We start from the raw sequence: 72,089 nt of genomic DNA, 5'->3' as shown, positions 1-72,089 counted from the left end.
TGAGGGACGACTTGTGGGTGCTAGGTAGCACATAATAAGATAAGATATGGGCCCAAGCTCTAGCTTCCACAGTGAGGAAGCGAGCGTCAATGGACTTTGGCCTCATCCGTAGTCGACCATGAATCTAAGATGCTTCTGGTTCAGCAATGACTTGGAAAATCGAGTCCCAATTGAATCCATACTTCTCTCGCTGACGTAAGACTTCTTGGTAGCCATCCATGTCACTTGGCACTGGTAGAACATTAAGCACTTGCTAAATAGCCTCTTCTGAAACTGAGACTTGCTTCCGGCGCATGTACACCGATCGAAGAGAGGGAAGATGGTAGTTGGTGTAGAATTCTTCCACCCAAGAGAGGTTGATTTCCCTTGGTTTCCTCAAAAGAAACTCCCATCCTCGCTGTTCAATGCAGGGCAAAATATAAGGAGCAACCTTGTCCGGCGGAGCGAGTAGATGCTCAGGATGATAGTTTCTTACAGATATGGAGGGAAACATAAGTTCACAGAAGTGGTTGGGGAACCTTGAAGAATCTTTCGCCGGTTTGCCCTTGCCATTCTCATCAAGAGGAACGGGTGTCTTCCCTTTCTTAGATAGGGGTTTGGCTCCTAATGAAGATCGCGCCTTAGAGTTTGACTTTTGGGGTGCCCTTTTTGCGGCTGGTTTCCTTGGAGCTATCTCCTTGCCTTTCTTGGTGGCCATCCTAAAAAGGAGGAGAAGGAAGGAAAACATTAAACCCAAGAATCAATTTAGCAAAAACATGCAAGTGACTTGTGGTTCCCATGGTGAATGTAAAAGCAAGGGTCATAACACTTGGCATGGGATGCAAGAGGAAGTAAAGCATGCAATGGCATGAGAAGAGTAGTCTCAAGCATCCATAATAAAGAGCAAGTCATGTTCAAGTAATATCTAATTGGCAAGTATCAACTTTAAGCACACAAATTAGACTCAATGCATTTAAGAGAAAGCAAGTGAATGAGGAGGAAGCACCAATTGAAAAGTATATGGCTAAGTGGAGCCAAAATGGTATATGTGCATTTTCTCGAACACTTGGCATGCAATAATTAAGCAATCAGCAATTATGAGATACTAAACCAATTCAAAGCCCAAAATAGAACATCAATCATCACTTAAACATCACACAATGGCAAAGGTTAGAGAGATAATGACAAAAGATCTATTAATGCAAATTAAGCTCAAATTCAACATCCATGGAGAAATAAGGAAAAAGGAAAAATAAGCAAACAAAGAGCAAGAAACATCATCATGCAAGTAAAAGAGAAACGAAGTAAAGTAATAAGAAGTATCTAATTAGAAGAAACAATGCAAGTAGAAATGGAAGTAAAGGAATGGAAGAAGCAAAACCTTGATGAGTATGAAGGAACAAGGTTGAATCTTCTTTTGTGAAGATGAGAGAGAAAATATGAGAAGTGTAGTGCTACCGAAAAAGAGTGGTTGTCACCGGTGAGTAGCCAGAGACAGTGGTGGTGGATTGTGGAAGAAGAAGAAGAGAAGGGAAATGATGGATGAAAAGAAAAAGAAACTAAGGAAGAGAAAAGGGTTGAGAGAAAGAAAAACAGGGCAGGGCGCGAAGGTATTAAACTGACTCGCGCAACCGGCGCGCACGCGCAAGGTGCGCTGGCACGTCGGTGAGGGTGCTGGCAGATGGTGCGTGCGCCTCAGTGGTGCGCGCACGTGCGAGAGGTTGTGCCTCTGGCACAAAAGTGGCACAAAGTTGGCTCAAGTCTCTGGTTTTTGTACCAGAGTGAATTAGTGAAGCAGGCGCACAAGCGCGCACCTTGCGCGGACGCGTGCTTGAGGTGTTTCGCAACTGACGCGGACGCGTATTAAGCGCGGACGCGTGGGTTTTGGCACAAGGTTGGCCCAATTGTGGCACAACTCTCTGGTTTTTGTACTAGAGAGTCCACATATCTCCATCGGCGCGCGCGCGCACCGTGCGCTGGCGCGTCGATGGTTAAATTGCCAGGGTGCGCGCAGGCGGCATGTACGTGGACGCGTGGGTGCCTGGCGCGAGTTGGGCATGAAGTGGGCATAAATCTCGGGTTTTTGGCCCAAGAGTGGAATTTCGCTACCGGCGCGCGCACTGTGCACTGGCGCGTCGGTGCTATTCTTCAAAGAAAAATTTTTGTTTTCTTTATCCTTTTCACCTCCTATCTACATGAACATCCTATCTATCCAACAAAAGTAACAAAGCTAGCATTCCTATGCACTCTATCAATCATCAAAAGATCACAAAATTCACAAGAAACTAAGAATACAAATAAGATGGTATAAACAAGGAAGATCTTACCACGGTGGGGTGCCTCCCACCAAGCACTTTTCTTTAACGTCCTTAAGTTGGACGGTCCTTTTCTTAAGCTTTCTCTCTCCTTGGTGCATCCTCCAATATGTACACCTCTAGCTCTCTTGGGGGCTTGCAACCATGATACTTCTTCACTCTATGTCCATTCACCTTGAAAGTTGCTTCACTCTTAGGATCAAACAATTCCACCACTCCGTAGGGCTTCATCTCCTTCACCTTGAAAGGTCCTTCCCATTTAGAGCAGAGCTTGCCAGGCATAAATCGGAGCCTCGAGTTGTAGAGGAGGACCTCATCACCTTCTTGAAAGTCCTTCTTCCGGATGTGATGGTCATGGAATGATTTAGTCTTTTCCTTGTAGATTCGGGCATTCTCATATGACTCGTTCCTCAAACATTCAAGCTCCTCTAGTTGTAGCTTCCTAGCTTCACCCTCCTTGGCTAGATCCATGTTGCTCTGCTTTACCGCCCAATAGGCTCGATGCTCAATCTCCACCGGGAGGTGGCATGCCTTACCGTAGACGATCCGGAAAGGACTCATCCCTATCGGAGTCTTGTAGGCCGTTCTATATGCCCATAATGCATCTCCTAATCGGAGGCTCCAATCCTTTCTTTGCGGATTGACCACTTTCTCCAAGATTCTCTTGATTTTCCGGTTGGACACTTCCGCTTGTCCATTTGTTTGTGGATAATAAGCAGTGGCAACCTTATGCGACACTCCATAGTGCTTGAGCAATGCTTCTACCTTCCTGTTACAAAAGTGGGATCCTTGGACGCTCACGATTGCTCGTGGCGACCCATAACGGCATACAATGTGATTCCTTATGAAAGAAACAACGGCATTGGCGTCATCAAGGTGGGTAGGTATGGCCTCTACCCACTTTGACATGTAGTCAACTGCTAACAAAATATACAAATACCCACTAGAGTTGGGAAACGGTCTCATAAAGTCAATGCCCCATACATCAAATATCTCACAGAACAACATAGGTTGCTGAGGCATTTCATCCCTTTGGGATGCGTTTCCTGACTTCTGAGACTGATGGCAAGACACACATAACCGGTTAGCATCCTTGAATATGGTTGGCCACCAGAATCCATAATCTAACACTTTTTTAGCAGTCCTTTATGGGCCAAAGTGGCCACCACATTTGGATGAATGACAAGCTTCAAGAATTGGTTGGAATTCGGATTCCGGGACGCATCTTCGAATTACTTGGTCCACGCCCCTCTTCCACAAGTGAGGGTCATCCCAAATATAGTATTTGGAATCACTCCTCAACTTGTCCCTTTGGTTTTTCGAAAAGTTGGGAGGGAAGATTCTTGCAACCAAGTAGTTCGCCATTGGGGCAAACCAAGGAAAGCTATCCGACACAGTATGCAAAAGTCATTGATCGGAAATGGATCAGTTTTTAAATTCTCAATGCGGCTTAAATGATCCGCAACCAGGTTTTGAGATCCACTCTGGTCCCTAATCTCAATGTCAAATTCTTGCAAAAGCAAGATCCAACGTATGAGTCTAGGTTTTGACTCATTCTTTGTCAATAAGTACTTTAAAGCTGCATGATCCATGTATACCACTATCTTTGAACCTAGCAAATAAGATCTGAACTTATCTAAAGCATGAACAATAGCTAGAAGTTCTTTTTTAGTAGTGGTATAGTTGGATTGTGCTGCATCTAGTGTCTTAGAAGAGTAACCAATGACATAAGGGAGTTTACCATCACGCTGTGCAAGCGCGGCACCCACAGCATGGTTTGATGCATTGCACATTATCTCAAATGGCAACGTCCAGTTGGGGCCTCGCACAATTGGTGCCATGGTAAGAACTCTCCTTAGCTCTTCAAAAGCTTTTACACATTCACTGTCAAACTCAAAATCCAGATCTTTTTAGAGTAGGCGCGACAATGGCAAATCAATCTTGCTGAAGTCCTTGATAAAGCGCCTATAGAATCCTGCCAAGCGGTCTAGCATCTGATCGATGAAGGGTAAGGGGTAATGGTCTTTTCGTGTGGCGGCGTTCAATCTTCTGTAGTCAATACATACTCGCCACGCATTTTGGACTCTTTTAGTGACCAATTCACCGTCGTCCTTCTTGACCGTTGTGATGCCCGACTTCTTGGGAACAACTTGAACCGGGCTCACCCACTCACTGTCAAAAATTGGGTATATGATATCCGCATCCAATAATCGGGTGACCTCTTTCTTCACTACATCAAGGATGGTTGGGTTGAGCCTCCTTTGCGGTTGCCTAACTGGCTTGGCTCCATCTTGGAGAAATATCATATGCATGCATTTGCGGGGGTCAATTCCCACAATATCCGCTAGGCTCCATCCTATTGCTTTTTTTTACTTTCTTAGAACATCTAGGAGCTTTCCCTCTTCTTCACTTGAGAGCTCACTAGCAATAATGACCGAAAACCTTTGGTTGTCCTCTAAGAAAGCATATTTCAAATGAGATGGAAGGGGCTTCAGTTCACTTTTTATCTCAAGATGAGGTTCCTTTTCATTAAGCTCATGGGATTCATTCTTGACAACTTCCTCATGTTCATCTTCTTGATCATTCTTCTCCTCAACAATGGGGTAGCACAACTTGTCATGGTCTTCTTCTTGCACTTCCGCTACCACTTCATCAATTACATCACATCGGAGCATGGAATGTTCTTCGGGAGGATGTTTCATGGCTTCCTCTAAATTGAACTTGATAGTCTTATCTCCAACCCCAAAGGAATATACACCGGTGAAGGCATCTAACTTGAATTTGGAGGTTTTGAGGGAGGGTCTACCAAGTAGAACGGAGGATGAACTTCTATTTTCTTTTGGAGGCATTTCAAGGATGTAAAAGTCAACTGGAAAAACCAAATCCTTAATTGCCACGAGTACATCTTCCGCTATCCCCATCACTGTGATCACACTTTTATCAGCTAAGGCAAACCTCGCCGCCGACTTCTTCAATGGGGCTAAATTCAACCGCACATAAATAGAAAGCGGCATGATGCTAACACAATCTCCCAAGTCACATATACAATCATGAAAGGTGTATCCGCCAATACAACAAGACACTAAGCACGGTTCAGGGTCACCACATTTTCTTGGAATAGGTTCCATCAAGGAAGAAATTGAACTACCCAAGGATAATGTCTCCAATTCTCCTATCCTATCCTTATGTGTACACAAGTCTTTCAAAAATTTTGCATACTTTGGAATTTGTTGAATAGCATCAAGGAGTGGTATGGTTACCTCAACCTTTCTGAACACTTGAAGCATGTTCAAATCAAACTCCAGTGTTTTCTTTGCCTTCTTCACCATGGAAGGAAATGGAATAGGAACAGACTCATCCACTGTGGCTTTCCTCTGGGGTTCCTTGAGGTTTACTCCTTCTTCCTCATGCCTTTTGTCTACCACCTTTTCTTCATGTGGAGCTTCAACAACTGCCTCTTCCTCATGAATTTCTCCCATGACCCTTGGAGGTATCTCTTCTAATGTAGTCCCCGATCGTAGAGTGATGGCGTTGAGACTGCCTCTTGGATTTGGTTGGGGTTGGGATGGAAGGCTAGAAGAACTTGAGGGTTGGTTAGTGTTGTTATTGGGGTTTGGTGGTTGGTTTGACATGTTCATCTTTGAAAGCAAGTTGGTGAGGTTATCCAATTGGGTGCTCAAGGTATCAAATTGAGCCTTGTTGCTCTCATCTCGTTTTTCCATAGTGGCTCTAAGCTCTTCAACTTGATTGTTGGAAGATGGAGGAGTTTGGTTTTGGTTTTGTTGTCTATGGTGTGGTGCTTGGTACTTGGTGTAGTTGTTTTGGTTTTGGTTGGAGTGGCTTTGGTTGGCTTGGTAGTTGGTGTTGTTGTGGTGGTATTGGGATGAAGATTGGTTGTTGTTGTGATGAGAAGGAGAGTTGTTCCATCTTTAGTTTTGATTGCTTCCTTGCGCATTATCCCTCCACCCTTGATGTTGATTACCACCTTGATGGTAATTGTTTTGACCTTGAGAAGGGTAGGGTGGACGGTTGTTGTAATTCACATTGGCCACCACAAGGGCATGTTCCTCTTGAATTTGATGGCATTGGTCGGTGTAATATGTAGTGCTAGCACACAAACCACAAATTCTAGGAGGGCCTTCAAGTTGAGCAACCGGAGGTGGGGCTTGGACGGCTTTGATGGAGTAGTATTCCTTTTGATCCCTTTGGATTTGTGTAAGGATGGTGGTCATATCCCCAAGTGCTTTGGTTAGACTTGATTCGGAAGGGGATGGTTCTACTACACCCTTGAGAGGATTACTTCTCACTCTTGTGTGTTGTGTAGATTCGGCAACATCCTTTATCAAATTCCAAGCTTCTCCTTCCGTCTTATTTTTCGAAAAGGAACCACCACTAAAAGCGGTGAGCAATCTTCTATCCTCCATACAAAGACCTCCAGTAAAGTAGCTAATGAGCAAGTTAGTGGGCATTCCGTGGTGTGGACATGACTCCAATAGCCTCTTGAACCGAGACCAACACTCGTACAAACTCTCTTGGTCTCTTTGCATTATGCCCGAAATCTCTTTCCGGATGTAGTCGGTCTTCTCCGATGGAAAGAATTTATCAAGAAACTCTCTTCTCAAGAAATCTCAATTAGTCACAATCTCATCCGGTAGCGAATAGAACCATGTTTTTGCTTGCACTTCAAGAGAGAAGGGGAAGGCAAAAACCATGATAGCTACCTCATCGGCTCCATGCCTTCGAGCCGTAGAACAAGCAACTTGAAAATCCTTCAAATGTCGGATGGGGTCTTGACCCGGTAACCCATGATACTTAGGAAGTAGATGTATCAAGCTACTCTTCAACTCAAAGTTCAGATCAAGGTTAGGATACCTTGCTTGCAACGGTTGAAGTATGATATCCGGAGCTCCTTGTTCATGCAAAGTGATCCGGCGTGGCTCCGTCATGTGTGGCTCACCTGTAGGATGCAAAGATGTATTAGTAGTGCCAACAAAAGAATAGGAAGTAACGGACTCCAAGTCACTCTCGGTAACGTTTAGTAATTCGGTATTTTCCTCAAGAGAGGCCGAAGTACTAGGCGTGTAATTCAACTGCCGTCTAGCTTGCCGAGTGTGTAACAAAGTTCCTTCGATCTCGGGATCAAAATTGGCTAAGCTAGAATTCGGTTGAGACCGAGTTATCAAACTTGAAGGTCATAGCACAAATGTAAAAGAAATCTAAACTATGGCTAAGTATTGAAAGAAGTAAACTATCTACAATATTCACATATTCACATAACCAATATCAAGGCACATGTTGCAACTGTTCCCCGGCAACAGCGCCAAAAATTTGACACGTGCCCCAAGGGTGTATTGGTAAAGATTTTTCTCCAATAAGGTCGCGTTGCAAGTATAGCTCTACCAACAACAATCCTCGGGGGTCAAATTTAGAAGAGGGATCTGGTTGTCACAAGTTCAACCCCAATAGAAATAACCGAAGTATTCAAACCTCGGGTCGTCTCACAAGAAATGGGCAAACATGTGCTTCAACATTGGTTAGAAATCCAGGGTTGTGAGTTATGAGCATGAAAATAAATGGGAATATTAACAAGCAAGTAATCTTAAAATGCAATAACTAGTTCAATTAACTAAGCAAAACATGAGCAACTTCAATGAATAAACAACATTCCACTTAATTCTATTATAACCCAAACAAGTAACTACAACTAAAGCAATTGGTTGAGGAAATTGAATTTCAAATATGAATAATAAAAGCAACTCTTGGCTAGGCTTGGGAATTGGGGCCACCATCCTTGTCTAACAACCATATCTTGACAATTATGAGGAACCAAGCTCATTAAGTCTACTCTCAAAGTCTTAAGTATGTGATATCTACTCCTAGACTTGAAGTACGTCAAATGGCTTTGATCACATCAACCCATAAGTCCTAACCTACCTACTAATTAGATTAGTAGTGGGTTGGCGTCAATGAGTATCAAATTGACCACCTAGGGCTCCCAAATCATCAAATCCGTTAGACCCAATGACTCAAGTTTACCCAATTCTCTTGACCTAGGCCAAGAGTAAAGAAGACTACTCCATAATCAAAGTAAACAATTCATCAAACAATTGGTAAGCATTAACAAAAGACATGTTCAAAAAAGCAATTAAAGTGAAATCTACAAGTACCCACTAACAATTATCAACATATGATCATCCAAACAACAAAGCTAAACATAGAAATCATCAATGTAACATCAACAAGTCAAGATTCACATCATTCATGAAATGGGTATAAAATGACAATTGACAAGAATTCATAAACTATCACAAGATATAAGAAAAATTGTAACAAGGAATTCAAATTGAACAATTAAAATTAGTAATTAACAAGATCCAAGTCACAAATCAACAAGAGAAGATCAAATTAAAACTAGATCTAGAGAGGAACAAGGGTTTCTCCCTCTAGAATAACAAAAGAACCAAAAACTAACTAAAAATTATGTCCTAGTGTAAAATGAGTGATCCCCCTTTTCCCCCTAGCATCCTTGGGTCTTTTCCATGCAGAAACAGCTTGAAATTGGGCCTAATGAGCCTCAGAAATCGCCAGGCACGATTTCCTTTAATGAGGTCACGTGCAGCTTTCCATGCGTGCGCGCGTGCCGATTGCTTTTGTGATCCATTCGTACGCACCAAGTGCGCGTGTGCGTCGATAGAAATTTTTTGATCCGCGCGGATGCGTCCATCCTTGCGCGCCGCTTCCAGCCAATCCCGTCCACGCGTGCGCGTGGAGTGCGCGAGCGCGTCGATGCTGCTTTTCCCAAGATTTCAATTCTTCATGTTCCTCCCTTTTTGTACAAGCTTTCTCCCTCTCTTCTAAGTCATTCCTATCCTATAATTCCTGAAATTACTCAACAAATACATCACGGCATCGAATGGCAATAGAAGAGAATTAAAATATGGCAATTTTAAGGCAAAATAAGCATGTTTTCCATCATGGAGCAATATTGGGAAGTGAACACAAAATCATGCATTTCTTGTGAATAAGTGTGAGAAATGTTGATAAAATTCCCCAAAATAAGCATAAGATAAACCACAAAATCGGGGTTTATCATACCACCCCCTCATTCTCTCACATACACAACTCGAACGGCGGCTCCCAGGCGTAAAACAAGTCAGAGACGACTTTCTTCTAACGTTTGGGCCTATCCTTCAAGCCCAATCCATTTATCTCAGGTTACCCACGTAACAATTATTATTATTATTATTTAGTGACTATATGTGTGTGTGTGTGTGTGTGTGTGTGTGTGTGTGTGTGTGTGTGTATGTGTGTGTGTTATAAATACATACATAAAAATATAATGAATATATTTATTATTACTTTTGTTCAAAAAATACAAAAAATTACGGTGCAATATTATTAGCAATTAATAATAATAATAATAATAATAATAATAATAATAATAATAATAATAATAATTTTATTTTATTTGTTTGGACAGAGGATTGTTATGTCTAACAGAAAAAAATATTGAAGATTGATCTGTATATTAATTTTTTTGGAGACTAAAATGTCCGTTTTTAAAATTCTTGGGGACTGATTTAGGTAATTACTCTGTCGAAAAATGAACTGGGACTGATTTATCTGCCAGGGTAAAACTTTGGAGATTGATTTGTGTATTAATTTTTCTTGAGGACTAAAATGTCCACTTTTAGAATCTTTAGGAACTGATTTAAGTAATTACTCTTTAATTAATAAAATCGATTAATTAAATACACATTTTCACATGATCGTCGTACCCCCATGGCAATTGCACTGCAAATTAGCAGCAACAAGTGTTGATTTCTGACAGCAGGCAATATCCTTGCTGTTTTTATATTTGGCAATTTTTATATCAAAATGGATTATAGTAAAATAAATGTTGTTTGGATTATACTACTCAAAATCACTTTTAGATGAAAAATTACTAAAAGAAACATTAATTTAAATAATTTTTTATATTATCTTATCATTTTACTTTAGATATTTGAATAAATCTTATTAATTTATTTTATAATAAAAATAATATTTACTTACTAAATTAAAGTAACATATAAAAATTGACCAAATATATTTTAATACATAAAACCACTAAAGGGAGTACTATATATTTTATAATGTTAAACAAAAAAAATAATGTTCTATAATTGTTTTAGTACCGCTAGTACTCTTTAATTTAGTATCATTTTAGATTATAAATTTTTATTATTAGTGACTATTTTGTTACTTATAATTAGTATATAATAAAAAAAATAAAGTACAGTAAGAAGTACAATAAAAACGAAAAAAAAAAAACAAAAAAAAAATCGTACAAACATAGAATATAATAATTATAACCAACAACACATATCATATGAAAAAAAATACAATAAAAAATAAATAAAATTCATATGAAAAAACTAAATAAAAAATAAAAAGTTTTATACACAACATAAATATAGTACAATAAAGAATAGAAAAAAATTTATATAAACAAAAAATAATAAAAATATCATAAAAATTAATAATGATAAGAATTTATATCAATAATAGTTTTCATATGAATAAAAAAATACAATAAAAATATAACGTCAGAACACTAAAAAAATAACATCAGAACAAAAAAAGAATAATATAAAAAATATTTATCATATAAATAAAAAATACAATAAAAAAATATAAAAATCAAAATATGAAAGAGAATTCTAAAAATAATTAAAAAATTAAAATATTTACCTTGGCAGTGATTGAAACAAATCTGAAAGATTTTGATGAAAAAAAAATGGAACGAAAAACATACACAAAGAACTACTGTAAAAGTTATATGGTTACTTGCATCCTTTTTATAGAAGAAGATGAAGGGTAGGATTGATAGAAAAGGAATAAATATTTTATCTAATTTCTCAATTGTAATTAACCTTTCCCAACGTGAACGCAGAAGTTAGAATTTTTAGCTTCTCGTAAACATACGTTCAGAAGTGAAAGCACTTCTGGGTTCAGTGTTTTAAAAAGTTGCCAAACATAAAGATGGGGCATTAAAGACACTCAAACGAGCTTCTTTCTTCCTCAACATGAACCCCAAACACACCCTAAATCAATAATCATTTATTCATGGTGTTTTGCATTGGTACGATGATAAATTCATACGTACCGGTACGATAAAATGGTGGACAAATTAAAACATGTGATGTAGATTATATTTTTCATGTTAGTAATTATTTTTTTTTAAATATATATCATATCAATACTTTTATTAAACTACCCTTATACTTTAATAAAAATAAAATTTTTTTATTTAATGTTACAAAAAAATTTAAATATCATTTTTTTATATTAGATAAAAATTACCTAATCCTTTTAATTCAGTCAAAATTTAATTAATTTTGATTTTATATATGTTTGAGTAAAATGATAATTAGATCCTCGAAGATGTTGATCTTTGACTAATTTGTCTTTGAAGAAAAAAAAGAATCAATTAGGTCCTCCAAGATAACAAACGGTGGACATGTATGTCCTTCTGTCAATAAATAGTGCAAAAAGAAACTGAATTGTCAATGTATTTCGTTATTTACAGTGGTGCATGTCTCGTTACTATCGCATGAGCAGAAAAATGATGTAGTTTTGGACATTGAAACGTTTATTATCTTTTGAATTTTCATATATTCTTTATCAACTGCTCTCTATTTATCACAAATCTTATCAAAATAAATGAAGTTTTGCCCCAAAAGTTATTATTTACATTACTATCTTTCATAGATAGACATGTCAGAGTAATTAACAGTATATATAAGTATTATCGTTAGGTTTTAGTTGATGAATTGATAGAAGGACATCATGTGTCCACCGTTTGCTATCTTGGAGGACCAAATTGATACTTTTTTATCTTTAGAGACTAATTTGTCCAAAGTCGAAATCTTCAGGAACATAATTGTTACCTTACTCTATATTTTTAAATCTGAATCAATTTAAAAATTAAAACCAAAATATATTTCATTATTCATATATACTAAACAATTGCTTTGTTTCTCATTAACCTTAATCTAATTTCTCCTATCCCTTTCATAAAAAAAGAACATATCTGAAAAATTGTTCTTTATCATTGTATACCAGTCCACTACTAATAAAGAGTAACCTCACCCCTAATTCCTATCCGGACAGCAGCAGTCTATCCTCACCTTCTCCCTTCCTCGTAGCCGTGCTCCCTCTCTGTCGGTCTTCATGCAGTAGCAGCACGCACCAGTAGCCGCCTTGTGGTTCTCCTTCATTCTCCTCTCCGTCTGGATAAAGAAGAAGAAGAATCCAAGTCCTCCAGCAAAGACTTTTTCTCACGGCATCGTCGGCTCCGTCGCCGCTGCAGTTCACGGCACCGCTCTCGTCGTTTACTTGCATTTCTTTGCCAACATCATCTAGGTTCCTCAGCAAAGACTTTTTTTCTGTTAATTTATCAAATAATTTCTCATTTTCTTCGTGCAACTTCTGCAAAATATTGAATTGCAAAATAATTTCTCATTTTGTCACTATACTTGAATTATATCCATTTTGGTAATTCGCTAATTCAGCTGGTTTGCCAGTAATATTCCAAATTTTTCTCTTTGAAAATTGCGATCAAGTCTGGATGATTTGCTTGAGTTCATTTTGACTTTGATTAGAGTTTATTTAGGTCAAAATCATCTCCTAGTGTCTTAATGCCCAAAGAGTCTCCTTAGTTACAGCACGTACATAAGCCTGGAGTGGTTTATTGTACCTGTAATGTCACGTTTCTAGAAAAAAGTATAAATTTTCTAGGTAAGAAACCTATGGTGTCAATGCAGAGTTGCAGTCAATATAAAAAATAAGAAAAGACTTGAAAATCACTTTGGAAGATTTCCAAGAAAAACAAACAAGAAAAATGCCGATGCAAAATGCACTATAGTCAGTACCGTGAAGGAAAAATCATATAAAATTGGCCATGTTCTAGAATCTAGAATATTGTAATACTTTTGGTTAACTTCATAGTGGATGTCGATCACCATCGTTTATCTGTTGCAAAATCCCTTGGTGTTGATGATTGTCGAATCTGATTTTGGTGCATCAAGGTTTTGGCAGCCTGTGAACTGTTATGCCCTAATCCTTGGTGGTAGATTTTGAAAAATACTGGAATACAACTTATTATGTAAATTTCATTTTGCATAAATTGCATTTTGGTAATTCTTATTCAATATTTCATGATTTAAATACCATTATGAATATTACCTATTTAGTATGTGTGACTATGTTGTTGCATTTTCCCTTTCTTTTCATGTTTATTTCTTAAACAGGTCAACAAGGCACATGATGAAGATATTCATTGTGTTGATTGGAATCCTCATGATATAAATTTCATTCTGACTAGGTATTGATGCCAGGGCATTTTGGCCAGTTTCACTGACCTTTTCCTTACTGTTTTAGGGTAGTTTCATGCATTTTCTTAGGAAATAAGCAAGTTTTGGGTAGAATTGCATTCACACCATGATTCAAGCAAACATTGTGAATTTTGAATGATTTCATGAGAATTATGCATGAATTAGATGACAAATTGGATGATGCATGTCTCATGATGTGGATTAGAACTTTGATGCACTGTATTGCTTGATTTCAGGACAAAGGAAGCAAGAAAGAGCCACGTTGGCAGCCACGTTAGTCTAACTAACGTGACCACCAACGTGGAATGGGAACTAGCTTACAACGTTAATGAGAAAAGTAATCGCCAATAACGTCCTCGAAGCCATCATAGCCCACGTTAAGAGTCACGTTAACTAAGTTAACGTGAACTCTAACGTGGAAGAAAGAAACTGGAGCCAACGTTAGTGACACTCACCTTTGTCACTAACATTGGGCCAAGCTCATAAGTGGCCACGTTAAGAGCCACGTTAACTTAGTTAACGTGGACTCTAACATTGGGAAGCAAAAGAGAAGCCAATGTTAGTGACACTCACCTTTGTCACTAACGTTGGCCAAGCCACAATGAGCCACGTTAACTCCCACGTTAACTTAGTTAACGTGGAAGCTAACGTGGAGAAAGCATGTGATCGCCAACGTTAGTGACACTTACCTTTGTCACTAACGTTGGGGTGAACCCACACAAGCCACTATGAGCAACGTTAACTTCCACGTTAACTTAGTTAACGTGGAAGCTAACGTGGATAAGAGAGATGATGAACCAACGTTAGTAACACTCACCTTTGTCACTAACGTTGGAGATGGCTAGCATTACTACATTAGAAGCCACGTTAACCTAGTTAACGTGGACTCTAACGTGGGAAGTAGGGGCACATTGGAACGTTAGTGACAAAGGTAAGTGTCACTAACGTTCTCGAAGGATTGGCAAGCTTACGTTAAGAGCCACGTTAACTAAGTTAACGTGGACTCTAACGTAGGGGGAAGGGAAGTCTCTCAATGTTATTGGAAAAGGTGAGTCCCAATAACGAGTGCGAAGGATCAAGAGGCAACGTTAGTGGTCACGTTGGTACCACTAACGTTGAAGTTAACATGGATTATCCTTGGGTGAGGAACGTTAGTGAAAAAGGTGATTGCCACTAACGTTCTCGAACCCACACTCTCACTTAACGTTAACGCCACTAACGTCCTGAGCTAAACACCCTGCCTACTCCACACTTTCTCTCTGCAAGTAAAGCTAAGCCCACTGTGGCAGATAACTGCTTCAAACTCAAGATCCAAAGGCCCATATCCAAGACTTGAAGAACCAACTAGAAGATCAGAAGAGTAGTATATATAGGGGTAGTTTTGAATTAGAAAGGAGCTTTTTGGGGAATTGGAAATTGGGAACTACTCTCTGTATAATTTACTTTCTCTGTACTTCTAGTTCTAGTTTTCATAATGTATTCTCCATCTTTGTTTTCCATTTCCAGAGCTATGAACAACTAAACCCCTTTCATTGGGTTAGGGAGCTCTGTTGTAATTTGATGGATCAATACTAATTTTCATTACTCTTCTTCTATCTTTTCTCTTGATTTTACTAGAAAGCTTTCAATCTTCATCTAATTGGGTAGTTATCTTGGAAAAGAAGCTATTCATACTTGGATCTCTTCTAAACCTTGGAAGAGGAATAAAGAGATCATGCTAGAAATGCTTTCTCATGTTGGACCAAATTGGGTTTGGTTGGGTAATGTGACTATAATCTTACCAACACTTGATTTGGGAATGCATGTGGTATAATCAGTGACCATACTTCATCTCTTCTCATGAGCAATTGACCAAGGAATTGGCTATTGATCAAGATTTGAGAGATTGAATTACAAGGAATTGTAATTTGATCACTTAAGATTGCCAAGGAGATCAATGAACGCATTGATTGAGGAAGAGATGAAAAGGAACTTGATCCGGAGAATGCAACATCTCCTAAGACCAATGAATTCCCATTTCTGATCTTCCCCATTCCCATTTAAGATTCTGCAATTTACTTTCCGCCATTTACATTCAGCTCTTTATTTCTAGCAATTTACATTTTCTGCTATTTACTTTCCCGCCATTTAATTTCCTGCAACTCTCAAACCAAATTCTGCTTCGCTCAACTAGAACATTCCTCTAATTAAAGTTGCTTGACCAATTAATCCCTATGGGATTCGACCTCACTCTATTGTGAGTTTTTACTTGACGACAATTCGGTATACTTGCCGAAGGAAAATTGTTGAGAGACAAGTTTCCATGCTATCAGGTATTAACTAGCTGCATGTGCATTTAAATAAACTTGAATTACAATTTATATTTCTTTCATCTAATTCTTTTAATTAATTTTTGCATTTTCGTTATACATCTTTGATGAGCGGATAATTTATACGCTTTTTGGCATTGTTTTTAGGTAGTTTTTAGTATGATTTAGTTAGTTTTTACTATGTTTTTATTAGTTTTTATGAAAAATTTATATTTCTGGACTTTATTTTGACTTTGTGTATTTTTCTATGATTTTAGGTATTTTCTGGTTGAAATTGAGGGACCTGAGCAAAAATCTTATTCAGAGGCTGAAAAAGGACTGCAGATGCTGTTGGATTCTGACCTCCCTGCACTCGAAATAGATTTTCTAGAGCTACAGAAACCCAATTGGCGTGCTCTTAATTGCGTTGGAAAGTAGACATCCAGGGCTTTCCAGAAATATATAATAGTCCATACTTTGCTTGAGTTTTGACGACGCAAATTGGCGTTCAAACGCCAACTTCTTGCCCTATTCTGAAGTTAAATGCCAGAAACAGGTTACAAACCAGAGTTAAACGCCACAAACAGGCTGCAACCTGGTATTTAACTCCAAGAGAAGCCTCTACACGTGTACAGATCAATGCTCAGGCCAAGCACACACCAAGTGGGCCCCAGAAGTGGATTTCTACATTATCTATCTTAGTTTACTCATTTTCTGTAAACCTAGGTCACTAGTTTAGTATAAAAACTACTTTTAGAGACTTACTATGTACCTCATGACATTTTCATGTTTTACATTTTATCTCTACGACATGAGTCTCTAAACTCCATGATTGGGGGTGAGGAGCTCTGCTGTGTTTCGATGAATTAATGCAATTACTATTGTTTTTCATTCAATCACGCTTGTTTCTATTCTAAGATATTCACTCATACTTTACCCTGATGAATGTGATGATCTGTGACACTCATCATCATTCTCACCTATGAACGCGTGCCTGACAACCACCTCCGTTCTATCTGCACTAGCTTGAATGTGTATCTCTTAGCGTCCTGGTTCGTGATCAGAGTCTTCGTGGTATAGGCTAGAATTATTGGCAGCCATTCCTGAGATCCGAAAAGTCTAAACCTTGTCTGTGGTATTCCGAGTAGGATCTGGGAAGGGATGACTGTGACGAGCTTCAAACTCACGAGTGTTGGGCGTAGTGACAGACGCAAAAGAATCAACGGATTCTATTTCAACATGAGTGAGAACCGACAGATAATTAGCCGTGCGGTGACAGCTCATTTGGGCCATTTTCACTGAGAGGATGGATGGTAGCCATTGACAACGGTGATCCACCAACATACAGCTTTCCATGGAAGCAGACCTGCGTGCGTGAAGAAAAAGACAGTAGAAAATCAGAGATTCAGAAGACAGAGCATCTCCAAAACCTCAATCAGTTCTCCATTATTGCATAACAAGTATTATTTATTTTATGTTAATTACTTTTCATAAACTCAACCATTTTTATTATTAATTTGCTGACTAAGAATTACAAAATAACCATAGCTTGTTTCAAGCCGACAATCTCCGTGGGATCGACCCTTACTCACATAAGGTATTACTTGGACGACCCAGTGCACTTGCTGGTTAGTGGTACGAGTTGTGAAAAGTGTGATTTATAATTCATGCACCAATCCTACTGCCATAAATGGAATTAACTTAGAAGTTGGGGCCTTTCCCTCAGATACCGAACAATTTATCAAACTTTTGGATCTTCATTATGATTTTCTGTTGCTTTGGCTTCAGTTCTACTAACAACACAGTCAAAATGTTTGATCGCCGGAAGCTTAACAGTGGGGGAGTTAGGTCTCCTATATATAAATTTGAAGGCCATGAGGCAGCTATCCTCTGTGTACGGGTATCAAGGAGATCATCCTTTTGTTGCTTCTTTTAATTTTGCAGTTCTTGTGTACGATCAGCTATGGAGATTTTTCTACAGTGAATATTAACCTACAATTATGCATATGCTTCAGTGGTGTCCTGACAAGTCCTCTGTGTTTGGAAGCTCTACTGAGGATGGCTTTCTAAACATTTGGGACCATGAGAAGGTTAATTCTTTCATACTCATCAGTCTTATGTTTCTATGTTATACCTCGTTTTCATTTCTTCTTGTTCAAGATTATTCAATGTAACATTGGAATTGCTACCTTTAGGTTGGTCAGATATCAAGTCCATATGGAGCAAGTGCCCCATCTAGTTTATTTTTTTAGTATGCTAGCCATAGGTATGTATATTATAAACAGAATCATAATTATTACTCAGGTAATTATACGGTATATTACTTCTTTTAGTAAAGAAAAAACCCACAAAAGAAATATATTATGCAATGCACATGTTCTTTATAAATTTAGTAAAAACCTTTGCTCATTATCCAATTCTACTTTTCACCAAAGAAATTCTCTTATTACTCTTCACTCAGTTTGTTGGTTATGTTGAAATAGTTTGACTTCTTATTATGTATCCAGGGACAAGGTCGTTGACTTCCACTAAAATGTATTTGACCCATGGACAATTGTTATTGTCTCAGATGATTGTGAATGTACCTGCAGTGGTGGTACCTTACAAGTAAACACAAGTTTCTGAAATTCTTGATTTGAATATAGTCCTTGTTACACTGTTTGCTTTTTTCTTGATCCAAGTGGTTGCATTATTTGTACTACCTTATAAGCAAATTAATTCTATCTAGTTAATTGTAAAAATTGCTACGTATTCTCATAGGTATTTTAAAAAGGGTAGAAAGAGGTGGAAGAGCTTAGAAAACTTTATGAGAAACTGAAATTGTAGATACTAATAATGATGATTAATTCATGTTACTAACAATGCTTAGTGGGATCAAGTTTGTTGTTTTGAAGATTATATTTTTACAAGTATTCTCTTACTAATGAAGAGAAGAAGGGAGGCACATTGATAAAATCTTTCCTATTATTATAGTTTTGAGCTTCTCTTTTTCCTTCAAATAAAAAATATAACATTATAAGTTTCATGTAAACTAATTGATAAGAGCGATGTGTAGGTTTTTGGAAAAAATTAGTATATGCCCTCATTTGATACTTCCATATTAGTTACTTTGCATTCCATATTTCATTTGTTAGATTTGAAGCAGAATGATGGATTGCACAAAATGGTTATGCCTTCTGTTTTGTGTATTTTAATCGCTGAAGGCAGAAGCTTCTTATGTTCCAATCACTTTTGTCCAGAATGTGGTCACAAAAGAAGCCATTGAGGAATTTTTTGTTGCATCCAAAAGAAGTTAACTTTCTTTATTAACTTGTTCTTTTTTTGCTGTGAACATTGCTTTGTTGGTGCAGCTTGGGAGTAGATGTTTGATTGGGTGCTAAGTCCCTGTTCTCGATGATTTATAGTGTGCGACAGTTATAAAATTGATTCTAGGAAATATTTAGGAGAAAAAAGGTAGTGAACTGCGGTGAAATTCCTAGCAATAATGCATTAGTTATTAGGAATAGGATGGTGTTCTCTTTTTTAGCTTACCTTGTACACATTACATCAGTAAATAGAATTATCCTCTTCCAAAGAGGTCCTTTCACGAATCTGTATTTAAATTATAGGAAAGTATCACCAAGTTTAACCAAGGAAAGGGATGTGTAGTGAAAGAAAAGCACAAATAGAGAATTATCTTTCATCTTGTTACTGTAATTATATAGATTGGGCATTTATGGATGATATTCATTCGAAGTTGGCCTTAGTACTCGAGTATATTCCTGTAAAGTAACAGGTTTCTAAAGAAATTTCAAGGCACTATTGTGTCATTTATACAAGTACCTGGAAGGAAAAAGACGCCTAATAATAATGGAATCTTCCTTTAATCGTTGAAAGTTTAATTGACCAAAGAAATGGGCTATTTGATTTAATCACCAAAAAAGTTCATCTTTCAAGTCTCTAAGAGTCAAGTTTCCAAAACAAGCATACAAATACACCAAAAACAAATACAAATATAATAGTACTTTACCGTCATAAAAAAATACAACAGTTTTTTTTTACCTAAAATACGAATATAATCCCACCAATTTTTTTATTTTGCAGTGGATCCCAGTTTTATTTAAGTCTCTTACATACATGAATTTGGATGACTTAGATATTAAAATGGCAATCTATGTATTTATACCAAATAAAATGTTACATATCTCATTATCTATCTATTAAAAGTTTAAAAAATGGTACAAGATTAATGTGTTTCATGTTTGTAGTGATGCGATATTGGCAACAACAAACAAATTTAGCGGAACTCATGACAATTTTAAGTTATTAATTCCCAAGGAGACAAACTACAAGAAGACATATAGTTATATAATAAATATAATTTTCTTTTGCTTGAAAAAAAAAAGATAAATAGTACCTGATTCAGACATTTACTTGTGTATATGGTTTTATTAGTAACTTAAAATATTTATATTTTTTAGGTTAATGATGCTACAAGGATGCGACTTGCGTTGGATTTAATTCTAAAGCCCTACAACTTGATGCTGCATAATGCCATTAACTCTGCTACAGGAATTACAATAAGTATAAGCAAGAAGATTCAAACAAAAATTAAAAATCTATAATTATCATGTAGTCATGTTTGGTTTATATTTAGAGTTGTTAGTTTAATCACTTTTACTTAATATTTATATTGCTTGCTTCCTCTACAAAGTTTAAATCTCTACTAGCTATTAATTATCTTTTGTTTTTTCCCATTAGTATTGATCATAATTCATAACTCATGACTTTTCCATGCCAAGGCAAGTGTATATTTTCTTGAAAATTATTATCAGTTAGAATTCTTGCCAAATGACATAGACTCATAGATTACTATACAATCTAAAATCAAATTTATCTATAGTTGTCATGTAGTCGTGTTTGATTTATATATACATTCTTGGAAATTGGTTTATTTTGACCAAGTAGTTGCATGCATTTAGATAGAGTGTATTTAGATAGTTTGCATCGAATAAGTGTTGCACCCCTTTGTCTTATCCTTCTTGATGTATAGCATGAGGACATGCTATTGTCTAAGTGTGGGGATGTTAATAAATCACAATTTTGTGGTTTATTTTGGATTGAATTGAGTGAGTTTTATCAACTTATCTTGCACTTATTTATTGAAATAGCATGGTTTTGTGAATTCTCTCTAAATTGTGCTCAAGAGTGAAAACATGCTTTTTAGGCCCTTAAATTGCTAAATTTAATCCACTTCAATTCCATTAGATGCCTTGATATATTTGTTGAGTGATTTCAAGAATTAGAAGGCAATAATGACTTGAAGAATTGAAGAGAAAGCATACAAAAGTGAGGAAGTTCATGAAGAAGTGAAGGATTTGTAGAGCTGTCAATCCTAACCTCTTCATACTAAACTGATCATAACTTAAGCTATAAAGGTTGAAATAAGGCAGTTCCAGCTGCATTAGAAAGCTAACAACTGGGACTTTAAAATGATATGCAATTGTCTATAGTGGACAATGAGTTAAGATGTATGTGTACGTGTCCAAATCCTGCATACGCATAACACAAAAAACGTGACTCACTTAAGGCAACATGTGATCAGCGATTTCTAGCCCATTTTGGGCCCAATCTAACTCATTTTTTATTATATTGAACCCAAGATTGAAGAAGAATGAACCAAGTAGTCATAATATAGTTTTAGTCATATTTTAGGTTAGAATTCTAGAGAAAGAAGTTAGATCTAAGTTTTTGTTCTTGCTTTAGTTCAATTGTCTTAATCTTCTTAGTTTTTCTTGTTAATTTCTTTATGTTACCATTTTTACTTTCATGAACCCTTGTTGGATTTTGATTTCTATTAATGCAGTTTGATGTTTCTATGTTTATTGTTGTTTAATTGAGTTTTTATTGTTACTTTCTTGTATTTGGTAGCTTTAGATTTTATTATTCTTGCAATTTTACCATGCTTTTCTTTTATGCCTTCCAATTGTTTGATAAAATACTTGGTTTGGTTTTAGAGTAGATTTTTGCACTCTTGGCTTGAGATTGAGGACTTAGATACCTTGATATCATTGATGTTCTGTGTGATTGGTGATTTAGGATTGTTAGTTGATTTTGGGATCAACTATGTCCACTTGACTTAACCCTCCGATGTTATAGGATAACTAAGTGAAATTAATCATTTGTAATTACCATGTTGTGGTCAATGATCTAGGATAGGAAACCTTGAGTCTTAGTCCTTGCCATGAGTGTCTTTTAGCAGTTATATTGGTGCACGAAATTGTGATTACACATTCATAATTTGTCACAACCTCGATACAACTAACCAGCAAGTGCACTGGGTCGTCCAAGTAATACCTTACGTGAGTAAGGGTCGAATCCCACAGAGATTGTTGGTATGAAGCAAGCTATGGTCACCTTGCAAATCTCAGTCAGGCTGATATAAATTGATAATGGTGTTTTCGAATAATAATTAATAGAATAGGGATAGAGATACTTATGTAAATCATTGGTAGAAATTTCAGATAAGCGAATGGAGATGCTTTTCGTTCCTCTGAACCTCTGCTTTCCTGCTATCTTCATCCAATCAGTCTTATTCCTTTCTATGGCTGGCTTTATGCAAGGGCATCACCGTTGTCAGTGGCTACATCCCCTCCTCTCAGTGAATAATATGCTCACGCACCCTGTCACGGCACGGCTATTCATCTGTCGGTTCCCGATCATGCTGGAATAGGATTCACCCTCCTTTTGCGTCTGTCACTAACGCCCAGCACTCGCGAGTTTGAAGCTCGTCACAGTCATTCAATCATTGAATCCTACTCGGAATACCACAGACAAGGTTTAGACTTTCCGGATTCTCTTGAATGCCGCCATCATTCTAGCTTACGCCACGAAGATTCTGGTTAAGAGATCTAAGAGATACTCATTCTAGCTTAATTCATGTAGAACAGAAGTGTTTGTCAGGCACGCGTTCATAAGGGAGAAGGATGATGAGCGTCACACCTTAATCTATGGAGTGTAGAAACTCTACCGTTGAAAATACATAAGTGAAGGTCCAGGCATGGCCGAGATGGCCAGCCCCCTAAAACATGATCAAAGGATCATAAGGTAATCCAAAGATGTCAAATACAATAGTAAGAGGTCCTATTTATAATAAACTAGCTACTAGGGTTTACATGAGTAAGTAATTGATGCATAAATCCACTTCTGGGGCCCACTTGGTGTGTGCTTGGGCCGAGCCTTAACTTTCCACGTGCAGAGGCCATTTGTGGAGTTGAACGCCAGGTTTTGATCCATTTCTGGCGTTCAACTCTGGTTTTGGATCCTTTTCTGGCGCTGGACGCCAGATTTGGGCAGAGAGCTGGCGTTGAACGCCATTTTACGTCATCTATTCTTGGCCAAAGTATGGACTATTATATATTGCTGGAAAGCCCTGGATGTCTACTTTCCAACGCAATTGGAAGCGCGCCATTTCGAGTTTTGTAGCTCCAGAAAATCCACTTTGAGTGCAGGGAGGTCAGAATCCAACAGCATCAGCAGTCCTTTTTCAACCTCTGAATCTGATTTTTGCTCAAGTCCCTCAATTTCAGCCAGAAAATACCTGAAATCACAGAAAAACACACAAACTCATAGTAAAGTCCAGAAATGTGAATTTAACACAAAATCTATTAAAAACATCCCTAAAAGTAACTAGATCCTACTAAAAACATACTAAAAACAATGTCAAAAAGCGTATAAATTATCCGCTCATCACAACACCAAACTTAAATTGTTGCTTGTCCCCAAGCAACTGAAAATCAAAATAGGATAAAAAGAATGGAATATACTATAAATTCCAAACTATCAATGATACAGAGCTTCAATCATATGAGCGGGACTTATAGCTTTTTGCCTCTTGAATAGTTTTGGCATCTCACTTTATCCATTGAGGTTCAGAATGATTGGCATCTATAGGAACTCAGAGTTCAGATAGTGTTATTGATTCTCCTAGTTCAGTATGATGATTCTTGAACACAGCTATTTTATGAGTCTTAGCCGTGGCCCTAAGCACTTTGTTTTCCAGTATTACCACCGGATACATAAATGCCACAGACACATAATTGGGTGAACCTTTTCAGATTGTGACTCAGCTTTGCTAAAGTCCCCAATTAGAGGTGTCCAGGGTTCTTAAGCACACTCTTTTTTTGCTTTGGACCTTGACTTTAACCGCTCAGTCTCAAGTTTTCACTTGACACCTACACGCCACAAGCACATGGTTAGGGACAACTTGGTTTAGCCGCTTAGACCAGGATTTTATTCCTTTAGGCCCTCCTATCCACTGATGCTCAAAGCCTTGGAATCCTTTTTATTTGCCCTTGCCTTTTGGTTTTAAGGGTTATTGGCTTTTTGCTCTTGCCTCTTGGTTTTAAGAGCTTTTGGCTTTTTCTGCTTGCTTTTTCTTTTTCTTTCTATTTTTTTTTTTTCGCCCTTTTTTTTTCTGCAAGCTTTGTTCTTTGTTGCTTTTTCTTGCTTCAAGAATCATTTTTATGATTTTTTAGATTATCAAATAACATGTCTCCTAGTCATCATTCTTTCAAGATCCAACATATTTAACATTCTTAAACAACAACTTCAAAAGACATATGCACTGTTCAAGCATACATTCAGAAAACAAGAAGCATTGTCACCACATCAATATAATTAAACTAAGTTCAAGGATATATTCAAAACTCATGTACTTCTTGTTCTTTTGATTTAAAACATTTTTTTTAAGAGAGGTGATGGATTCATAGGACATTTATAACTTTAAGACATAGTTACTACTACTAATGATCATGTAATGAAGACACAAACATAGATAAGCACATAACATAGAAAATGAAAAACAGAGAAAGTAAGAACAAGGAATGAGTCCACCTTAGTGATGTCCTTGAGCTCTTCTATGTCTCTTCCTTGTCTTTGTTGCTCCTCCTTCATTGCTTTTAGATCTTCTCTGATTTCATGAAGGATGATGGAGTGCTCTTGATGTTCCACCCTTAGTTGCTTCCAATAATTGTGTGGAAGAAAATGTATCCCCTGAGGTATCTCAGGGATCTCTTGATTTGCAGTCAAATGTTCTACCACTGAGCTATAGACCCTTGATGGAAGCTTTTGTCTTCCCTTTCCTCTTTCTATAGGCTTCTCTGGCCTTAGGTGCCATCAATGGTTATGGAAAAAACAAAAAAAAGCTATGCTTTTTACCACACCAAACTTAGAATGTTGCTCGCCCTCGAGCAAAAGAAGAAAGAATAGAAGAATAAGAAGAAGATATGGAGGAGATGGAGGGAGATGTGTATTCGGCCATATGGGTGGGATTGGGTGGGAAAGAGATGTTGAATTTTGAAAGAAAGTGGGTGTTTGGATGTGAGTGGTAAAGAGTTAATAGGGAAGAGTGTTTATTGGGAATAGAGGATGATTGAGAAGAGAGAAGAGAGTGAGTGGAGGTAGGTGGGGATCCTGTGGGGTCCACAGATCCTGAGGTGATCCTGTGAGGTCCACAGATCTTGAGGTGTCAAGGCATTTACATCCCTGCACCAATTTAGGCATGCAAAATGCCCTTGCACACAACTCTGGGCATTCAGCGCCAGGTTGGTGCCCATTTTGGGCGTTCAACGCCCATTTGCTGCCATTTCTGGCGTTGAACGCCAGAACCATGCTTGTTCTGGGCGTTCAGCGCCAGGATGCTCCCATTCTGGGCGTTCAGCGCCAGAACTATGCTCTGTTCTGGCGTTTGAACGCCAGACAGATGCTCCTCCAGGGTGTGATTTTTCTTCTGCTGTTTTTTATTCCATTTTTGAATTTTTTTTTTGTTTATTTTGTGACTCCACATGATCATGAACCTAAGAAAACATGAAAAACAATAAAAATAAGAATTAGATAAACATTGGGTTGCCTCCCAACAAGCGCTTCTTTAATGTCAATAGCTTGACAGTGGGCTCTCATGGAGCCTCACAGATGTGCAGAGCTTTGTTGAGACTCTCCAACACCAAACTTAGAGTTTGGATATGGGAGTTCAACACCAAACTTAGAGTTTGGTTGTGGCCTCCCAACACCAAACTTAGAGTTTGACTGTAGGGGCTCTGGTTGACTCTGCTTGGAGAGAAGCTTTTTCTGCTTCCTCCCCATGGTTGCAGAGGGGGATCCTTGAGTTTTAAACACAAGGGAGTTCTCATTCCATTGAAGGAATATTTCACCTCTATCAACATCAATCACAGCTCTTGCTGTGGCCAGGAAAGGTCTTCCTAGGATGATGGATTCATCCTCTTCCTTTCCAGTATCCAGGACTATGAAATCAGCAGGGATGTAAAGGCCTTCAACCTTTACTAACACGTCCTCTACTTGTCCATAAGCCTGTTTTCTAGAGCTGTCTGCCATCTCTAATGAGATTTTAGCAGCTTGCACCCCATAGATTCCAGTTTCTCTATTACAGAGAGGGGCATGAGGTTTATTCCTGAACCAAGGTCACACAGAGCCTTAAAGATTATGGTGCCTATGGTACAGGGTATTATGAACTTTCCAGGATCCTGTCTCTTCTGAGGCAATGTCAGTTGATCCAGATCACTTAGTTCATTGATGAACAAGGGAGGTTCAACTTCCCAAGTATCAATGCCAAATAATTTGGCATTCAGCTTCATGATTGCACCAAGAAACTTGGCAATTTGCTCTTCAGTAACATTCTCATTCTCTTCAGAAGAGGAATATTCATCAGAGCTCATGAAGGGCATAAGGAGGTTCAATGGGATCTCTATGGTCTCTAGATGGGCCTCAGAGTCCTTTGGTTCCTCAGAGGGAAGCTCCTTATTAATCACTGGACGTCCCAGGAGGTCTTCCTCCTTGGGATTCACGTCCTCTCCTCTCCTCACAGGTTCGGCCATGGCGCTTATGTCAATGGCCTTGCACTCTCCTTTTGAATTCTCTTCTGTATTGCTTGGGAGAGTACTAGGAGGGATTTCAGTGATCCTTTTGCTCAGCTGGCCCACTTGTGCTTCCAGATTTCTAATGGAAGATCTTGTTTCATTCATGAAACTTACAGTGGCCTTAGATAGATCAGAGACTAAGTTTGCTAAATTAGAAGTATTTTGTTCAGAGTTCTCTGTCTGTTGCTGAGTGGATGATGGAAAAGGTTTGCTATTGCTAAACCTAATTCTTCCACCATTATTAAAGCCTTGTTGAGGCTTTTGATCCTTCCATGAGAAATTTGGATGATTTCTCCATGATGAGTTATAGGTGTTTCCATAAGGTTCACCTAAATAATTTACCTCTGCTATTGCAGGGTTCCCAGGATCATAAGCTTCTTCTTCATAAGAAGCCTCTTGAGTACTGTTGGATGCAGCTTGCATTCCATGCAGACTCTGAGAGATCATATTGACTTGCTGAGTCAATATTTTATTCTGAGCCAATATGGCATTCAGAGTATCAACTTCAAGAACTCCCTTCTTCATAGGCGTCCCATTGCTCACCGGATTCCTTTCAGAAGTGTACATGAACTGGTTATTAGCAACCATGTCAATGAGTTCTTGAGCTTCTGCAGGCGTTTTCTTTAGGTGAATGGATCCACCTGCAGAAGTGTCCAGTGACATCTTTGATAGCTCAGATAAACCATCATAGAATATATCCAGGATGGTCCATTCTGAAAGCATGTCAGAAGGACACTTTTTGGTCAACTGTTTGTATCTTTCCCAAGCTTCATAGAGGGATTCACCTTCTTTCTGTCTGAAGGTTTGAACATCAGCTCTAAGCTTGCTCAGCTTTTGAGGAGGAAAGTACTTGGCTAAGAAAGCCGTGACCAGCTTATCCCAAGAGTTCAGGCTGTCTTTGGGTTGAGAATCCAACCATAATCTAGCTCTGTCTCTTACAGCAAAAGGGAATAGCATGAGCCTGTAGACTTCAGGATCTACTCCATTAGTCTTAACAGTATCACATATCTGCAAGAACTCAGTTAAGAACTGAAAAGGATCTTCAGATGGAAGTCCATGAAACTTGCAGTTCTGCTGCATCAGAGAAACTAATTGAGGTTTCAGCTCAAAGTTGTTTGCTCCAATGGCAGGAATGGAGATGCTTCTTCCATGTAAATTGGAATTAGGTGCAGTAAAGTCACCAAGCATCTTCCTTATATTATTATTATTTTCGGCTGCCATCTCCTCTTCCTGTTCGAAAATTTCTGAAAGGTTATCTCTGGATTGTTGTATTTTAGCTTCTCTTAGTTTCCTTTTTAGAGTCCTTTCAGGTTCTGGATCTGCTTCCACAAGAATGTTCTTATCCTTGCTCCTGCTCATATGACAAAGAAGAAGGCACAGAATAACAATAATAATAACGGAGATCCTTTATACCACAGTATAGGGATCCCTTTGTAAGTGGAAGAAAAGGGGGAGATAAAGAATGTAATATAATGGAAGAAACACAACTGTGAGGAGGCTAGAGATGTGAGATGAGATGTTGGTGTTGTGATGAGATGTTAGGATATGAATGAATAAATAGAATAAGATGGGAGAGAGAGAATTTTCGAAAAAGAGTTAGTGATTTTCGAAAATGGTTTTTTTGAAAAATGTTAGTAATTTTTGAAAATTTTTGAAATCAAAAATAGAAAATAAAAATAATTAGTTAATTAAAAAGAAATTTTTGAAAAAGAGGGAAGATATTTTCGAAAATGAGAGAGAGAGTTAGTTAGGTGGTTTTGAACAAGTTAAGAAACAAACAAAAAGTTAGTTAGTTAGTTGAAACAAATTTTGAAAAGATAAGAAGTTAGGAAGTTAGAAAAGATATTTTGAAATCAAAAATTTTTTTGAAAAAGATAAGAAGATATTTTTGAAAAGATATGATTGAAATTAGTTTTGAAAAAGATTTGATTTTTAAAATCACAATTAATGACTTGATTCACAAGAAATCATAAGATATGATTCTAGAACTTAAAGTTTGAATCTTTCTTAACAAGCAAGTAACAAACTTGAAATTTTTGAATCAAAACATTAATTGTTATTGTTATTTTCGAAAATTTGGTATAAAAATAAGAAAAAGATTTTTGAAAAATATTTTTGAAATTTTCGAAAATAACTAAGAATTTTGAAAAAGATTTGATTTTTGAAAAAGATTTTGAAAAAGATAAGATTTTCAAATTGAAAATTTGATTTGACTCATAAGAAACAACTTGATTTTAAAAATTTTTGAAAAAGTCAACTCAAATTTTCGAATTTGATGAGAGAAAAAGGGAAAGATATTTTTTTGATTTTTTGAATTTTTATGATGCAAGGGAAAAACAAGAAAAATGATACAATGCATGAAATTTTTAGATCAAAATAATGAATGCATGCATGAATGATATGAGTGTCAAGATGAACACCAAGAACACTTTGAATGTCAAGATGAACATCAAGAACATCATTTTGAAAAATTTTTAATGCAAAGAAAACATGCAAGACACCAAACTTAGAATTCTTTAATGCTTAGACACTAAGAATTCAAGAATGCATATGAAAAACATGAAAAGACACAAAACAAAAAATCATCAAGATCAAACAAGAAGACTTACCAAGAACAACTTGAAGATCATGAAGAACACCATGAATGCATGATATTTTCGAAAAAATGCAAGATGCATATGCAAGTGACACCAAACTTATGATATGACTCAAGACTCAAACAAGAAACACAAAAATATTTTTGATTTTTATGATTTTCTAAATTTTTTGGATTTTTATTTTATATTTTTCGAAAAATTCTTTTGAAAAAGAAAATAAGGATTCCAAAATTTTTAATATGAATTCCAGGAATCTTGCCATGTTAGTCTTAAAGCTCCAATCAAAGGGTCAGGCATGGCTTAATAGCCAGCCAAGCTTTAATCAAAATATGAGTGTAATTCAGACATGACAAGCCTGACATTCCTTACATTCAACAGCCAATTGGCTAAGAAAGATAAAGAAGCTCTTCTCTTGAGTATAAGAATTGAGACATGGCTTTACAGCCAGCCAGGCTTCAACATGCTCCATGAAACACTAGAATTCATTCTTAAAAATTCTGAAAGGAAAATATATTTTTGAAAACATTTTTATTTTTAAAATTTTTTTTTTTTTCGAAAACAAAGGAAGAATTTTTGAAATATTTTTGAAAAATTTTTTGAAAACAAGACAAAAAGAAAATTACCTAATCTGAGCAACAAGATGAACCGTCAGTTGTCCAAACTCGAACAATCCCCGGCAACGGCGCCAAAAACTTGGTGCACGAAATTGTGATTACACATTCATAATTTATCACAACCTCGATACAACTAACTAGCAAGTGCACTGGGTCGTCCAAGTAATACCTTACGTGAGTAAGGGTCGAATCCCACGGAGATTGTTGGTATGAAGCAAGCTATGGTCACCTTGCAAATCTCAGTCAGGCTAATATAAATTGATAATGGTGTTTTCGAATAATAATTAATAGAATAGGGATAGAGATACTTATGTAAATCATTGGTAGAAATTTCAGATAAGCGAATGGAGATGCTTTTCGTTCCTCTGAACCTCTGCTTTCCTGCTATCTTCATCCAATCAGTCTCATTCCTTTCCATGGCTGGCTTTATGCAAGGGCATCACCGTTGTCAGTGGCTACATCCCCTCCTCTCAGTGAATAATATGCTCACGCACCCTGTCACGGCACGGCTATTCATCTGTCGGTTCCCGATCATGCTGGAATAGGATTCACCCTCCTTTTGCGTCTGTCACTAACGCCCAGCACTCGCGAGTTTGAAGCTCGTCACAGTCATTCAATCATTGAATCCTACTCGGAATACCACAGACAAGGTTTAGAATTTCCGGATTCTCTTGAATGCCGCCATCATTCTAGCTTATGCCACGAAGATTCTGGTTAAGAGATCTAAGAGATACTCATTCTAGCTTAATTCATGTAGAACAGAAGTGTTTGTCAGGCACGCGTTCATAAGGGAGAAGGATGATGAGCGTCACACATAATCATCATCTTCATCACATTCTTGGGTGCGAATGGATATCTTAGAAGCGAAATAAGAAGAATTGAATAGAAAACAGTAGTACTTTGCATTAATCTTTGAGGAACAGCAGAGCTCCACACCTTAATCTATGGAGTGTAGAAACTCTACCGTTGAAAATACATAAGTGAAGGTCCAGGCATGGCCGAGATGGCCAGCCCCTAAAACGTGATCAAAGGATCATAAGGTAATCCAAAGATGTCAAATACAATAGTAAGAGGTCCTATTTATAATAAACTAGCTACTAGGGTTTACATGAGTAAGTAATTGATGCATAAATCCACTTCTGGGACCCACTTGGTGTGTGCTTGGGCCGAGCCTTAACTTTCCACGTGCAGAGGCCATTTGTGGAGTTGAACGCCAGGTTTTGATCCATTTCTGGCGTTCAACTCTGGTTTTGGATCCTTTTCTGGCGCTGGACGCCAGATTTGGGCAGAGAGCTGGTGTTGAACGCCAGTTTACGTCGTCTATTCTTGGCCAAAGTATGGACTATTATATATTGCTGGAAAGCCCTGGATGTTTACTTTCCAACGCAATTGAAAGCGCGCCATTTCGAGTTCTGTAGCTCCAGAAAATCCACTTTGAGTGCAGGGAGGTCAGAATCCAACAGCATCAGCAGTCCTTTTTCAACCTCTGAATCTGATTTTTGCTCAAGTCCCTCAATTTCAGCCAGAAAATACCTGAAATCACAGAAAAACACACAAACTCATAGTAAAGTCCAGAAATGTGAATTTAACACAAAATCTATTAAAAACATCCCTAAAAGTAACTAGATCCTACTAAAAACATACTAAAAACAATGTCAAAAAGCGTATAAATTATCCGCTCATCATATATTATCTTACTTGTTAGTTTTAATTTCTTGTTCATCATATAAAAAAACCCCAAAAAATCTCCCATAACCAATAATATGCATACTTCCCTGCAATTCCTTTGAGAGACGACCCGAGGTTTAAATACTCTCAATTTTTACTGGTTTGACTTAAGTTATAAACAAATTACATTTTGACTGACGGTTGTTTGCCGGTTTGGATCTATACTTCAACGAAATTATTTTGCGAAAATTCCAAACCGACAATTTTCTTCTGTCAACCACCTAGTAAAATTTTATTCGTAACAAGGCCAAGATGAAAAGTTTATTTCTGATAGTAAGCACATAGCATTCCTTCTTTATTGGTTGAATGGTGTTGTTTTCTATACCCGGAGCATTCAAATTGAAGTTGTTTATCTTCCGTTGGTCACTATGTTTGTCGAGGGTAGGAAGTTGTGTATAGCCAAACTATTTCTGGCTCAATTATATCTTACTCTAGATTAGATTACAAACCTCATGAAGACTAAGAAGAGAATTACTAATATTGATGGGCCCGTTTAGTTTTTCTAATTATGGCTTTCTGCCATTTTTAAATTTGAGCTACAAAAATGTCCAAATCAAAGGAACTCTACAGACTCTGTGGTTGTGGGTCATCGTTTACTCAACTTAGTTTTTCCTAATAAGTTAAAAGCTTTGCATGAGAAGATGAAGCATTTTTTCCGCGCTTTCTACTACTTGTCAGAGAAAAATAAAACTTTCATCTTGACCCCTTTTTCTAACTATCAAACCGGTCCAGAGTGGTTAATAAAACCTCTCACTTAAGCTAGAATTTTATACAAGAGGTGAACATTGTCATTTGGTAACAATTTTTTTACTCTTTAAATGCTTTTTGTTGGACTCTCAGGTGGAGAGGATCTAAGAATAACAATATACGTGCCAAATGTAATATCCAGACAATTTGGACTAGCACAAGCCATTCTATCTCCTTACCGTTCTCAAGAAACTCAACTTTTGTGTGCTAAAGCTGTTTCACTAGAAGACCTATTGGACATTCAAAGGGACAATGCTTTTCGGAGAAGTAGATTTCACCTGTTCTTCTTTGAGACTTGTCTGCTAACTACACAATCATTTTTCTCTTGGTGGAAAACCTATCATTCTTCTATCAAAATCTTTTTTAATACATGTTGTCAAAGGATGGTCAATACTCTCGTGATGCAACAAGTGAGAAGAGTGTCAACCAGCCAAAAGCGTACTTACATCTAAATCATTTGGATCAAACAAATTATAATATTTCTCTTTTATTATTATTATTATTATTATTATTATTATTATTGCTTACGTAATATGCACTCTCTTTCTCTTCTTTTTTTAGAGAAAACAACCAAATCATCAACTATCAAATCTCATCCAAGGAGGACTTCTTCTAGGGTCACAGAAAAAAAGCTTAATCCTAGCCAACCAAACTGTTACACTAAAAGAAATTTTGAATCGATTGTTGTGTCATCATCTTCAAATGATGAAGATAATGAGAACACATCAAGTACATCAGATTTCAATGGCAAGAATGAATAATCAGTAAGACTTTAGGATAATGATGAAGAAGATGAAAACAACTCTTCTAGTAATAAAACAGTAAATGATTCTTCTGAAGAGGATAATGATATCAATGCCTTTTGACTTAGTGGTCCTTTTGTTTCTCATGTGAGTTCATCAGTTCTCATATCCTTTTAAGATAACATTTTTCTTGAAAAACTTGACTATTGATAATGTTACTCATGTTTAAATTTCTCTTTTCCTTCCTAAATCAATTGATTTTTTCCTTTTTTACGACATCATGTTTCTTTCTGTGTCAATCTTATTAATTGTATTCACCTTTATTTTACTTTTCATTTCAGATTACTTCTTCTCCAATTTCACTATCCATGCCTAACACCACAAATCTTATAGCCACCACATTAGATTAAACCACTCACAACACCAAATTTGAGTCATTTAAGGTATAACATGTCATTTAAGCTAATTAATAGCCACTTCTTTGCAAAATTTATTGAGCCCTCTTTTGCATTCTTGTTTTAGATTCCAAACTCTGAAATCCTTCTGAGTAACATATCAGAACAACAAATGTCAATTATTACTGTCCATGCTCATACTTCAAATATTCTAGTGAGGTTCAGGATCAGGATTAAAGAGAGGCTCTTTGTCTCTATTTCTGATCATAAACAAGAAGAAAGAATGCAAGAAGAGAAGAAGAAAAAGATTCTCTATGTCAGAGTATAGATGTCCTTTGTCAGAAGGAGATAGCTCAAGAAGAGAAGAAAAGAATATATCCTTTGATAAAGGTAATTTCCAAAAATTAATAGAGAAAGAGGGTGAGATATTTTTGAAAATAGAGAGGGGAAAATAGAAGAATTTTTCGAAAAAGAAGAGAGAGAAAGTAGTTAGGAGATTTTGAAAAAGAAGGAAGAGAAAAGAAAATAGGAAGAGAATAAGATAAAACATGCAGCTAATTAATAATAAAAGAGAGATGAGAACTAAAATATTTTTGTTTTTGTTTTATTTATTAATTAAATTTGAAATTAAAAGAGGAGAGAGGAATTAGTTAGGAAGTTTTAAAAAAGAAGAGAGAGAAAACAAGTAACTAATTAAGAAAGATTTGAAAACAAGATAAGATAGAAGATTAGAAAAGATTTGAATTTAAAACTTTGAATTTAGAAAAGATAAGATAGAAATTGAAAAGACTTGAAAGAGATTTGATTTTAAAATTTAAAATTAGAAAAGGTAAGATAAAAATTTGAAAAAGATTTGAAAGAGATAAGATTTGAAATTTGATTGTTGAAAAAGATTTGATTTTAAATTTTGAAATAAGATAAGATAAGGTTTTTGAATTTTAAAGAAAAATAAAAAGATAAGATAGTAATTTGAAAAAGAAATGATTTTTGAAAAGATTTGATTTTGAAATGATTTGAATTTGAAATTTAAAACTAAGATAAGATAAGATAATGATTTTGAAATTAAAATTTGAAATCTTTTTGTGATATTCTCAAAAATTAAGATAAAAATATAGAAAAGATATAATTTTTTATTTTTTGAATTTAATGAAAAAAGAAAAAAACAACAAAAAGATACCAAACTTAAAATTTTTAGATCTAAGACACCTAGAATTCGAAAATTGTAAAGAAAAACACAAAGAGACACCAAAACTAAAAATTTTAAGATCAAAACAAGAAGAAAAATAAGAACACTTTGAAGATTAATAAGAACACCAAGAACAAAACTCAAAGAATTCAAAGAAAATAAGAACATGCAAAAGACACCAAACTTAAAAGTTTTGAAAACCAAAGACACAAATTTCGAAAATTTTAAAAGAAAAGACACAAGAAGACATCAAGCTTAAATATTGACACAAGACACTATTTTTGAAAATTTTTAGAAAAAGATTCAAGAAATTCGAAAAAGACTCAAACAAGAGCAAGAACAAAGACTCAAACAAAAGATGAAGATTGATAAAGAAAAGAAAAGGTTTTTGAAAAAAGTTTGTTTTTATTTAAATTTAATTTTCGAAAAAGAAGAGTAAAAGACTTAAAAATTAAAAACAATACCTAATCTAAGAAATAAGATAATCCGTTAGTTGTCCAAGCTCGAACAATCCCCGGCGACGGCGCCAAAAACTTGGTGCGCGGAATTACACTTCGCACAACTGAACCAGCAAGTGCACTGGGTCGTTCAAGTAATACCTGAGTGAGTCAGGGTCGATCCTACGAGGATTGTGATTTGAAGCAAGCTATGGTTATCTTGTAGATCTTAGTCAGGCGGATAGAGAAGTTGTTTGTTTTTTTAAAGCGCATAAAAGGAAAATAAAGAAAACGTTACTCAATTGATGGTGAAAGCAATGATAAGAAGATGGTTAAGGCTTTGGAAATGCTTTGCTCTTCTGAATCAATTCGGTCTTACTGTCTACTCCAACTGTGAAAGACTTCTTCTATGGCAGGTTGTATGTGATCAACGCCTTTCTTGAGAGGTCGCCAATGCTCCTCCAGATCTGAACCCCAGGGTTAGTGCAGATCCAGTCTAATTGAGGGTGAAGCTCCTACAGTCTATTCTCCTTAGTGATCCTACTCAAAACGCCACAGACAAGGTCAAATCTTCCGGATCAGAGAATGATGCGCCTTTGGTTCTAGCCTCTACCACAAAGACTCTAATCTCCCTATATCTCGACTGAACTGGTATATCGAGAAGTCCCCAACAAAGTCGTGGATTAGCTGTCTAAGAGATGTATAATCAAGCTAGTGGGTTATCTTTTTATAGACATTTGTTTTCCATTGTCATGTTATGTTTTCTTTAGGTTGATGATCATGTGAAGTCATAAAAACAGCTGCAGAATTAAAGCGGAATCAAAAATAGCATAAAAAATAGCACACCCTGGAGGACAGGCTTACTGGCATTTAAACGCCAGTAAGGATAGCAGAATGGGGTTTAACGCCCACTCTGGCAACATTCTGGGCGTTAAACGCCAGAATTGGCAGACAGACTGGTGTTTAACGACAGAAAAGGGTGTCTGGTTGGCATTAAATGCAAGAAAAGGGCATTAGCCTGGCGTTTAACGCCAGAAAAGGTAGCAGAGATGGCGTTAAACGCCAGAAATGGCACACAGAGGGCGTTTAAACGCCAGGAAGGTGCAGGGACCAGAATTCCTTGACACCTCAGGATCTGTGGATCCCACAGGATCCCCACCTACCCCAACAAACTCTCTCTCCTCTTCACACCTTTTCATAACACTCTTCCCCATAATCTCTTCACCACTCACATCCATCTACTCTTCCCCAAAAACCCATCATAAAACCCAACCTACCTCACCCTTCAAATTTAAAACATTTCCCTCCAAAATCCAACCCCTATTACAAGAATTCTCTCTTCACTCCACTCCTATATAAGCCCTTCATCACTCCTTCATTTTCACACATCATAGGAGGAAAGAGAAGGCAGTTGCTTCCAACTCCGAGTCATACGAGATGGAGAGATTCATCTCAAAAGCCCATCACTAGAAAGAGGATGGAGCAAACAAGAGAGCCCACTCATGGACCTCAATAAGAGCATGAGGAAGTCCCTCATCAAGAAATCCCTGAGATGCCTCAAGGGATGCATTTCTCTCCACACAAATATTGGGAGCAACTCAACACCTCTTTAGGAGATTTGAGTTCCAACACGGAGCAACTAAGGATGGAGCACCAAGAGCACTCCATTATCCTCCATGAAATCAGAGAGGACCAAAGAGCCATGAGGGAGGAGCAACAAAGGCAAGGAAGAGATATTGAGGAGCTAAAGCACTCCATAGGATCTTCAAGAGGAAGAACTAGCCACAATCACTAAGGTGGACCCATTCTTTAATGTCCTTATTCTTATTTTTCTGTTTTTCAGTTTTTCTGCACTATGTGCACTTAGTTACTTATTTTCTGTAATCCTTAGTAACTAGTTTTAGTATAAATAGCACTTTTTACTATTGTATTCGCATCTAGCTTATGCCATTTTTCACATTTGGAGGCTGGCCATTCGGCCATGCCTAAACCTCTTTCTCTTATGTATTTTCAACGGTAGAGTTTCTACACCTCATATATTAAGGTGCGGAGCTCTGCTGTTCTTCATGAATTAATGCAAGTACTATTGTTTCTCTTTCGATTCACGCTTACTTCTTCTCCAAGATATACTCTCGTACTTAATTCAGTTAAGTCAGAATGAAAGGGTGACCCGTGACAATCACCCACTATCTTTGTTACTCGCTTAGTGAAGATCCGGGTGCCTAACAACCACAGGCGGTCTACATGATGTTCAACGTAGTCATTGGACGACAGCCGGAGTATATTCTCTTGGGTCTCTAATCTACAGACCGAGTCCGGGAGATTAGAACCTTCGTGGTATAGGCTAGAACCAATTGGCAGCATTTTTGAGATCCGAAAAGTCTAAACCTTGTCCGTGGTATTCCGAGTAGGATCTGGGAAGGGATGACTGTGACGAGCTTCAAACTCATGAATGTTGGGCGCAGTGACAGTGTGCAAAAGGATAGAGAGATCCTATTCCGACGCTAGTGAGAACCGATAGATGATTAGCCGTGCAGTAGCTGTACCTGGTATTTTTCATCCGAGACGAGAAATCCAACAGTTGATTAGCCATGCAGAAACCGTACCTGGTATTTTTCATCCGAGAGGATCATACAGCTTGCCATGGAAGAGAGCATGCATGATTAGGAAGAAGACAATAGGAAAGTTGATAAACCCCATTTTTAGGGTTTATCATGCATAGATTTAAGGGTTTTGTCAATGATCTTCCACACTTATTTATGTAAAACTGCGTGATTTTGTGTCCCTTTCCCCATTTTGGCTCATAGATGAAAATATGCTTCTTTTGCATCAAAATTGATATATTGTAATCCCCTCTATTACCATTCGATGCCTTGATCCGTTTGTTAAGTACTTTCAGAAGTTACAGGGAAAAAATGGCTAAGAGGAATGAAGGAAGCATGCATGAATGGAAAGAGCATAGAGTAAATTAAAGAATTGAAGTTTGGACATGTGCGCGCACGCGCATCTTGCGCGTACGCGTGGATGCGTACACTCAGAGCCAGCGCAGTGGAGCCGAGCGAGGAGCCAGCGCAGTGGAGCCGAGCGAGGAGCCAGCGTGCTTATATGGCTGGGCCATATTTCCTATGACGCTCGCGCGCACCGTACGCCTACGCGCAGATCACAGAGAGCCCCAGGTGCGCGTATGCGTGCCGTGCACGTACGCGTCAATGAACGCACGTGATTTTTTAATCAAAATACATGACCAGCGATTTCAAGGAGTCCTAGGCCCTGTTTTGGAGCAGAATTTTGGAGGGAAAAGCTTAAGAAGACCAAGGGTTAGGTGTGTTAGGACAATTAATGAGAATTCTAGATATTTTAGGGAGTTAGTTACATTTTGTTTCTAGAGAGAGAAACTCCAACTTCTCTCTAGGATTTCACTTCCTCCATTACAATTATCCTTGGATTTCTTGGTGAGATCCATTGCTAATTCACTTTTGTTTTTATACAAGTTGTAGATCCACTCTTCTTCTACTCTTAATTGATGCTCTTTTGATTCAATCTCTTAGATCTAGATTTGTTGGACTTTGTTACCTTGATTTTGGATTAATGAATTGTGCGATTTCATTCAATTGCTTGATTGTTGATGATTGTTTGGATTAGATAGCTTTAATTAATTTTCTTCTCTCAATTACATCATGCATTCCATGATTGCATACCAATTGTTTGTGATAATGACAACCCTAGCTATGGAATAGATTTCTCTCAACTTGGCTTAGGGGTTGAGTTATGGGAGACACTTGAGTAGTAGATATCAATTGTTGACTAGGAATTGAGAATTGCTAATTGACTTGGAGTGCACTAAAGCTAGACTTCCCTAGGGTGAGACTAGTACTTGTGACTCAAGTTAGTTACTCTCACTTGACTTTTCTCCATTGTTAGGAGGTTAACAAAGTGAAGCAACAATCAATTTTTATCATAATTGAAGGAAGCTATAATGATGGAACTTCCAATACTTACCCTTAGCCAAGGCCTTTACCTCAATTAATTGTTGTTTGCTTTTATTAGCTTGAACTCTTGCATCAACTCTCAAAATCACAAAAGATTTCCTAATCAATGATGTACATTCTAAAGCAATTCCTAGGGAGAATGACCCGGGATCAATACTCTCAGTCATAGATTTTAGAATTGTTTGATGAGATATTTGCGTGTTGGTTAGACTATACTCACGATTGGATTCATTGCTAATTTCTAACCGGCATAAGAATACTTGGCTCATCAAAAGCAGAGGTTTAGAAGCAACAAAGCATCTCCAAACGCTTATCTGAAATTCCCACCAATGAATTACATAAGTATCTTATTTTATTTTATGTTTTATTTATCTTTTAATTATCAAAACTCATAACCAATCGAATCCGGCTGACTAAGATTTACAAGATGACCATAGCTTGCTTCAAGCCGACAATCTCCGTGGGATCGACCCTTACTCACGTAAGGTATTACTTGGACAACCCAGTGCACTTGCTGGTTAGTTGTGCGGAGTTGTGAAAAGTGTGATCACAATTTCGTGCACCAAGTTTTTGGCGCCGTTGCTGGGTATTGTTCGAGTTTGGACAACTGACGGTTCATCTTGTTGCTTAGATTGGGTAATTTTATTTTATGTTTAAGTTTTTATTATTTTTATTTTCGAAAAAAAATAAAATAATACAAAAAAATTTAATAAAATCATAAAAAAACCAAAAAAAATTGTGTTTCTTGTTTGAGTCTTGTGTCAAATTTTATGTTTGGTGTCAATTGCATTTTTTTAATTTAACTTTCTTAAAATTTTTGAAAATTCATGCATTGTGTTCTTCTTTGATCTTCAAGTTGTTCTTGATGATTTTCCTTGTTTGATCTTTTATTTTTCTTGTTTTGTGTCTTTTCTTGTTTTTCTTGTGCATTTTCGAATTGTTAGTGTCCCTAGTATAAAAATTTCTAAGTTTGGTGTCTTGCATATTATTCTTTTCTTAAAAATTTTCAAAAATATGTTCTTGATGTTCATCATGATCTTCAAAGTGTTCTTGGTGTTCATCTTGACATTCAAAGTGTTCTTGCATGCATTATTTGTTTTGATCTTAAATTTTTATGTTTTGTTTCATTTTGTTGTTTTTCTCTCTCCTCATAAAAAAATTCAAAAGTCAAATATATATATATATATATATCTTTTCCTTATTTTACTCATAAATTTCAAAATTTTGGGTTGACTTAGTCAAAAAATTTTAAATTTTAATTGTTTCTTGTTAGTCAAGTCAAAATTTCAAGTTAAAAACTTTATCTTTTCAAATCTTTTTCAAAAATCAAATCTTTTTCATTTTTCTTTCATGTTTTCCGAATTTTTTTTTAATTAATTTTCAAAATCTTTCTCTTAATTTTATTTCATAATTTTTGAAATTATTGCTAACATTTAATGTTTTGATTCAAAAATTTCAAGTTTGTTACTTTCCTGTTAAGAAAGGTTCAATATTTAAATTCAAGAATCATATCTTTTAATTTCTTGTTAGTCAAGTCATCAACTTTAATTTTCAAAATCAAATCTTTTTAAATTTATTTTTCAAATCTTTTTCAAAATAAATTTCAATCATATCTTTTTCAAAAAATCTTTTTTTTCTAACTTCTTATCTTTTCAAAATTTATTTTCAAATCTTTTTCAATTAACCACTTGACTTGTTTGTTTTAATTTTAAAAAAAAGTTTACTATTTTTTATCTTTTTCAAAACCACCTAACTACTTTTTCACATCTCATTTTCGAAAACAACTGACCACTTTTTCAAAAATTCTTTTTAATTAACTAATTGTTTTATATTCTAATTTTATTTTATTTCTTTTCTTAAATTTGAAATTCTAACTTAATTAATTAAATAAAAATAAAAATATTTTTACTCTCTTTTTTTTAAAAAAATTCGAATTCTCTCTCTATCATCTCTTTCTATTTATTTAATTATTTACTAACACTTCTCTTCTACTCATAATTCGAACCCTCTCCCTCCTCTCTGTTCGAATTCTTCATCTCTTCTCTCTACCTCATTCTTCTATTCTTCTACTCTTATACTCACATAAAGGAATTTTTATACTCTGATATAGAGGATTCCACTATTCTCTTTGTTCTCTTTTTTTCATATGAGCAGAAACAGGGATAAAGACATTCTTATTGAAGCTGATCTTGATCCTGAAAGGACTCTGAAGAGGAAGCTAAGAGAAGCTAAAGCACAACACTCCGGAGAGAACCTTACAGAAATTTTCGAAAAAGAGGTAGACATGGCCGCCGAACCCAATAACAATGGTGGAGATGCAAGGAAGATGCTTGGTGACTTTACTACACCAACTTCTGACTTCTATGGAAGAAGCATCTCAATTCCTGCAATTGGAGCAAACAACTTTGAGCTTAAGCCTCAATTAGTTTCTCTAATGCAGCAGAATTGCAAGTTTCATGGACTTCCATTGGAAGATCCTCATCAGCTCTTAGCTGAATTCTTGCAAATCTGTGACACTGTTAAGACCAATGTGGTTAATCCCGAGGTCTACAGACTTATGCTTTTCCCCTTTGCTGTAAGAGACAGAGCTAGGATATGGTTGGACTCACAACCTAAAGAAATCCTAAACTCTTAGAAAAAGTTGGTCAATGCTTTCTTGGCCAAATTCTTTCCACCTCAAAAGATGAGCAAACTTAGAGTGGAAGTCCAAATCTTCATACAGAAGGAAGGTGAATCCCTCTATGAAGCTTGGGAAAGATACAAGCAATTGATCAGAAGGTGTCCTTCTGACATGCTTTTCAAAATGGAGCATCTTATGTATATTCTATGATGGTCTGTCTGAATTGTCCAAGATGTCATTGGACCACTCTGCTGGTGGATCTCTTCATCTGAAGAAAACCCCTGTAGAAGCCCAGGAACTCATTGAGATGGTTGCAAATAACCAGTTCATGTACACTTCTAAAAGAAATTCTGTGAATAATGGGATGACTCAGAAGAAAGGAGTTCTTGAGATTGATACTTTGAATGCCATATTGGCTCAGAATAAAATATTGACTCAGCAAGTCAATATAATTTCTCAGAATCTGACTGAAATGTAAGCTACATCCGGCAGTACTAAAGAAGCCTCCTCTGAAGGAGAAGCTTATGACCCTGAGAACCCTGCAATGGAAGAGGTGAATTACATGGGAGAATCCTATGAAAACACCTATAATCCTTCATGGAGGAATCATCCTAATTTCTCATGGAAGGATCAGCAGAAGCCTAATCAAGGCTTCAATAATAATAATGGTGGGAGAAATAGGTTTGGCAATAGCAAGCCTTTTCCATCATCTTCTGAGCAACAGACAGAGAATTCTAAGCAGAGCCTCTCTGACTTAGCAACCATAATCTCTGATCTATCTAAGACCACTCTCAGTTCCATGACTGAAATAAGGTCCTCTATCAGAAATTTCGAGGCACAAGTGGGTCAGCTGAGTAAAAGAGTTACTGAAATCCCTCCTAGCACTCTCCCAAGCAATACAGAAGAGAATCCAAAGAGAGAGTGCAAGGCCATCAATATACCCAAAGTGGCCGAACCTATAGAGGAGGAAGAGGCAGTGATTTCCAGTAAGGAAGACCTTGATGAACGTCCACTGACCAATAAGGAGTTCCCTATTGAAGAACCAAAGGAATCTGAGGCTCATACAGAGACCATAGAGATTCCACTGAACTTACTGTTTCCATTCATGAGCTCTGATGAGTATTTCTCCTCTGAAGATGATGAAGATATTGTTGAAGAGCAAGTTGCTCAGTATCTAGGAGCAATCATGAAGCTGAATGCCAAGTTATTTGGTAATGAGACTTGGGAGGATGAACCTCCATTGCTCATCAATGAACTGAATGCCTTGGTTCAACTGAAATTACCTCAGAAGAAATTGGATCCCGGAAAATTCTTAATACCCTGTACCATAGGCACCATGACATTTGAGAAGGCTCTGTGTGACCTGGGTCAGGTATAAACCTCATGTCACTCTCTGTAATGGAGAAACCAGGGATCTTTGAGGTACAAGCTGCAAGAATCTCACTAGAGATGGCAGACAGATCAATGAAATAGGCTTATGGACTTGTAGAGGATGTCCTAGTGAAGGTTGAAGGCCTATACATCCCTACTGACTTCATAATCCTAGACACTGAAAAGGATGAGGATGAATCCATTATCCTTGGAAGACCCTTCCTAGCAACAGCAAGAGCTGTGATTGATGTGGACAGAGGAGAGTTAGTCCTTCAATTGAATGAAGACTACCTTGTGTTTAAGGCTCAAGGATCTTCTTCTGTAACCATGGAAAGGAAGCATGAAAAGCTTCTCTCAATACAGAGTCAAACAGAGCCCCCACACTCAACTTCTAAGTTTGATGTTGAGAGGCCACCATTAAGCTCTGAGTTTCTGTGAGGCTCTCTAAGAGCTCACTGTCAAGCTATTAACATTAAAGAAGCGCTTATTGGGAAGCAACCCAATGTTATTTAATTAATATTTAATTTTATAGACATTTGTTTTCCATTTTCATGTTATGTTTTCTTTAGGTTGATGATCATGTGAAGTCATAAAAATAGCTGCAGAATTAAAGCAGAATCAAAAACAGCATCAAAAATAGCACACCTTGGAGGACAGGCTTATTGGCGTTTAAACGCCAGTAAGGATAGCAGAGTGGGTGTTTATTACATGATCATTAGTGTTTAGTGTCTATGTCTTAAAGCTATGAATGTTCCATGAATCTTTCACCTTTCTTAAATGAAAAATGTTTTCTGAAAAAGAAAAAGAAGTACATGAATTTCAAATTCTATCTTGAAAATAGTTTAATTATTTTGATGTGGTGGCAATACTTTTTGTTTTCTGAATGAATGCTTGAACAGTGCATATTTTTTGATAGTGAAGTTTATGAATATTAAAATTGTTGGCTCTTGAAAGAATAATGAAAAAGGAGAAATGTTATTGATAATCTGAAAAATCATAAAATTGATTCTTGAAGCAAGAAAAAGCAGTGAAAAACACAAAGCTTGCGAAAAAAATGGCGAAAAATAAAGAAAAAAATAAGGAAAAAGAAAAAGCAAGCAGAAAAAGCCAGTAACCCTTTAAACTAAAAGGAAAGGGTAAAAAGGATCCAAGGCTTTGAGCATTAATGGATAGGAGGGCCCAAAGGAATAAAATCCTGGCCTAAGCGGCTAAATCAAGTTGTCCCTAACCATGTGCTTGTGGCGTGAAGGTGTCAAGTGAAAAGCTTGAGACTGAGCGGTTAAAGTCGTGGTCCAAATCAAAAAGAGTGTGCTTCAGAACTCTGGGCACCTCTAACTGGAGACTCTACCAAAGCTGAGTCACACTCTGAAAAGGTTCACCCAGTTATGTGTCTGTGGCATTTATGTATCCGGTGGTAATACTGGAAAACAAAGTGCTTAGGGTCACGGCCAAGACTCATAAAGTAGCTGTGTTCAAGAATCAACATACTGAACTAGGAGAATCAATAACACTATCTGAATTCTAAGTTCCTATGGATGCCAATCATTCTGAACTTCAAAGGATAAAGTGAGATGCCAAAACTGTTCAGAAGCAAAAAGCTACTAGTCCCGCTAATCAAATTGGAACTAAGCTTCATTGATATTTTTGAAATTTATTATATTTTCTCTTCTTTTTATCCTATTTTGTTTTTAGTTACTTGGGGACTAGCAACAATTTAAGTTTGGTGTTGTGATGAGCGGATAATTTATACCCTTTTTGGCATTGTTTTTACATAGTTTTCAGTATGTTTTAATTACTTTTTATTATATTTTTATTAATTTTTATGAAAAAATCACATTTATGGACTTTACTATGAGTTTGTGTGTTTTTCTGTAATTTCAAGTATTTTCTGGCTGAAATTGAGGGACCTGAGCAAAAGTCTGATTCAGAGGCTGAGAAAGGACTGTAGATGCTGTTGGATTCTGACCCTCCTACACTCGAAGAAGATTTTCTGGAGCTACAGAAACCTAATTGGCGCGCTCTCAATTGCATTAGAAAGTAGACATCTTGAACTTTCCAGCAATTGATGCCAGGGCATTTTGGCCAGTTTCACTGATCTTTTCTTTACTGTTTTTAGGGTAGTTTCATGCATTTCCTTAGGAAATAAGCTAGTTTTGGGTAGATATTCACTTACATCTTGATTCAAGCATACATTGTGCACTTTACATGATTTCATGAGGATTTTGCATGAATTTAATGATAAATTGGATGATGCATGATCCCATGATTAAGAGCAAGACTTTGATGCACTTTGTTTGATTGATTTCAGGCCAAAAGAAGAAGAGAAGAGCCACGTTAGTGGCTACGTTAGTTACACTAACGTGGGCACTAACGTGGAAGGAAGGAAAGCAACAACGTTAGTGAGAAAAGTTAGTGGCATTAACTTTGAAGAAAGGAAATGGAAACAACATTAGTGACACTTAACATTATCACTAACGTTGGACCAAGCTCATAAGTGGTCACGTTAGTTGCCACGTTAACTTAGTTAACGTGGCCTCTAACGTTAAGAAGTAAAGGGGAAGCCAAGGTTAGTGACATTCAACTTTATCACTAACGTTGGCCAAGTCACAATAAGCCACATTAACTCCCACGTTAACCTAGTTAACATGGAAGCTAACGTGAAGAAACAAGGTGGTCGACAACATTAGTGACACCAAACATTGTCACTAACGTTGGAAGGAACCCACACAAGCCCCAATAATCCACGTTAACTCCCACGTTAACCTAGTTAACGTGGAAGCTAACGTGAAGAAGGAAGGTGATCGCCAACGTTAGTGACACCCAACATTGTCACTAACGTTGGAATGATCCCACACAAGCCACTATGAGCCACGTTAACTCCTACCTGGCAGCCTGACCATGCCTTCTTCAAACACGCATAACTTGAGCCACAAAGCTCCAAATGAGGTGATTCCAGTGGCATTGGAAAGTAGGATTCTAGAGCTTTCCAAGCAAATATGACACTATAAGGTTGACACTAAATTTGAGGGAGGAAAACTGCCCCGAAAGTGCAAAGATGAACATGGTATCAACCTGTAGTAAGGCCAGCTGACCTCTTCACCTTCCAAGAAGTGTAACTCGAGTTGTAAAGCTCCAAATGATGCGCTTCCAAAGGCATTGGAAAGTAGACATCCAGGGCTTTCCAACAATATATAATAGTATGGGGTGGACACTAAGTTTGAGCTTCAGAAACTGGCAATAATGAAGCCTTGATCGCTAGCGTTATTGGCACTCAAGTTTTTCATTAACGCTGGCAACTATGCCAGCGACCATGTCCACTTCAAAGGAGCATAACTTGAGCTACAAAGGTCCAATTGAGGTGATTCTAGTTGCGTTAAAAAGCTAATATTCAGAGCTTTCCAACGATATATAATACTCTATAGTGGGCATGAAATTGGAGCACAAACAGGAGGCATCTTTTAAGCCCCAAAAATACCAACTGGGCAGCAAGTGCAACGTTAGCCACAATAACTTTAGCACTAACGCCACACTTGTAGCGTTAGTGTGGCTAACTTTAGCACTAACTTTAGCACCTGGACCTCAACTTGACTCACTCTCTCTCAAGTCCACTTCAAAGCCCAAGCAAGCAAGCCCACAATTGTCAACCAATCAAGACCACAAGAAGCATCTAGAATAGGAATTTTCATTTAATTGTAATTTGCTTTTAATTTCATTTTGTAATTTAGGAGAGCCTATATAAAGGCCTTAGTCTTTACATTGAAAACAATCTGAGAAAGGGGGGACTGAAAATCCTGGAATAGGGGATTAGAGAGGGGTCTTCGGACTTCCTCCCCTCACACACTTTTCCTTCTCTTTCTTTTAGTTGTAATTTTCATTTATGAATGTTGAATTTTCAATTTCAGTTTGAATCTTCATCTTTTATTTTTCTGCACTTTCTTTCTTTTCTATTTTTGTAGAGCAATGATCAACTAACTCTTTACATTGGGTTAGAGAGCTCTATTGTGATTCAATGGATTAAGTGTAGTTCTTATTCTTCTTCTTCTTTCTTTCCTCTTGATTTTACTAGAGAGCTTTCGATCTTCATCCAATTGGGTAGTTATCTTGGAAAAGAAACTATTCATACTTGGATCTCTTCTGAACCTTGAAAGAAGAATGAAGAGATCATGCTAGAAATGCTTTCTCATGCTGGACTAAATTGGGTGTGGATGGATATGTGACTATAATCCTTCCAACACTTGATTTGGGAAATGCATGTGGTATAATCAGTGACCATACTTCATCTCTTCTCATGAGCAATTGACCAAGGAATTGGCTATTGATCAAGATTTGAGAGATTGAATTCCAAGAAATTGGAATTCGATCAATTAAGATTGCCAAGGAGATCAATGAATGCATTGATTGAGGAAGAGATGAGAATGAACTTGATCCGGAGGATCGCAATATCTCTTGATCCCAATGTTTATTTTATTTTTTAGTTCTTACATTTTATTTTCTTGCCATTTTACTTCTCTGCACTTTATTGCTTTCTTTACTTTCATGCAATTTACATTTCCTTGCTGCTTATCACTCCAATATGATTCGTCTAACTAGAATAATCAATTAACCATTGATTGCTTAATCCGTTAATCTCTGTGGGATTCGACCTCACTCTTTTGTGAGTTTTACTTTACGACAATTCGGTAAACTTGCCGAAGGGGAATTCGTTGAGAGACAGATTTTCCGTGCATCAAGTTTATGGCGCCGTTGCCGGGGATTAATTGTGATTAACAAACTACCGGTTGATTGATTTACTAGATTAGACACTTTTCTTTTGTCTTTATTTTCTTTTGCTTCTTTATTTTCTTTTGCTAACTAACTGTTTGTGATATTGCCTAACTGGGAATTTCCTCATCTGTGATAATGGAGATTCCAATTTCTTTTGGTGATTATTGTTTGAGACAGAGCTTTCTACAGGAAAGAAAGGAGCATCCATCATATTTTAGTCAATCAAATTTCATGGGAAACTCTCCACCACCACAGAATGATTTACTTTACTATGCTCATGGTGGGTGGGAGTATCAAGAACATGAAATGGGGTACTTTCCAGAGCCACAAAATGGTCCATATTTTGGTGAAATTGATCACTACTCAAGTTGTGGCTGGGAAGATCATAATCAAAGAGATTTCACTCATTCATACCCCATTCATCAAGAGCCATCACCTCTCAATTATACAACCTCACCTCCATGTTTTACATGCCTAAATTCTTCATCATTTGAGTATGCCTCAGTACAAAAGTCTATCCAAAATCCATACAATTCATTTTACCATCCACAAAACTCAATCCACTACCCACAAGAGTCATACCACTTTTAGAACACACAACCACAAAACATTCAATGCCATTCACAAGCCAACCCCGCCCAACCATTACAATCTACCCAACCTCCTTTAGATAAACTTACTAGGGTGGAACTCATCATTGAAGAACTCAGAAAAAGTAGAGTAGAGGAGAGACTCACTAGGATAGAACTCCTCCTTGAAGAAATAATAAAAACAATCGAAGAGGAGAAAATAGCAAAAAGGGACCATGAAGAAAAATTGAGGAAGAATGCACAACTCTATTCTGAAGAACAATTCATTGAAGAGCTAAGATCACAAAGAGAGAGCACTTCACTCTCTCCAAAAACAGAGGAGTTCATTCAAAGGTCAAGAATAAGGGAGGAAGTCAATCAAGGGAACCCACACTCCAACGAAACAGAGAGTTGCATAGAGGGTGAGTTCATTGAACCACCAATTCAAGAAGTTCTTGGTGAAGAGGATGCTCCACCCATCATACAATACCCAAATCCTGAAATCAAGGTGGTAAAGGCAATCAACATGAACACTAACAAAAGGATGGTGACCAAGAAAAGAAGGACAATATTCATGAAGAAGAAAAGGTCAACCAAAAGCCATCCCACCCCTACCCCCAACAAGCAAGTTTACTCAAGCTAACAACAGAAGAAGGCTTGCCAGGGAGAGGCACTCAAAACAAGGGGCATTAACTGGCTCCTCTTTCCTCTTGAGGTCATTCCTCTTAACAAACTGGAAGAAGAGGAAGAAAGTCGTGAACAACATGTCAAGCTAATGACATTAAAAGAGTGCTTGTTGGGAGGCAACCCAACCGTAGGTAACATTTCCTTGCTTTGCTTAGTTTACTTTCAATAATTTGGCATATGATTGCACTCTAAGTTTGGTTTTGCCATGCAACAATTTGAATTTCAATCTTCACTGGGTACTTGCAACATTTTAGATTGACAGTGGCACACTAAGTTTGGTGTTGCCACTTAACTTTCATGCAAAATACCATGCCAACACCACTTATTAATGCAATCAAAATGTCTCTGTTTGTATCTCTTGTGTCTTTATTGTATCCTTAACCTTGCTTGCTGAAACACATGCATACTCACACTTCATTCTAAGACATTCATGATCCATCATGGATCCCGTCACCATTGTTTTAATTGTTGCTTGAGTATAAGCAATCATTCTATGTCTGGTGTGGAAAGGGGAAGAATAGGAGGAAAAGGGCAACAACAATGAAGATAAAATACAAGGTGGTAAAGTTCATTTCTCCTCTTACTTATTTCCAGCACTTTAATTTGCATGATTGTCTTCTATGTTCTTTGTATGTATGTGTGCTTTCTCCTTGTGAATAAGCATGTCAATTCTGTCTTTTAAACTTTTTATTGATTAAGGCTATGTTTTCTAGTCTGAATGTCATTACTGCATCCTTACTTTGCTTACTAGTATGCTTGTCCCTTTTGAATCAAATGAAAAGAGAATGAGTGTTTTATAAAAGACCAGAGTAGAGTTCATACCATGGAGTAAGTTCCTGAGTTTGTGGTGTGGTCATAAGTTAGCTAAGTTGGTTCAACCATAAGGTGGGAAGACAACTATCTGTCAGGAATACTATGCCTGAGACACACCCCATGAAACTAGCTAAATAAGAAGATCCTAATAAGAAAAAGGGAAGGAACAATAAAGGTTGAAAAATAAAAGAAAAAGAGTAAGCAATAAGGCTAGGCACCAATGGTTTTAATCTTGAGGCATGTGTCTGTGGTGCTCCTGTGTGAGGGATCTACTTGGATGAATAAGCTCTTAGGGGTGCCTTATCACTTGGTAACTTGGTAACTAACTCGAGATTATCAGCTGAAAGTCCACTATCAAGAGTAACCCTCACTACAGAGCATTTAGTAACCCAAAGAGGTGCTGGACACCAAGGTCTCAAGAAAAGAAAATAAATAAACTATATTCCTGTGGTGTGTATGTATGGGGGAGAGACTTGAGCAAGTAAGTCCTTAGGGGTGCTTCAACACTTAGCACCTTGAACCAACTGGTTCGGAAGTGTTGGCTGAAAGCTTATTTTAAAGAGTTGCCCCCTTACAGAGCACTTAGCCTAAGAACAAAAATAAGCCCTGAAATGACAACAAAAGGATCAATGAATAAAAGTCTCATGGGATGCAATCACAGTGAGTATTCTAGGACATGATAAAGGTCTGAAAGCTAGGAATGAACCTAAGTTGCTATGCATGAAACCACCATAAAACCAGGGACATGACTTCCACAAGAATGACTCATTTCTCTTGGCATTCCATTCATCATTCTCTTGTTCCAGTACTTGCTTAGGGACAAGCAAGCTTTAAGTTTGGTGTTGTGATGCCAGGGCATTTTGGCCAGTTTCACTAACCTTTTCTTTACTATTTTTAGGGTAGTTTCATGTATTTCCTTAGGAAATAAGCTAGTTTTGGGTAGATATTCACTTACATCTTGATTCAAGCATACATTGTGCACTTTACATGATTTCATGAGGATTTTGCATGAATTTAATGATAAATTGGATGATGCATGATCCCATGATTAAGAGCAAGACTTTGATGCACTTTCTTTGATTGATTTCAGGCCAAAAGAAAAAGAGAAGAGCCACGTTAGTGGCTACGTTAGTTACACTAACGTGGGCACTAACGTGGAAGGAAGGAAAGCCACAACGTTAGTGAGAAAAGTTAGTGGCATTAACTTTGAAGAAAGGAAATGGAGCCAACGTTAGTGACACTTAACATTATCACTAACGTTAGACCAAGCTCATAAGTGGCCACGTTAGTTGCCACGTTAACTTAGTTAACGTGGCCTCTAACGTTAAGAAGTAAAGGGGAAGCCAATGTTAGTGACATTCAACTTTATCACTAACGTTGGCCAAGTCACAATAAGCCACGTTAACTCCCACGTTAACCTAATTAACGTGGAAGCTAAAATGAAGAAACAAGGTGGTCGACAATGTTAGTGACACTAAACATTGTCACTAACGTTGGAAGGAACCCACACAAGCCCCAATAAGCCACGTTAACTCCCACGTTAACCTAGTTAACGTGGAAGCTAACGTGAAGAAGGGAGGTGATCACCAACGTTAGTGACACCCAACATTGTCACTAACGTTGGAATGAGCCCACACAAGCCACTATGAGCCACGTTAACTCCCACGTTAACTTAGTTAACATGGTAGTTAACGTGGGCAAAAGTCCCACCTGGCAGCCTGACCATGCCTTCTTCAAAGACGCATAACTTGAGCCACAAAGCTCCAAATGAGGTGATTCCAGTGGCATTGAAAAGTAGGAATCCAGAGCTTTCCAAGAATATATGGCACTATATGGTTGACACTAAATTTGAGGGAGAAAACCTGCCCCGAAAGTGTAAAGATGAACATGGTATCAACCTGTAGTAAGGCCAGCTGACCTCTTCACCTTCCAAGAAGTGTAACTCGAGTTGTAGAGCTCCAAATGATGCGCTTCCAAAGGCATTGGAAAGTAGACATCCAGGGCTTTCTAACAATATATAATAGTATGGGGTGGACACTAAGTTTGAGCTTCAGAAACCGGCAATAATGAAGCCCTAATTGCTAGCGTTATTGGCACTCAAGTTTTTCATTAACGCTGACAACTATACCAGCGACCATGTCCACTTCAAAGGAGCATAACTTGAGCTACAGAGGTCCAATTGAGGTGATTCCAGTTGCGTTAAATCTGACATTCAGAGCTTTCCAACGATATATAATAATCTATAGTGGGCATGAAATTGGAGCACAAACAAGAGGCATCTTTTAAGCCCCAAAAACACCAACCGGGCAGCAAGTGCAACGTTAGCCACAATAACCTTAGCACTAACGCCACACTTGTAGCGTTAGTGTGGCTAACTTTAGCACTAACTTTAGCACTTGGACCTTAACTTGACTCACTCTCTCTCAAGTCCACTTCAAAGCCCAAGCAAGCAAGCCCACAATTGTCAACCAATCAAGACCACAAGAAGCATCTAGAATAGGAATTTTCATTTAATTGTAATTTGCTTTTAATTTCATTTTGTAATTTAGGAGAGCCTATATAAAGGCCTTAGTCTTTACATTGAAAACAATCTGGGAAAGGGGGGACTGGAAATCCTGGAATAGGGGATTAGAGAGGGGTCTTTGGACTCCCTCCCCTCACACACTTTTCCTTCTCTTTCTTTTAGTTATAATTTTCATTTATGAATTTTGAATTTTCAATTTCAGTTTGAATCTTCATCTTTATTTTTCTGCACTTTCTTTCTTTTCTATTTTTGTAGAGCAATGATCAACTAACTCTTTACATTGGGTTAGAGAGCTCTATTGTGATTCAATGGATTAAGTGTAGTTCTTATTCTTCTTCTTCTTTCTTTTCTCTTGATTTTACTAGAGAGCTTTTGATCTTCATCCAATTGGGTAGTTATCTTGGAAAAGAAACTATTCATACTTGGATCTTTTCTGAACCTTGAAAGAGGAATGAAGAGATCATGCTAGAAATGCTTTCTCATGCTGGACCAAATTGGGTGTGGATGGATATGTGACTATAATCCTTCCAACACTTGATTTGGGAAATGCATGTGGTATAATCAGTGACCATACTTCATCTCTTCTCATGAGCAATTGACCAAGGAATTGGCTATTGATCAAGATTTGAGAGATTGAATTCTAAGAAATTGGAATTTGATCAATTAAGATTGCCAAGGAGATCAATGAATGCATTGATTGAGGAAGAGATGAGAATGAACTGGATCCGGAGGATTGCAATATCTCTTGATCCCAATGATCATTTTATTTTTTAGTTCTTACATTTTATTTTCTTGCCATTTTACTTCTCTGCACTTTATTGCTTTCTTTACTTTCATGCAATTTACATTTCCTTGCTGCTTATCACTCCAATATGATTCGTCTAACTAGAATAATCAATTAACCATTGATTGCTTAATCCGTTAATCTCTATGGGATTCGACCTCACTCTTTTGTGAGTTTTACTTGACGACAATTCGGTACACTTGCCGAAGGGGAATTTGTTGAAAGACAAATTTTCCATGCATCAGCAATGTATAATATTCCATATTTTACTTGATATTTGGTGGCCCAAACTGGCGTCTAAACGCCAGCCAGAGACCTTTTTCTGGCGTATAATACCAGAACTAGCACCAGAACTGGAGTTAAATGCCCAAACTGGCATCCAAGCTGGCCTTTAACTCTAGAAATGGCTTATTCACGTGTAAAGCTCAATGCTCAGCCCAAGCATACACCAAGTGGGCCCTGGAAGTGGATTTCTACACTATCTGCACTTAGTTACTTATTTTCTATAATCCCTAGTAACTAGTTTTAGTATAAATAGCACTTTTTACTATTGTATTCGCATCTAGCTTATGCCATTTTTCACATTTGGAGGCTGGCCATTCGGCCATGCCTAAACCTCTTTCTCTTATGTATTTTCAACGGTGGAGTTTCTACACCTCTTAGATTAAGGTGCGGAGCTCTGCTATTCTTCATGAATTAATGCAAGTACTATTATTTCTCTTTCGATTCACACTTACTTCTTCTCCAAGATATACTCTCGTACTTAATTCAGTTAAGTCAGAATGAAGGGGTGACCCGTGACAATCACCCACTATCTTCGTTACTCGCTTAGCCAAGATCCGCGTGCCTGACAACCACAAGCGGTCTACATGATGCTCAACGTAGTCATTAGACGACAGCCAGAGTATATTCTCTTGGGTCTCTGATCTACGGACCGAGTCCGGGAGATTAGAACCTTTGTGGTATAGGCTAGAACCAATTGGCAGCATTCTTGATATCCGGAAAGTCTAAACCTTGTCTGTGGCATTCCGAGTAGGATCTGGGAAGGGATGACTGTGACGAGCTTCAAAACTCGCGAATGTTGGGCACAGTGACAGTGTGCAAAAGGATAGAGAGATCCTATTCCAACGCTAGTGAGAACCGACAGATGATTAGCCGTGCGGTAGCTTGATAAACCACTATTTTATGGTTTATCTTGTGTTTTATTGAGTGGTTTCATCAAGTCTTCACCCACTTATTCATACTAATTGCATGATTTTACATTTTCCTTCCTAGTATTGTTTTATGATTGAAAACTTGCTTCCTAAAGAAATTTAATTTATGTATTTTAATTCTCCTTTATACCATTCAATGCCGTGATCTGTATGTTAAGTGTTTCAGGCTTCATAGGGCAGGAAAGGCTTAGAGAATGGAGAGGAAGCTTGCAAAAATGGAAGGAACAAAAGAAACTAAGGAGATGACCAGTGAACACTGACGCGTGCGCATGGCTCACGCGAGCGCGTGGAATGGAGAAAATTGCAGTGACGCGTGCGCATGCCTGACCCGTACGTGTGAATTGGAGTCTGCACAAATGACGCGAACGCGTGGACGACGCGTACGCGTGACAAGGAAAATCGCTGAATGATGCGAACGCGTAGACGACGCGTACGTGACCTGCGCGATCTGCAAAATTAACAGAAAATGATGGGGGCGATTTCAGGCCGCGTTTTTACCCAGTTTTCGGCCCAGAAACACATAATAAAGCCGGGGAACATGCAGAGACTCAACACACAACTTTACACCTCTTTATCCAATTCTAGATATATTGATACATTCTCATTAGGATAGTTTCTAGGTTTTTAGATTTCAAATCTAGAGTGAATTACTCTTCCTCTAGGTTCTCTTTTCACATTCCCAGTTTATTACTTTTGCTTTTGGATATTGAAGAGTCATTACCTCCATTGAAGATACTATTCTAGTTTGTTTCCTTACTTACTCTTTTATTTATTCCATATTCTTAATTCTTGTTTAAAGTAGTAATTGGATTATTTTCATGAATTGTTAGTGCGAAGGATTACTTTTATTATTAATTAATTTTGAATCCCTATTTTATTTAATTTATCATGTCTTCTTCTATTATTTTTATGAGCGTTATATTCATGTCAATGGAGTAGACTCCATACTTGACATGGGGGTTGATTAAAAGGAGACACTTGAGTTGGAAGGCTTAAGTGTTGTTTAAACTGGAAATTGTTGGCTAGTTCTGTATTTACTAACGCTAGACCTTTCCAAGGGAGAGGACTAGGATTTGCGAATAAGAGTTAGCTCAATCACTTGACTTTCCTTTATTTAGTAAGGGTTAACTAAGTGAAAACAACAACCTTTTTAATACTACACTTAGGAGATCCCAACAAGGATAGAACTTCCAATTAACCATTCCCCCAGTCAAGACTTTTTATCTAGAATATTAATAATCATTCTTAGTTTTTGTTGCTTTAATTTACAATTATTTAATTGCTCATTATTCAACTCTCAAAACTCTTGAAAATTCCTAATTAATAAAATAGCATCCTTTCTCTCAACTCGTTGGGAGACGACCTGGGACTCATACTCCCAGTATTTTTCTATTCTAAATTTTTGTGACACTCTTCTAAATTGGTGAGGTGGATTTTAGCTGGTTAAGAGCTATACTTGCAACGCTGTTCTATTATATTATAATCTCTTAATTGGCCTAACTTCTACCGCGCACCAATTTTTGGCACTATTGCCAGGGAGTTACAATTATGTGCTAAATTATTAATTAGTGTACATATTTTTATTTGCATATTTTATTTTTATTTTTACCATGAGCTATATGTTTCTTTCATTGAATGACGCGTTCACTGCCTGATCCGAGCTTAGCCGCATTTGATCCTGAAATTGAAAGAACTATTTCATGTATTAGGCGAGCTCGATGTCGGTTAGCCTCTGAGGGTGGTGAAGTGATTGTTATCGATTCACCAGTCTCATCTGAAGGCGAATCTGAACTGCCATCTGAGAGCGAAACAAGCTCCTTTACTACTGATTCAGTTAATTCACGTGCAGGTAGAATGGCAGCACCTAGGAGGATTTCTCTCCAGGAAGCTGGAGCCCCAGATTTTACAATGCAGCCGTATCAAGTGCTTCATCCAACTCTGGCTGCAGATTTTAAACTGAAGACAGCACTAATCAACTTGATGCCCAAGTTTCATGGCTTACCTGCTCAGGAGCCCATCAAGCACCTCAGGGATTTTCAGACAGCCTGTTCTACTGTTAGGCGTCAGGGTGCGAATGAAACTTCTATTTTGTTAACTGCCTTCCCGTTTTTTCTTGAGGGAAAGGCGAGGGAGTGGTACTACTCCCAACCTGAAGAGACTGTTACTAACTGGGATACGCTCAGGAGAGAATTTCTTGAAAAATACTTTCCAGCTAAAGTTACGGATAGATTGAGAAAAGAGATCTCATACATTGTTCAAGGTGAATCAGAAACTCTCTATGAGTACTGGGAGCGTTTTAAAAACCTTCTGGACGCATGCCCCCATCACATGATTGACAGGCTAGTGTTGATCAGCTATTTCCCTCAAGGCATGAAGCCTCGGGATAAGACTACACTAGATGGTGCTAGTAATGGTTCTCTGAAAAAGTACAAGACCGCAGATGAAGCATGGCAACTGATCAGTGACTTAGCTGAGGCTACTAGGAATCACAGGCACAGGAGCACCCACTCAAAAGCTGTTGCAGAAGTTTCCTCTAGCACTGAGACTTCTGCTCTTACACAGAGTATATGTGAAATGACCAACCTACTGAAGTAATTACAGTTGAATCAACAACAACAAGCTCAGCCTTTCCCACCACAGCAAAGCCAACAGTTAGTTCCCCAAAGAGTATGTGGCATATGTGCTGATTATAGTCATTATACGGATGAATGTCCGCAGCTCCAACAAGAAGATAATACTGTGGCAGCAACTCATAACTTTTATGACCGCCCGAATCAAGGATATAATCAACAAGGCGGCAACCACAACCAAGGTGGGAACTATAACCAAGGATGGCAGGAAAACTCCAACCAAGGTTGGAGGGAAAATTCCAACCATGGCTGGAGAGACAACTATAATAGAGGAGGCAGAGACAACAATGGAAACCAGAGGTGGAATAACAACAACAGACAGCAGAATCAGAACCAACCTTACAGAGTTCCTCACTTAAGACAATCACAAGGACACCAGCAAAACCAACAACAAGTACCTTAGATCACTTATCCTACTTCCTCATCAAATGACGAGATGCTTCGTTCTCTTGCACAAGGACAACAAGACATGCAGACTACACTTAACTCCACTCTAAATGGTTTGAATGGCACTTTACAAGCTCTCGCAGCCCGGATAGATTCATTACCCACTTCCACTAACCAACCTTTAAGCTCCAGTGGAATTCCTTCTCAACCCTTACCTAACCCCAAGGGTGGCATCAACGCTATCACTTTGAGGTCCGGAACCACACTGCCAGAGAGGAATCAGGAGGAGCCAAACCCAATAGAACACGCACCAATTGAAGACTCAGTGGAAGTAGAAGATGCTGAAATGGAAGATGCTGAAGAGGAAGATGAAGTGCAAGACAAGGTTGAAGAAGAAGTAGCTCAGCAAAGGAATGATGCACCAAAGGATGCAGAAGCTGCAAATGGCGCCATCCCTATCCCATTCCCACACCTTGCAAGGAAATTCAGAAAGCAAATAGAACTTGATCCCAAAATGGTAGAAATTTTCAAAAAGGTTGAGGTAACTGTTCCCCTTTTTGATGTTATTCAGCAAATACCTAAATATGCAAAGTTTCTGAAAGATTTATGCATTCATAAAGAGAAAATTAATGAATTAGAAACTATCCCTTTAGGTAGTTCTATATTTGCTTTAATGGGAGGTATACCTGAAAAATGTAGTGATCCAGGTCCATGCATGGTTAACTATACCATTGGAGGTGTAATATTTTCTTATTGCATGTGTGACTTAGGAGCATGTGTTAGTATAATGTCGTTGTCTATATATGATACTCTAAGGCTCCCTCCCTTAAAAAGGTCGGCAGCTCATTTTGTGTTAGCAGATAAAAGCATTATTACAGTAGTTGGAATTGTTGAAGATGTATTAGTGAGCATTAAAGGGCTCACATTTTCTATTGACTTTTATATCCTGGAAATGCCCCCTAATGACTCAGGAAGACCATCATCAATCTTGCTTGGAAGACCATTCCTGAAAACCTCGAAGTTCAAGCTGGATGCATTATCAGGAACTTACTCCTTTGAGATAAATGGTAGAACAATAAGTTTCAGTTTAAATGAAGCTATGAAGCACCCTCCGGAAGATCATTCTATCTTCCAGTGCGACATCATTGATGAAACTATAGCTGAAGTTCACCAAGAAGAATTAGAAGAGAAGAACATGGAGCAAGGTCCAAGTGTGGGGACACCCTCTGAACATAATGAAGACACCTTACCATTACCAATAGCCCCGGATGATCCAGAACCTAGCCATGAGCAGAAATTGGAATTGAAACCCCTCCCTCCACACCTCAAGTATGCTTACCTTGAGGATAATCAGAAGTTCCCAGTCATCATTGCAAGGGAACTCACTTCTCAACAGGAGGAGCAACTGCTTAGTGTGCTGAAAAAGCACAAGAAAGAAATTGGAAGGAGCTTGGCGGATATAGTAGGCATCAGCCCTCAAGTTTGTAAGTACAGAATATATTTAGAAGAGGAATCAAAACCTGTCCGTCAACCCCAAAGAAGATTGAATCCAACCATCTTAGAAGTTTTCAAGAAAGAAGTGACCAGGCTACTTGAAGTAGATATCATTTACCCCATCTCAGACAGTGAATGGGTCAGTCCAGTACAAGTGGTGCCCAAGAAGTCTGAAGTCAAAATAGTGAAGAATGAACATGGAGAGCTCCTGACAACTAGAGTACAGAATTCATGGAGGGTTTGCATTGACTATAGGCGTCTCAACCAAGCTACTCACAAGGATCATTACCCCTTGCCATTTATTGATCAAATGCTCGATCGCCTGTCAGGTAAATCCCATTATTGCTTTTTAGATGGTTATTGGTGCACGAAATTGTGATCTCTGGTAATGGCTCCAAAAACTTGGTACTCTACTCTCAATTCATAATTTGTCGATACAACTAACCAGCAAGTGTACTGGGTCATCCAAGTAATAAACCTTACGTGAGTAAGGGTCGATCCCACGGAGATTGTTGGTATGAAGTAAGCTATGGTCACCTTGTAAATCTCAGTCAGGCGGATATAAAATAGTTATGGAGGTTTCGAAAATAAATAATAAACTAAGGATAGAAATACTTATGTAAATCATTGGTGAGAATTTCAGATAAGCGCATAGAGATGCTTTCGTTCCTCTGAACCTCTACTTTCCTGCTGCCTTCATCCAATCAATCCTACTCCTTTCCATGGCTGGCTTTATGCAAGGGCATCACCGTTGTCAATGGTTACTTCCCCTCCTCTTGTGAAAATGGTCCAAATGCTCTGTCACAGCACGGCTAATCATCTGAGGTTCCCGATCATGCTGGAATAGGATTCACCCTCCTTTTGCGTCTGTCACTACGCCCAGCAATCGTGAGTTTGAAGCTCGTCACAGTCATTCAATCCCAGAATCTTACTCGGAATACCACAGACAAGGTTTAGACTTTCCGGATTCTCATGAATGCCGCCATCAATCTAGCTTACACCACGAAGATTCTGATTAAGAGATCCAAGAGACACTCATTCAATCTAAGGTAGAACGGAAGTGGTTGTCAGGCACGCGTTCATAGGTAATGATGATGATTGTCACGTTCATCATATTCAGGTTAAAGTGTGAATGAATATCTTAGAAGCGGAATAAGTTGAATTGAATAGAAAAACAGTAGTACTTTGCATTAATCTTTGAGGAACAGTAGAGCTCCACACCTTAATCTATGGAGTGTAGAAACTCTACTGTTAAAGATACATAAGTGAAAGGTCCAGGTATGGCCGAATGGCCAGCTCCCAAAACGTGATCAAAGGATCATAAGATAATCCAAAGATGATCAAAAGATGTCTAATACAATAGTAAAAAGTCCTATTTATAATAAACTAGCTACTAGGGTTTACGGAAGTAAGTAATTGATGCATAAATCCACTTCCGGGGCCCACTTGGAGTGTGCTTGGGCTGAGCTTGAAGTCTACACATGGAGAGGTCATTCTTGGAGTTGAACGCCAGCTTTTGTGCCAGTTTGGGCGTTGAACTCCACTTTGCAACTTGTTTCTGGCGCTGGACGCCAGAATTAGGCAGAGAGCTGGCGTTGAACGCCAGTTTGCGTCATCTAAACTTGAGTAAAGTATGGACTATTATATATTTCTGGAAATCCCTGGATGTCTACTTTCCAACGCAATTGGAAGCGCGCCATTTTGAGTTCTATAGCTCCAGAAAATTCATTTTGAGTGCAGGGAGGTCAGAATCCAACAGCATCAGCAGTCCTTCTTCAACCTCTGAATCTGATTTTTGCTCAAGTCCCTCAATTTCAGCCAGAAAATACCTGAAATCACAGAAAAACACACAAACTCATAGTAAAGTCCAGAAATTTGAATTTAATATAAAAACTAATGAAAACATCCCTAAAAGTAACCAGATTCTACTAAAAACATACTAAAAACAATGCCAAAAAGCGTATAAATTATCCGCTCATCACAACACCAAACTTAAATTGTTACTTGTCCCCAAGCAACTGAAAATCAAATAGGATAAAAAGAAGAGAATATACTATAAATTCCAAACTATCAATGAAACATAGCTCCAATTAAATGAGCGGGACTTATAGCTTTTTGCCTCTTGAATAGTTTTGGCATCTCACTTTATCCATTGAAGTTCAGAATGATTGTCATCTATAGGAACTCAGAGTTCAGATAGTGTTATTGATTCTCCTAGTTCAGTATGATGATTCTTGAACACAGCTACTTTATGAGTCTTGGCCGTGGCCCTAAGCACTTTGTTTTCCAGTATTACCACCGGATACATAAATGCCACAGACACATAATTGGGTGAACCTTTTCAGATTGTGACTCAGCTTTGCTAAAGTCCCCAATTAGAGGTATCCAGGGTTCTTAAGCACACTCTTTTTTTGCTTTGGACCTTGACTTTAACCGCTCAGTCTCAAGTTTTCACTTGACACCTTCACGCCACAAGCACATGGTTAGGGACAGCTTGGTTTAGCCGTTTAGGCCAGGATTTTATTCTTTTAGGCCCTCCTATCCACTGATGCTCAAAGCCTTGGGATCTTTTTTATTGCCCTTGCCTTTTGGTTTTAAGGGTTACTGGCTTTTTGCTCTTGCCTCTTGGTTTTAAGAGCTTTTGGCTTTTTCTGCTTGCTTTTTCTTTTTCTTTCTATTTTTTTTCGCTATTTTTTTTTTCTGTAAGCTTTGTTCTTTGCTACTTTTTCTTGCTTCAAGAATCATTTTTATGATTTTTTAGATTATCAAATAACATGTCTCCTTGTCGTCATTCTTTCAAGAGCCAACATATTTAACATTCATGAACAACAACTTCAAAAGACATATGCACTGTTCAAGCATACATTCAGAAAACAAGAAGCATTGTCACCACATCAATATAATTAAACTAAGTTCAAGGATAAGTTCGAAACTCATGTACTTCTTGTTCTTTTGAATTAAAACAGTTTTCATTTAAGAGGGGTGATGGATTCATAGGACATTCATAACTTTAAGACATAGTTACTAACTACTAATGATCATGTAATAAGACACAAACATAGATAAGCACTTAACATAGAAAATGAAAAATAGAAAGTGAGAACAAGGAATGAGTCCACCTTAGTGATGGTGGCGTTTTCTTCTTGAGGAACCAATGATGTCCTTGAGCTCTTCTATGTCTCTTCCTTGTCTTTGTTGCTCCTCCCTCATTGCTTTTTGATCTTCTCTTATTTCATGAAGGATGATGGAGTGCTCTTGATGTTCCACCCTTAGTTGTCCCATGTTGGAACTTAATTCTCCTAGGGAGGTGTTGATTTGCTCCCAATAGTTTTGTGGAGGAAAGTGCATCCCTTGAGGTATCTCAGGGGTTTCTTGATGATGAGCTTCTTCATGTGCCTGTTGAGATCCATGAATGTGCTCTCTTGTTTGCTCCATCCTTTTCTTAGTGATGGGCTTGTGAGATGAATCTTTCCATCTCCCATGGCTCAGAGGTGGAAGCAATTGTCTTCCCTTTCCTCTTTCTTGAGGTGCCATTAATGGTTATGGAAAAACAAAAAAGCTATGTTTTTACCACACCAAACTTAGAATGTTGCTCGCCCTCGAGCAAGAGAAGAAAGAATAGATGAAGAAGAAGAAGAAAGTATGGAGAGGAGGGGGGAGGTGTGTTTCTGCCAAGAAGAGAAAAGAGGGTTGTGTTGTGTGAAAATGAGGAAGAATGGAGGGTTATGTATAGGGAAGGGAGGGGGGGTAAGGTTTTGGCCATATAGGGTGGGTTTGGGTGGGAAATTGATTTTGAATTTTGAAGGTAAGTGGAGTTTATGAGGTAGGTTTATGGGGAAGAGTGGATGGATGTGAGTGGTGAAGTGGTGATAGGGAAGAGAAATTGAGGTGATTGGTGAAGGGTTTTGGGGAAGAGTGTTTATGTGATTGTGTGAAAGAGGGGTGAGAAGAAGTAAGTGGAGGTAGTGGAGATCCTGTGGGGTCCACAGATCCTGAGGTGTTCAAGGATTTACAACCTTGCACCAAATTGGGCATGCAAAATGCCCTTGCACACAACTCTGGGCGTTCAGCGCCAGATTGGTGCTTGTTCTGGGCGTTGAACGCCCATTTGTTGCCCATTTCTGGCGTTGAACGCCAGAACCATGCTTGTTCTGGGCGTTCAGCGCCAGCTCTTCTCCAGGGTGCATTTCTGGCGTTCAAACGCCCAGATGCTGCCCATTTCTGGTGATCAGCGCCAGAACCATGCTCTGTTCTGGTGTTGAACGCCCAAAACATGCTTCTTACTGGCGTTTAAACACCAGTAAGGTCTTCCTCCTGGGTGTGATTTTTCTTCTGCTGTTTTTTATTCCGTTTTCAATTTTTATATTTATTTTGTGACTCCACATGATCATGAACCTAATAAAACATGAAAGAACAAGAAAAATAAAAATTAGATAAATAAAAATTGGGTTGCCTCCCAACAAGCGCTTCTTTAATGTCAATAGCTTGACAGTGGGCTCTCATGGAGCCTCACAGATATTCAGAGCATTGTTGAGACTTCCCAACACCAAACTTAGAGTTTGGATATGGGAGTTCAACACCAAACTTAGAGTTTGGTTGTGGCCTCCCAACACCAAACTTAGAGTTTGACTGTGGGGGCTCTGGTTGACTCTGTTTTAAGAGAAGCTTTTTTTATGCTTCCTCTCCATGGATGCAGAGAGAGATCCTTCAGTTGTAAACACAAGGTTGTCCTCATTTATTTGAAGGATCAATTCTCCTCTGTCCACATCAATCATAGCTCTTGCTGTGGCTAGGAAAGGTCTTCCTAGGATGATGGATTCATCCTCATCCTTCCCAGTATCTAGGACTATGAAATCAGTAGGGATGTAAAGGCCTTCAACCTTTACTAACACGTCCTCTACTTGTCCATAAGCATGTTTTCTTGAATTGTCTGCCATCTCTAATGAGATTTTAGCAGCTTGCACCCCAAAGATTCCCAGTTTCTCTATTACAGAGAGGGGCATGAGGTTTATTCCTGAACCAAGGTCACACAGAGCCTTAAAGATCATGGTGCCTATGGTACAAGGTATTATGAACTTTTCAGGATCCTGTTTCTTCTGAGGCAATCTCAGTTGATCCAGATCACTTAGTTCATTGGTGAACAAGGGAGGTTCATCTTCCCAAGTCTCAATACCAAATAATTTGGCATTCAGCTTCATGATTGCACCAAGAAACTTGGCAGCTTGCTCTTCAGTAACATCCTCATTCTCTTCAGAAGAGGAATACTCATCAGAGCTCATGAATGGCATAAGGAGGTTCAATGGAATCTCTATGGTCTCTAGATGAGGCTCAGATTCCTTTGGTTCCTCAGAGGGAAACTCCTTATTGATCACTGGACGTCCCAGGAGGTCTTCCTCCTTGGGATTCACGTCCTCTCCCTCCCTTACAGGTTCGGCCATGGTAATTAATTCAATGGCCTGCACTCTCCTTTTGGATTTTCTTCTGTGTTGCTTGGGAGAGTACTAGGAGGGATTTCAGTGATCCTTTTACTTAGCTGGCCCACTTGTGCCTCCAAATTTCTAATGGATGACCTTGTTTCATTCATGAAACTCACAGTGGCCTTAGATAGATCAGAGACTAAGTTTGCTAAATTAGAGGTATTTTGTTCAGAGTTCTCTGTCTATTGCTGAGTGGATGATGGAAAAGGTTTACTATTGTTAAACCTGTTTCTTCCACCATTATTAAAGCCTTGTTGAGGCTTTTGTTGATCCTTCCATGAGAGATTTGGGTGATTTCTCCATGATGGATTATATGTGTTTCCATATGGTTCACCCATATAATTTACCTTTGCTATTGCAGGGTTTTCAGGATCATCAGCTTCTTCTTCAGAAGATGCCTCTTGAGTACTGTTGGATGCAGCTTGCATTCTGTTCAGACTCTAAGAAATCATATTGACTTGCTGAGGCAATATTTTGTTCTGAGCCAATATGGCATTCAGAGTATCAATTTCAAGAACTCCATTCTTCATTGGCGTCTTATTATTCACAAGATTCCTCTCAGAAGTGTACATGAACTAGTTATTAGCAACCATGTCAATGAGTTCTTGAGCTTCTGCAGGCGTTTTCTTTAGGTGAATGGATCCACCTGCAGAAGTATCCAATGACATCTTTGATAGCTCAGATAAACCATCATAGAATATATCCAGGATGGTCCATTCTGAAAGCATGTCAGAAGGACACTTTTTGGTCAGCTGCTTGTATCTTTCCCAAGCTTCATAGAGGGATTCACCTTCTTTCTGTCTGAAGGTTTGAACATCCACTCTAAGCTTGCTCAGCTTTTAAGGAGGAAAGAACTTGGCTAAGAAAGCCGTGACCAGCTTATCCCAAGAGTTCAGGCTGTCTTTGGGTTGAGAGTCCAACCACACTCTAGCTCTGTCTCTTACAGCAAAAGGGAAAAGCATGAGCCTGTAGACTTCAGGGTCTACTCCATTAGTCTTAACAGTATCACAGATCTCAAGAATTCAGTTAAGAACTGAAAAGGATCTTCAGATGGAAGTCCATGAAATTTGCAGTTCTGCTGCATCAGAGAAACTAGCTGAGGTTTCAGCTCAAAGTTGTTTGCTCCAATGGCAGGAATGGAGATGCTTCTTCCATGTAAATTGGAATTAGGTGCAGTAAAGTCACCAAGCATTCTCCTTACATTATTATTATTTTTGGCTGCCATCTCCTCTTCCTGTTCAAAAATTTCTGTAAGGTTATCTCTGGATTGTTGTATTTTAGCTTCTCTTAGTTTTCTTTTCAGAGTCCTTTCAGGTTCTGGATCTGCTTCAACAAGAATATTCTTATCTTTGCTCCTGCTCATATGAAAAAGAGGGACAGAAAAATAATAATAATAATAGGGATCCTTTTTACCACAGTATAGAGGTCCCTGTGTGAATAGAAGAAAAAAAAGAAGAAGAAATTCGAACACAGATGGAAGAGGGGGTTCGAATTTGGGTGAGATGAAGTGTTAGTAGATGAATAAATAAATAGAAGGAGATAAGGGAGAAGAATTTTCGAAAATTATTTTGAAAAAGGGTTAGTGATTTTCGAAAATAGTTTTTGAAAAAGGTTAGTAGTTTTCGAAAATCAAAAATTAAAATAATTAGTTAATTAAAAAGAATTTTTGAAAAAGGGGGAAGATATTTTCGAAAATTAGAGAGAGAGAGTTAGTTAGGTAGTTTTGAAAAACATAAGAAACAAACAAAAAGTTAGTTAGTTAGTTGAAACAAATTTTGAAAAAATAAGAAGTTAGGAAGTTAGAGAAGATATTTTAAAATCAAATTTTGAAAAAGATAAGATAAAAAGATATTTTTGAAAAGATATGATTGAAATTAGTTTTGAAAAAAATTTAATTTTTTAAAAATCACAATTAATGACTTGATTCACAAGAAATCACAAGATATGATTCTAGAACTCAAAGTTTGAATCTTTCTTAACAAGTAAGTAGCAAACTTGAAATTTTTGAATCAAAACATTAATTGTTATTGTTATTTTCGAAAATTTGATATAAAAATAAGAAAAATATTTTTGAAAAATATTTTTTTTAAATTTTCGAAAATAACTAAGAAAAATAAAAAAGATTTGATTTTTGAAAAAGATGAGATTTTTAAATTGAAAATTTGATTTGACTCATAAAAATAACTAGATTTTTAAAATTTTTGAAAAAGTCAAATCTAATTTTCGAATTTTTAAGAGAGAAAAAGGGAAAGATATTTTTTTGATTTTTGAATTTTTAATTATGAGAGAGTGAAACATGAAAAATGATGCAATGCATGAAAATTTTGGATCAAAACAATGAATGCATGCAAGAATGCTATGAATGTCAAGATGAACACCAAGAACACCTTGAATGTCATGATGAACATCAAGACTTATTTTTGAACATTTTTATATGCAAAGAAAACATGCAAGACACCAAACTTAGAAATCTTTCATGTTTAGACACTATGAATGCAAAAATGCACATGAAAAACAAGAAAAGATGCAAAACAAGAAAACATCAAGATCAAACAAGAAGACTTACCAAGAACAACTTGAAGATCATGAAGAACACCATGAATGCATGAATTTTTCGAAAAATGCAAGATGAATATGCAATTGACACCAAACTTTCAACTTGACTCAAGACTCAAACAAGAAACATGAAATATTTTTTATTTTTATGATTTTTTGATTTTTTTGTATTTTCTTTTAATTTTTTTTTCGAAAATCATTTTGAAAAAAAAAAATAAGGATTCCAAAATTTTTAATATGAATTCCAGGAATCTTATGCTCTTTAGACTAAAGCTCCAATCAAAGGGTCAGGCATGGCTTAATAGCCAGCCAAGCTTTAGTATGTAACTCAGACATGACACGCCTAACATGCCCTACAGCCAGCCAGGCTTCAACATGCTTCAACAGTAGTACTTTGCATTAATCTTTGAGGAACAGCAGAGCTCCACACCTTAATCTATGGAGTGTAGAAACTCTACCGTTAAAGATATATAAGTGAAAGGTCCAGGCATGGCCGAATGGCCAGCCCCCAAAACGTGATCAAAGGATCATAAGATAATCCAAAGATGATCAAAAGATGTCTAATACATTAGTAAAAAGTCCTATTTATAATAAACTAGCTACTAGGGTTTATAGAAGTAAGTAATTGATGCATAAATCTACTTCCGGGGCCCACTTGGTGTGTGCTTGGGCTGAGCTTAAAGTCTACATGTGGAGAGGTCATTCTTGGAGTTGAACGCCAGCTTTTGTGCCAGTTTGGGCGTTGAACTCCACTTTGCAACTTGTTTCTGGCGCTGGACGCCAGAATTGGGCAGAGAGCTGGCGTTGAACGCCAGTTTGTGTCATCTAAACTTGGACAAAGTATGGACTATTATATATTGCTGGAAAGACCTGGATGTCTACTTTCCAACGCAATTGGAAGCGTGCCATTTTGAGTTCTGTAGCTCCAGAAAATCCATTTTGAGTGTAGGGAGGTCAGAATCCAACAGCATCAGCAGTCCTTCTTCAACCTCTGAATCTGATTTTTGCTCAAGTCCCTCAATTTCAGCCAGAAAATACCTGAAATCACAGAAAAACACACAAACTCATAGTAAAGTCCAGAAATGTGAATTTAATATAAAAACTAATGAAAACATCCCTAAAAGTAACCAGATTCTACTAAAAACATACTAAAAATAATGCCAAAAAGCGTATAAATTATCCGCTCATCAGTTATACAGGCTACTTTTAAATTCATATAGCTCCTGAGGATCAGGAGAAGACTACTTTTGCATGCCCCTTTGGAACGTATGCTTATAAAAGAATGCCTTTTGGCTTATGTAATGCACCTGCTACTTTCCAAAGATGCATGATGAGTATCTTTTCAGATCTTATTGAGAACTGTATGGAAGTATTTATGGATGATTTTAGCGTATATGGTGATTCGTTTGACTTTGCTTGGATAGTTTAGCTAGAGTATTAGACAGGTGTGTCAGTTCAAACTTTGTATTGAATTTTGATAAATGTCACTTTATAGTAAGACAAGGGATTGTTCTAGGACATGTTGTCTCTAAAACTGGTATTTCAGTAGATCCAGCAAAGGTAGATGTCATTTCTAGTTTACCTTACCCCTCCTCCGTGAAGGAAGTCCGTTCGTTCCTAGGCCATGCAGGTTTTTACAGGAGATTCATTAAGGACTTCAGTAAGGTAGCATTACCTTTATCCAGATTGCTACAGGAAGATATTGAGTCCGAGTTTAGTGAAGATTGCATGAAAGCGTTTGATAAGCTGAAAATCGCCCTGACTCAAGCTCCAATTGTGAGAGGATCAGACTGGAGCCAGCAATTTAAAATTATGTGTGATGCCTCCAACCATGCAGTAGGAGCGGCAATGGCCTAGTGATGAGCGAATAATTTATACGCTTTTTGGCATTGTTTTTACTTAGTTTTTAGTATGATTTAGTTGGTTTTTAGTATATTTCTATTAGTTTTTAATTAAAAATCACATTTCTAGACTTTACTATGAGTTTGTGTGTTTTTCTGTGATTTCAGATATTTTCTGGCTGAAATTGAGGGAGCTTAGCAAAAATCTGATTCAGGCTGAAAAAGGACTGATGATGCTGTTGGATTCTGACCTCCCTGCACTCAAAGTGGATTTTCTGGAGCTACAAAAATCCAAATGGCGCGCTCTCAATTGCGTTGGAACGTAGACATCCAGGGCTTTCCATCAATATATAATAGTCCATACTTTACTCAAGGATAGATGATGTAAACTGGCGTTCAAAGCCAGTTCCATGTTGCAGTCTGGCGTCCAGCGCCAGAAACAAGTTACAAGTTGGAGTTCAACGCCAGAAACAGGTTACAACCTGGCGTTGAACGCCCAAAACAGCCCAGGCACGTGAGAAGCTTAAGTCTCAGCCCCAGCACACACCAAGTGGGCCCCAGAAGTAGATTTCTGCACTATCTATCATAGTTTACTCATTTTCTGTAAACCTAGGTTGCTAGTTTAGTATTTAAACAACTTTTAGAGATTTATTTGGTATCTCATGACATTTTAGATCTGAAATTTGTACCTTTTGACGGCATGAGTCTCTAAACTCCATTGTTGGGGGTGATGAGCTCTACTGTGTCTCGATGAATTAATACAAGTATTTCTGTTTTCCATTCAAACATGCGTGTTCCTATCTAAGATATCCATTCGCACTTCAATATGAATGTGATGAACGTGACAATCATCATCATTCCTCCACGAACGTGTGCCTGACAACCACTTACGTTCCACCGTAGAATGAATGAATATCTCTTAGATCTCTTAATCAGAATCTTCGTGGTATAAGATAGATTGATGGCAGCATTCAAGAGAATCCGGAAAGTCTAAACCTTGTCTGTGGTATTCCGAGTAGGATTCAGGGATTGAATGACTGTGACGAGCTTCAAACTCGTGAGTGCTGGGCGTAGTGACAGACGCAAAAGGATAGTAAATCCTATTCCGGTACGATTGAAAACCTGCAGATGATTAGCCGTGCGGTGACAGCGCATCTGGACCCTTTTCACTGGAAGGATGGATGGTAGCCATTGACAACGGTGATCTACCAACACACAGCTTGCCATAGGAGAACGTGCGTGCGTGAATCAGAAAACAGAGGAAAGCAAAATTTCAGAAGACAAAGCATCTCCAAAACTCCAACATATTCTCCATCATTGCATACAAGTATAATTTGTGTTCTGCCCTTTTATTCCTTGCAATCAAATTTGATAAGTGAATTATTTTATTATTTTCCTGACTAAGAGTTACAAGATAACCATAGATTGCTTCAAGCCAACAATCTCCGTGGGATCGACCCTTACTCACGTAAGGTATTACTTGGATGACCCAGTGCACTTGCTGGTTAGTGGTACGAGTTGTAAAAAGTGTGATTTACAATTTGTGCACCAAGTTTTTGGCGCCGTTGCCGGAGATTGTTTGAGTTTGGACAACTGACGGTTTATTTTCTTGCTTAGATTAAGAAATATTTTTCTTTTTGGTTTAGAGTCTTCTAATATTGTTTTTGGTTAAAATTTTAGAATCCTTATTTTTTTTCTTGTTTGATCTTTAGTTTTTCTTGTTTTGTGATTTTTCTTGTTTTTCTTGTGCCTTTTCAAAACATTAGTTTTCAAAAAAAATAAATTTTTCATTCTTAGTTATTTAAAAATACTTCTTCAAAACAAGTGTTACATTTATAACTCAGTTGGCTAGAGCGTTAGTCTGTGTTCTTGGCAATTGGGTCAGAATCTTTTATATTCTTTTCAAAATCTTCTTTTTCAAAAATAATTTTTCTATCAAATCTTGTGCCAAACTTTAAGTTTGGTGTTTTCTTGTTGATTTTTCTTTGTTTTTCGAAAATTTTATTTTGGTTTACTAAAAAATTTAAGTTTGGTGTTCTTTCTTCATGTTCTTGTGTTCTTGTGAGTCTTCAAAGTGTTCTTGAGTTTTCCTTGTGTCTTGATCTTAAAATTTTTAAGTTTGGTGTTCCTTGGTATTTTCCCTCCAAAATTTTCGAAAACAAGGATAATTAGATCTAAAAATTTTAAATCTTGTGCTATCTTATTGTTTTTCTCTTTCCTCTTTAAATTCAAAAATATCTTTTCTCTCTATTTTAAAACAAATTTTCGAAATTTATTTTTAAAATTCAGATTTTTATTTCAAAATTTAAAATCTTTTTCAAATCATATCTTTTTCAAAACTCCCTAACCATTTTTTTCTTTTTTTTTTCTTTTTCCTCTCTCCATTTTTTGAAAATCTTCACCCATTTTTATTTATTTTATTTTAAATTATTTTATTTTTGAAATAAATAATAATTAAATAAATAAAAATAATTTTTTTTATTTTACATCATCTCCCTTTCTCCATCATGGATCTAAGTGGAAATGAACAGTCCAGAAGGACTCTGGGGTCATATGCTAACCCCTCTACTGCTTCATATGGGAGTAGTATCAATATACCCTCCATTGGAGTCAGTAACTTTGAGTTTAATCCTCAGCTCATTATCATGGTGCAGCAAAGTTGCCAGTATTCCGGTCTTCCACAGGAAGAACCTACAGAGTTTCTGGCACATTTTTTACAAATTGCTGACACAGTACATGATAAGGAAGTAGATCAAGATGTCTACAGATTATTACTGTTTCCATTTGCTGTAAAAGACCAAGCCAAGAGGTGGTTAAATAACCAACCTAAGGCTAGCATAAATACATGGAAACAGCTGACAGAGAAATTCCTGAATCAATACTTTCCTCCAAAACAGATGACACAGCTAAGGCTGGACATCCAAGGCTTTAAACAAGGAGATAATGAACCTCTTTATGATACCTGGGAGAGATACAGAGAGATGCTAAGAAAATGCCCCTCTGAGATGTTTTCAGAGTGGGTTCAGCTAGACATCTTCTATTATAGGCT

At 37.5% G+C, this 72,089-nt stretch overlaps 1 protein-coding gene and 4 non-coding genes across 5 annotated transcripts; 3 read left to right on the top strand and 2 right to left on the bottom strand.

The window, feature by feature from the left end:
• Positions 1–13,512: 13,512 nt before the first annotated feature.
• Positions 13,513–18,212, top strand: LOC140176759 (WD-40 repeat-containing protein MSI4-like). The gene is made up of 5 exons (XM_072208305.1): positions 13,513–13,530; positions 13,589–13,662; positions 17,749–17,860; positions 17,976–18,050; positions 18,156–18,212. The coding sequence occupies exons 1-5, from the start codon at positions 13,513–13,515 to the stop codon at positions 18,210–18,212; spliced, it is 336 nt and encodes a 111-aa protein (XP_072064406.1).
• A 9,378-nt stretch (positions 18,213–27,590) lies between these two features.
• On the top strand, positions 27,591–27,698 carry LOC112730965 (small nucleolar RNA R71). Its single transcript, XR_003166763.1, has one exon. It is a non-coding gene; the product is annotated as a small nucleolar RNA R71 (small nucleolar RNA).
• A 14,300-nt stretch (positions 27,699–41,998) lies between these two features.
• LOC112730827 (small nucleolar RNA R71) lies at positions 41,999–42,106 on the bottom strand. Its single transcript, XR_003166634.1, has one exon. It is a non-coding gene; the product is annotated as a small nucleolar RNA R71 (small nucleolar RNA).
• Positions 42,107–56,881: 14,775 nt separating this feature from the next.
• Positions 56,882–56,985, bottom strand: LOC112731140 (small nucleolar RNA R71). The gene has a single exon (XR_003166931.1). It is a non-coding gene; the product is annotated as a small nucleolar RNA R71 (small nucleolar RNA).
• An 8,380-nt stretch (positions 56,986–65,365) lies between these two features.
• LOC112731533 (small nucleolar RNA R71) lies at positions 65,366–65,473 on the top strand. Its single transcript, XR_003167307.1, has one exon. It is a non-coding gene; the product is annotated as a small nucleolar RNA R71 (small nucleolar RNA).
• The last annotated feature ends 6,616 nt before the right edge of the window (positions 65,474–72,089 follow it).

Source organism: Arachis hypogaea, chromosome 12 (genome assembly GCF_003086295.3).
Source record: "Arachis hypogaea cultivar Tifrunner chromosome 12, arahy.Tifrunner.gnm2.J5K5, whole genome shotgun sequence".
NCBI lineage: Eukaryota > Viridiplantae > Streptophyta > Magnoliopsida > Fabales > Fabaceae > Arachis > Arachis hypogaea.
This window is presented reverse-complemented; position numbering and strand designations above follow the sequence as displayed.

Bases quoted from the DNA above. Each gene is read 5' to 3' on its own strand.
- LOC140176759 (XM_072208305.1), top strand. The intron at 17,861-17,975 runs GTATCAAGGAGA...CATATGCTTCAG, and splicing joins CAGCTATCCTCTGTGTACGG to TGGTGTCCTGACAAGTCCTC. The intron at 18,051-18,155 runs GTTAATTCTTTC...TGCTACCTTTAG, and splicing joins ACATTTGGGACCATGAGAAG to GTTGGTCAGATATCAAGTCC.